The 72,089-nt window shown below is 41.6% G+C and overlaps 2 protein-coding genes across 2 annotated transcripts; one reads left to right on the top strand and one right to left on the bottom strand.

Moving 5' to 3' along the window:
* The first annotated feature begins 46,650 nt into the window (after positions 1-46,650).
* SLC24A5 (solute carrier family 24 member 5) lies at positions 46,651-55,512 on the top strand. The gene is made up of 9 exons (XM_026709789.2): positions 46,651-47,087; positions 49,158-49,337; positions 50,040-50,123; positions 50,205-50,308; positions 50,883-50,983; positions 52,067-52,344; positions 52,848-53,054; positions 54,592-54,693; positions 55,171-55,512. Exons 1-9 carry the CDS (start codon positions 46,862-46,864, stop codon positions 55,491-55,493), a joined length of 1,605 nt encoding a protein of 534 aa, XP_026565574.2. The 5' UTR covers positions 46,651-46,861; the 3' UTR covers positions 55,494-55,512.
* Positions 55,513-55,804: 292 nt separating this feature from the next.
* MYEF2 (myelin expression factor 2) lies at positions 55,805-71,442 on the bottom strand. Its single transcript, XM_026709598.2, has 18 exons — positions 71,266-71,442; positions 68,937-69,166; positions 67,679-67,731; positions 66,464-66,471; positions 66,280-66,373; positions 65,294-65,485; positions 64,671-64,824; positions 62,951-63,000; positions 62,776-62,839; positions 62,510-62,611; positions 62,080-62,130; positions 61,931-62,002; positions 61,766-61,852; positions 60,721-60,819; positions 60,150-60,221; positions 58,392-58,606; positions 58,251-58,302; positions 55,805-56,365 (listed from the first exon to the last, which is right to left on the bottom strand). Exons 1-18 carry the CDS (start codon positions 71,421-71,423, stop codon positions 56,202-56,204), a joined length of 1,917 nt encoding a protein of 638 aa, XP_026565383.1. The 5' UTR covers positions 71,424-71,442; the 3' UTR covers positions 55,805-56,201.
* Between the last annotated feature and the right edge of the window lie 647 nt (positions 71,443-72,089).

Here is a 72,089-nt window from a genome sequence, read left to right as displayed (position 1 = left end):
TTGCATTATCCCACCTGCCAGTTCAGACAAGTTTCAGGGGCTGCCAGCTTCTACTCCTTGTTGAGAAAGAGAAGGCTTTTACGAAGACTGGCCTTCTTGTCACCAGCAATCTTGCAATGTGCCGTGATGATTCAACCCAATGGCGGATTGTTTGTGCTACTAAGCCCTGAGAAATGAATAGAATAAAATGGAATGGAATGGAGTGGAGTGGAGTGGAGTAGAGTAGAGCAGAGTAGAGTAGACCAGAGTAGAGTAGAGTAGAGTAGAGTAGAGTAGACCAGAGTAGAGTAGAGTAGAGTAGAGTAGAGTAGAGTAGAGTAGAGTAGAGTACAATAGAATACAATGGAGTACAATAGAATACGGTAGAGTAGAGTACAATAGAATAGAATAGAATAGAATAGAATAGAATAGAATAGAATAGAATGGAATGGAATGGAATGGAATGGAATGGAATGGAATGGAATGGAATGGAGTGGAGTGGAGTGGAGTGGAGTGGAGTGGAATAAGAATAGAATAGAATAGAATAGAATAGAATAGAATAGAATAGAATAGAATAGAATAGAATAGAATAGAATAGAATAAGGAATAAGAATAGAATAGAATAGAATAGAATGGAATGGAATGGAATGGAATGGAATGGAATGGAATGGAATGGAATGGAGTGGAGTGGAGTGGAGTGGGTGGAGTGGAATAAGAATAGAATAGAATAGAATAGAATAGAATAGAATAGAATAGAATAGAATAGAATAGAATAGAATAAGGAATAAGAATAGAATAGAATAGAATAGAATAGAATAGAATAGAATAGAATAGAATAGAATAGAATAGAATAACTGGAAGGAACCTTGGAGGTCTTCTAGTCCAGCCCCCTCCTCAGACAGGAAACCCTATGATGGTGAAGTGAGTTGAAAGGCTCCTCAACATTGTAGTTGTTGACTTATGGCCATAGTTGAGCCCAAAATTTATGTTGCTAAGTGAGAAATTTATTGAGTGACCTTTGTCCCATTTTATGATTTTTCTTGCTACGTTTGTTAAGTGAATCACTTCCCTGTTGACTTGGCTTGTCAGAAAGTCACAAAAGCGGATCACGTAACACATGGGCCACGCAACCGTCATAAGTATCCAAATGTAAATCACGTGACCAGGGGGATTCTGCAATGGGTCATAAGTGTGAAAATGGATCATAAGTCACTTTTTTTCAGTGCCGTTGGAACTTCGAACGGCCACTAAGTGAACTGTTGTAAATTGAGAGTTACCTTTGCTCAAATAGATGCTGGGGAAGTAAGGCTTATGAGAGAGGAAGTGGCTATAATCCCCCTCATTGGTTGCAGCTGGGGAGAATAGTATATAAGAGAGACGGTTACAACACAGTGTTGCCAGAAGCAAAGCAAGTGTTATTTTGGGCTGAAGTTATCTTGGTTGGCATCCTTCCAACAGACTGTCCCTTGTTATCTCCTTGAAGTTGGTGATTATGTACCCTGGCCCCTTGTGGAATTTCCTTCATTGCAGTTTGTTTGGTTTTTTTATTTCACCTTTATCTACTCATTAAGTTCGGACTATATTGCTTTCTTTTGAAGACTATTTTTGAATAAGTTTTATCTCCAACTGAGAATTATTGAACAGTGGGGCCAAGTTGGAGGCATTAAAGGACATTTATTTATGTTTTGGATTTTGTTACGTTGGTGTTATACTCCAGGTCATCACAGGTCCCTTCCCCATCTATTCTCTGCATCCCGAGTTCCAGTTGATTGGCTGGGTCTTCTTTGGTTGCCCTGCACAGGAGAATGGAGCTGGAAAGCAGGTTAGTAGGATGGGGAGGGAATGGAGATTTTACAGTATCCTTCCCCTGCCATGCCCACCAAGCCATGAATGCCATCACTGATGATTGTGTGTCCTTTGACATGACAAAAAGAGGAAGATAAGTTAATGCCCCTATCAAAAACAATAATTCTTTTTTTTTTCTCAAAAAGATCTGCCATTAATTGGAACTCTCCTCTGCACAGATTTCAATGAGCATTCTAATCCTTTCATAGTTGTTAAGTGAGTCACGCAATTGTTAGTAACCCAGTTGTTAAGTGAATCCGGCTTCCCCATTGACTTGGTTTGTCAGAAGGTTCAGCAAAAGGTAGCCACGTGAGTCCAGGACACTACAACCGTCACAAGCCCATGCCAGTTGCCAAGCTCTGAACTGTGGTCACGAGGACCACGGGGTTGCTCCAAGTGTGAAAAACCATCATAAGTCCCTTTCTTTTCAGTGCCGTTGTAACTTCAAGTGGCACTAAATGAACTGGATTACCTGTAACACTTAATATAGCCAGGTTTTTACATCAGCTGGGAGTCCATTGGGGATTCCCAACTGGGATTGGAGAACAAAAGAGAAGAGAAGTGAAGTGGCACGGGGAAGTAAATATGCTAATATATGTGCCAGCTTTCTCCACTCTTGTTTCATTAATGTTAACAATGTCTGGTTTCTTTTTTTAAAAATCAATTCGTTCAATGCTCTCGCTGCCCTTGACAAGAGACGTTAAAGAAAATCAAAAATACGTGCTCACCGTTCTCCCTGCAGTGAAGGGAGGCCTCTCTTTTCTAGCTGATTTTACTCAATCAGAGCCTCTTGGGCCTTAGTACTCCCTTTCTCTGCTTAAATTTGCCTCGGCGGAGGGGTTGGCAAACAGGTTTCAGGCAGGGGTGGGCTTCAAAAATTTTAACAACTGCCTGGTTGGTGGGTGGGCGTTGCCACGGTGAGCATGGCCTAGTTGGCCTCTGGCACCACGGGGGCAGGTTGCCTTCCCTGGTTTCTGGAGGCTTTCCTTGAGCCTCCAGGAGGGCGAAAACTGCCTCCGCGGGCTCTGAAGGCTCTCTGGAAGCCAGAAACTAGCCTATTTCCGGCCTTCCTGAACTTTTGGGAGGTCCATTTTTTTTGCCCTACCTGAGCTTCCATGCATGCCCTGCACTTACCTGCATCCAAAACGGGCTATGTGAAGGCTCCTGGGAGGGTGGAAGCTGAACAAGGAGAGATTCAACCTGGAAATAAGGAGAAATTCCCGAGACAGGAAGTCTAGTCCTGTCAAGAGTGTAATAAGGGTTAAAGGAGAAGCAGTTTCTGTAAGCAACACCAGAATGTTTCCTGACTTCTTATGACTATGACAGCCTGTGATTATATTACCATCAGACAGAAGGTTGATGGAGCTGGGATAGCATCTGTTTGGGATCAAATTCCTTGTTAGTCAAAATTATACCCTTTGTTTTCTTCCTGGTGTCGATGGTTGATTACTCATCTCTTCAGGAGGGAGGAGGTTACTAATGATCTTGGAGGATCCTGAAATGATACCTCCTCCAGATGCTACCAGACACAACAGGTCCATTGTCTTCCACCTCTTTGACATCCCCAAAGACTCTTAGTTTTTAACGCACATCCCATCCACTGTTTCTAGCATTTTTGCATCATAACTTGATTGCTGCATCTCCCTATTGTTGTCTGCAAATCCTAGCAGGACTTGATTTACTGTGTTTTGACAGGGGAAAAATAAAGTTGGTAATCCATTTCAGAATGGGTGACCTTTGTGTTCATAATACAAGGACCATTCATATATCTGTTGCACTGCTTTGATTGCTTCAATAGCCATTCCTCATCATAATTATGCCTTCATGCTTCTTTTACATCTCACCTTGAGCAGAAATCCGACAGAACCGAAAAGATCTTCCTGCTCTAAGTCCCTGGAGATTCTTTTCAGCTCCTGGTTTCTGAGAGCAATTAACCTGGTTTGTCACTCAGCACCAAGCTTCCCCATTTCCACCAAGCTTCACCTTTGATTAGATTTACTCCATTGTCTGCTTCTCAAAAGTCAAGGTTAGAACAATAGATGGAGCACGGTGCAGATTTTGTATGCGAAGATGCGGATTGTCAAAAAGTTGGCATCATTTCAAATCTGGGTGGGGACCCTTGAATATATTAGCCAAGTGGTAAATTTGCTCAGTAGCATAAAACTGTCAAATGCCCTCATTTGCATGGCTAAAGTTTAATCCAGAGAATGTCACTTTTTTTTGCTTCTTCTTCTTTCAAGTTGCTTGCTAGCATTTCATTTGACCCCTTCACTGCCCGACATATTTTATCTATTATCTAATTTATCTCTACAGCTAATGTTCAGTTCTATTACTAACATTAGAAAAACAGTATTCAATATATAAAATAGGAGTGCCAGGGAAATAATGCTATAGGGATGCTATAATGACTGTATGCTATGAAGGCTATGATGTTCCCATTAGAAAGGAATAAATCTTCCCAAAGTCTGCAAAGATATTATTGGCAATTCTACAAATTAAAACAGGGAAAATATTCAAAATAAGGAATTTCCTTGGCTGATCACAAAGATGGAATGGACTTGTTCTGTGTACATACAGATGGAAGGGAGCCCTGGAGCAAAAAAGAAACCTGGAAAACGCATCTGGGAAAGGTTTTGACCTGAATTCAGATTCTAGTTCCAGTTCCTTGGAAAACAGGTGTGACTTTGGGTACACGATTCTTTCAAGGCCTTGATCCTTCCACTCCCCACCAGTCAGTTAGAATGGAAAAAGCTTCCTGGATGAGAAGTGAAATGTTTTCAAAGAAAAAAAAACAAGAAAGTTTAGTTGCCTTTTGGAAAAAGCACCTTTGGGACCTGGATGATTGAGAATCTCTGTAGACATGAAGCTTCTTAGATGACAAACGTAATGTTCTCAAAGAAAACAACAAGAAAGTCCCATTGTCTCTTCGAAAAGCATCTTTGGGACACCTGACCTCTGTAATTTTAAACTGTCAGGCAATCTGGTCCAAAATATAATAATATTTCCATGCATTTCCTCATTTGCAAGCTTCCATAGAGGTGGAGACCATGTACATCAGGGGTGTCCAACCTTTCACCTTCCCTGGGCCACATTAGAAGATGAAAATTTGGTTTGGGCCACACATAAAATAAAATAACAGTAACGATACCTGATCAACCAAAAAAACCATAGAAAACATATTTAACATATTAAATTTATTTGGAAATGAAGTTAGTGAGATGTTTTTATTATTATTAATTATTTATTTAAAATTATTTATTTTTTATCACGGTTTACGGTTTTTAAAATCACGGTTTATTTTCCAGCCAAATTTTGCGGGGTGGGGGGAGAAAGCTCGCCCGCCTTGCGCCTACCTCTCCTCCTGCAAATGGCCCGGCTGGATGAGGCAGGACTGGAAGGCAGAAGCAGCAGCAGCGGCAGTGGCAGAAGCGGCAGCGGCGGTGGCAGAAGCGGAGGCGGCGGGGGCAGAAGCGGCGGCAGCAGCGGGGCAGAAGTGGCGTCGGGGGCAGTGGCGGTGGGGTCAGAAGCGGCGGCAGGGGTGGCGGTGGTTGCGGCGGCAACAGCAGGAGGTGGCGGTCTGACAGCGCCCACCTTTTCTGTTGCTGCTTGGCCTGGCACTCGCCTCACCCCGCCTCGCGCCTGCCTCTCCTCCTCCTCCTCGCTGGCTCTGGCACGAAGGTTGGGGTGGGCACTGGGCCGCATTACGAGGCGACCTGGGCCACATGCGGCCCGTGGGCCGCGGGTTGGACAAGCCTGATGTACATAAATCAAGAAGAAATCATAATATTTCACCAAGATCTAACTGCATGATTTTGTGGATTGATGAATGTCCTCTACAAAAAAAAAAACCCTGGAAGATGGGTGGGTGGGTGGGTGGTAGTGGATATCTGCCAATGTTTCATACTTTTAGTAGAAGTAAACAAAACTCTGCTGTCTTGGATGTCTTTCAGGAGAGATGCAAACCCAATCTGTTTTGGAGAAGTTTTTGGTGAAGTTAAATCTGGGTGATACATTGTTCCAATCTGTATGTCTTGTGTGCATATGTTGACTTGCAAATCGCATTGGTTAAAATGTTACTGTTGCATATGAATTGACTTATTTTCTTAATTTGCTGGACCACCTCTTAGAAAGAGAAATAAACTGAAAATGAGACCATCTGTTTTTGAAACAAATGAGTTAACAAGAGTGTCTTGCTCAACCAATCAACAGCTTGCCTTGGATTTGGTCAACAACATCCACAGTCTTGATGCCTTTACCATTATCACCACATGCTCAACGCCTCTTGGCTCGGAGCTTCCAAACACATCCTCCTTTTTTCAAAATAACATATAATTTCACTCCAAAAAAGTATACCCAGCCTGCGCTCCGGCTTCCATTGCTGGATGTAGAGAAGATGCCCAATTCTACATTGCAATTTTGTACACTGACAGATTACTGCTCTGATCACGGTTTTTCCCACCGAAGCAACAGTTATCGCCTTCCAACATATGTTGCAATTTTGAAACTTGCTTATATTAAAGAGAGTTGTTTTAAAAACCAACTCTCTTCTTCCACAAATAGGCTTATATTTTCTAGTCTTATTTAATCAAGTAGCCTTTTCCCCACTCAATAGAATTTGAAAGCCCCAGACCAACCTGAATTTAATATGTCAAACATAAATTCATGGAGGAGTCCTTGGTGCTCTCTGAGCTTGGTGATTTTCTTGCAGACATTTCATTACCAAGCTAGGTAATATCATCAGTGCACCAGTTTCTAGCCTGGTGCCTTAGCCACTAGACCAAATTGGTGCTTGTATTAAATTGTATTTACATTTTTAATATAAGACTTAAATTTGTTGATCACAGCAAACTAAAATCCCACAAATGAAGAATTATTTAAGTTCCCAAGAATATTAGCACAAAGAGGCTGGTTAGTGTATTGTAAATACAGTCCCCAGAGTGAAAAGTGCTTATTTCTTAAGGATTCAACATGGTTTTAAAACATAAGTCAAGGTCTCTAAGTTACAGAAACCCAGATCAAGTTGCCTTTTGAACCCTGCACTTAAGGCAGCCCTGAAGGTCAAAAGTTTGTTGCTCGGAAGAATTAAAATAAAAATTAAAAAGTAGTCCAGTTCTCCAATATAATCTCTCTCTTTGCTTGCCCCCCTGGCTTGGTACTTGAAAATTCAAGCCACAACAATGAAATTCTAATCATGAAACTTCAAGACAAAATTCTTTTCTTCTGCCCAACTAAGTTGGCACTTCGGGATTAATAACACTTTTGATGCCTTGCATGCGAGACGATGGAAAACATTACAGTAATTAGTTCTTCTGCTGGGAATCTGGTTTATGCCACTGAGTAAAACCAGATTCCTCTTCCAGCAGCACAAGGTACTTTCAAACAGAGCTAATCCCTAGATCTCCCCTGTGTTCAGCAAACTGAAATCCAGATGGACCACAGTTAGTGATGGAGAAGAGAAAGGGATGGTACCTTTTAGCAAAACATTGTTATAGACCTTGTTCAACATTCTCCACTGATTTCCCCTTAACAGACAGGTATTTTTAAATGAAGATCATTCAAGACCCAGGGTAATTAATATTTATCAAAGGGTCTTGAAACGGAGCCCTCTCTCCAAAAACTTCCTGCCCGTCTTATTTCTTCAAAATGTGTGGGGATGCATTTAGCATCATAACGGAGTTCTGAAAAGCCAGTAGCTGCAATGCCATTGGTACCCATATTGTGCCCTTAGCAATAGTACTTAGACTTATATACTGCTTCACAGGAAGGAAGGAAGGAAGGAAGGAAGGAAGGAAGGAAGGAAGGAAGGAAGGAAGGAAGGAAGGAAGGAAGGAAGGAAGGAAGGAAGGAAGGAAGGGCAATAGCAATAGTGTTTAGACATATACTGTTTCACAGTGTTTTTACAGCCTCTCTAAGTGGTTTACAGAGTCAGCCTCTTACCCCCAACAATCTGGGTCCTCATTTTACCCACCTCGGAAAGGATGGAAGGTTGAGTCAACTTTGAGCTGGTCAGGATCAAACTGCTGGTAATTGGCAGAATTAGCCTGCAATACTGCATTCTAACCACAAGGAAGGAAGGAGGGAAGGGAGGAAGGGAGGGAGGGAGGGAGGGAGGGAGGGAGGGAGGAAGGAAGGAAGGAAGGAAGGAAGGAAGGAAGGAAGGAAGGAAGGAAGGAAGGAAGGAAGGAAGGAAGGGCAATACCAATAGTGCTTAGACATATACTGTTTCACAGTGTTTTTACAGCCCTCTAAGTGATTTACAAGTCAGCCTCTTGCCCCCAACAATCTGGGTCCTCATTTTACCCACCTTGGAAGGATGGAAGGCTGAGTCAACCTTGAGCCTGGTGAGATTTGAACTTCCAAATTGCAGGTAGCCGGCAGCCAGCAGAAACAGCCGGCAGTACTGCACTCTAACCACTGTGTCACCATGGCTTGGTCCTCTTAAATCAGTGGCCGCCAACTTTTTGGGCACCAGGGACCGATTCCATGGAGAGAGGCTTTTCCATGGACTGGAGGGGGCGTGGGAGTATGGTTTTGCATGCTGCCTGCATCCCGCAGATGGGGCTTCATGGCCTGGTTGTTGGCATGTCGTATCCCGGGAGTGAGGACCCCGGTCTTAGATGACATATTTGATGACACATTTGGTCTTTTTCAGGGTGGAGTTTTGGCGCTAAGTAGGATGAACCCTTGAAGCATCATGCCATGAGTTCCAGTGTCAACTCATAAAATATTTCTATGGTCTTTTTAGAGCTGGAAAGGGAGGGAGGAGCAGTGCAGCAGCTTGCAAACTGAAAGTGCATTCCATAAATGTTTTCAAAGATAGTAGCTAGGTGACTGAAGTTTCGGCCACACAAAATTCTAACTAGAAAGCATGATTGATGATTCTTGCCTATGGAGGTGTCCCATTGGACAATATGATTTATGATATACCCAGGGGGATGGGGGAAAACCAGGGCCAAGGTTGACAAAGAATGATGTGTCTCAGAGTCGGCTACACCCAGGCAGTGCCGGACATGTTAACTCCCAATAAATCCTTTTGAAGTTTTGGAAGTTTGGCTCGAAACTCATGATTTAAATGGGGGTAACTACACGAGCTCTGACAATCAGCACAATCATAAACTGGAAATTTGCTTCACCTGTCTAATACAGGTGACTTATGGTCACAACTGAGGCCCACATTTTTTTGTTGCAAAGGGAGTCAGTTGTTAAGTGAGTTTCACCACATCTTGTGACCTTTCTTACCAACATGGCTACATGAATTGCTGCTGTTAAGTTAGAAACGTGGCTGTTCACTGAATCTGGCTTCCCCCATTGACTCTGCTTGTCAGAAGGTCACAAAAGGGGGATTCCGTGACTTTGGGACACGGCGATGGTCATAAATATGAACCGCTTGGCAAGCATCGTGGGGATGCTGCAAATGGTCGGAAGTGTGGAAAAAAGGTCATAAGTCACGGTTACAGATGATACTAAGCTGGCAGGAATAGCTAACACCCAAGAAGATAGGCTCAAGATCCAGATGGATCTTGACAGACTAGAACACTGGGCCATATCTAACAAAATGAAATTCAGTGTAGAGAAAAGTAAAATCCTACACTTAGGCAAGAAAAACCAAAAGTACACATATAGACTGGGGGAAACCAGGCTCTATAGCAGGAACTGTGAGAGGGATCTTGGAGTCTTAGGGGACAACCAGCTAAATATGAGCCAGCATTGTGCAGCAGCAGCCAAAAAAGCTAATGCAATCCTAACTTGCATTAACAGAGGGATACAGTCAAGATCAAGTGAGGTACTAATACCACTCTATAAAGCCTTATTAAGCCCAGACCTAGAGTACTGCATCCAGTTTTGGTGACCACACTATAAAAAAAGATGCTGAGACTCTCGAAAAAGTGCAGAGAAGAGCAACCAGGATGATTAGGGAACTGGAGACTAAAACATATGAAGAACGGTTGCAGGAACTGGGCCTGGCTAGTCTAGTGAAGAGAAGGACCAGGGGAGACATGATAGCGGTCTTCCAATATTTGAGGGGCTGCCACAGAGAGGGAGGGAGTCAAGCTAATCACCAAGACACCCACAAAGGCCAGACCAAGAATAATGGATGGAAAATGAACAAAGAGAGATTTAACCTGGAAACAAGGAGAAACTTTCTGACAGGGAGAACAATCAACCCATGGAACAGAAGTTGCCTTTGGAAGTTGTGGGAGTGTCATCACTGGAGACTTTCAAGAAGAGACTGGACTGCCATCTGTCAGAAATGGTGTAGGGTCTCCCGCTTGGGCGGGGGGTTGGACTAGATGACCTATAAGCAGGGGTGGGATTCAAATTTTTTAACAACTAGTTCTGTGGGCATGGCTTAGGTGGTGGGCATGGCTTGGTGGTCATGTTATTGGGTGGATGTGGCTTGGTGGTCATGTGACTGGCTGGGCATGGCCAACTCAATATCACTCACACCAAGGCACGCGTCTCCTCGCCTGGCCTCTCATGACTGTGGGGATGCTGCAACAGTCGTAAGTGTGAAAAATCATCATAAATCACTTTTTTTCAGTGCCATTGTCACTTTGAATGGTCACTCCACACAATCAAAGTACCAGCAAAGAAGGGGAAAAAATCTCCAGAGACGTTCCTGAGACAGGAAGTCTAGTCCTGCCAAGAACGTAATAAGGGTTAACGGAGAGGCAGTTTCTGTAAGCAACACCAGAATGTTTCCTTCCTGCCTTCCTTACAGGATTAGGCCAGTAATTTCTTTTAACAACCGGTTCTCTGAACTGCTTAGGATATTAACAACTGGTTCTAGCGAATAGGTGCAAACTGGTAGAATCCCACTCCTGCCTGTAAGGTCCCTTCCAATTCTGATTATCTGTTATCTTGTTTCAGTGCTGTGGTAACTTTGAATGGTCACTAAATGAAGTGGAGGGCTACCTGTAGTAAAAGTGAGAGTGATTTGCTTTCCCCTTCACTCTGTTCTTCCCCTCTGATTCCATCTTATCCTTCTTGTCAACTCTTGAAATGGGCCTGGTTCGAATCTTATACTCTTTGTACGATTTTGCATAAAGAAGTGGTTTTATTCTCAAAAAAGAGAGAGAGGTTGCACTGGGCAATCCATCCAGGTCAATTTGGCTTGGACCGAGACTCACCAGCCAACTCTTGATTCTGGCATTTCATTTGCTACTCTGTGTTCTGACATCCATCAGCCAAGCGCACACTGGACGCTGCTTTATCTCAAATATGCAAATGTTACCTTTACAAGGTGGCTAATTTTGGCTCTTCTTCCAAGAGTGCTTTGAATGTGAAGTATGCGGCGGTGACATCCTCACTCCCATTAGTAAAGTATTTTGTGGGGTCCCACGCTTGCATTTCAATTTTTGGTTTGGAGTCACGGGGGGGTGGGGATTAAAATATTTGGAGTATTATCATGCTAAACTCAATTTCTGCTCAATTTCTCCAGGACAAAAACAAAAATATTTTCCTGTGATTTATGCTTTATCCCTTATTTTTGGAAGATCAGAAACCTTCCTATAGATTTCTCTCGCTGGATTTTTTGGGGAATAGTTCTTTTTGGATTTGGAGACAAAGGTAGGACTTCTGGTGAAGGTATTTTATGGCTGGTGGTTTTATTTGATAGCTTCTCAACCTGAAACTTCTTAATAGTGAGAATAATTAACCAGTTGCCTCTAGAAGTTGTGGGTGCTCCATCACTGGAGGTTTTCAAGAAGAGACTGGACAGCCATTTGTCTCAAATTTTATGGGGACTCCTACTTGAAGAAGGAGTTGGATTAGAAGATCTTCAAGGTCCCTTCTAGCTCTATTCTGATTGATTGATTGATTGATTGATTGATTGAAGAACTCCATTGCTCAAGTTTCTTTATGAGACCATTACTTGCTTTTAGAAGAAGCTACAGAAAGTATCACATTCAGGTGGTTTAGCCCCGAGGAAGTTAGGCAGGTTGGTGTAGTGGTTAACTCATCAGGTTAATTGTGTGCATTACGTATCCGATATTAACACAGTTGAGAAAGTCCAGAAATATTTCACAAGAAGAGTTCTCCACTCCTCTACTCGTTGCAGAATACCTTATGCCACCAGACTCGAAATTCTCGACCTAGAAAACCTAGAACTACGCCGTCTTCAATCTGATCTAAGTATAGTACATAAAATTATCTATTGCAATGTCCTACCTGTCAATGAATACTTCAGCTTCAACCACAACAATACAAGAGCACACAACAGATACAAACTCAAGGTAAACCGCACCAAACTTGATTTCAGGAAATATGACTTCAGCAACAGAGTGGTCAATGTCTGGAATACTCTACCTGACTCTCTGGTTTCTTCCCCAAACCCCCAAAACTTTAACCTTAGACTGTCTACTATTGACCTCACCCCTTTCCTAAGAGGTCTGTAGGGGGCGTGCATAAGTGCACCAATTGTGCCTACCATCCCTGTCCTAATGTTCCTTTTTATTTTTCTTATATGTATCCATTTCATGTATTTATAACTATGTTTATACTTATACCTGTTATCTAATAATCGCTTGACAAAATTAAATAAATAAATATAAATAAATAAATAAATAAATAATTCTCGCCTTATGGACAAAACCAGCTGACTGACCTCAGGCCAGTCACTCCAGCTCAGCCCAAGGAAGCAAACAATGGCAAAGGATTCCGAAATCTTGACCATGAAAACTGCAGGGAACTTATCCGGGAAGTGATCAAGAATCAACATGAACTCAAAAGAACCAAAAGAAACAAAGAAATGAAGCTTCTGCACAAAAACTAGAGAACCCTGGTTGGTGTATGTGTATGTGTGCTTGTGTGTGTGTTTGCGTGTAGTGCTTCACAGCGTTGTTCTTTGGCCAAACAGCATCTCAGCCCTGCTTCCAAATAGAATCCCGAAATCTGTTTCCAAACCATAAGGTTAAAATCTTCTTGGACAATTGACAACCGGTTTTCCAAAGCATGTTGTTTCACTGTATGGGTATGTAATTTAATATATCTGGAGCCAGCAATGTTTGGTATACTATAATTGGGAGAGCCAGGCAGGAGGGCAAAAAGCACATTACTCAAAGAGCTTGCAGAAAAGCCTTGACTAGCATGAGTGTCCAAGTTTATAGCATTACTTATAGCATGATATTATTACTTCATTTATTGTATATTTGTCATACAGGTGGTCCTTGAGTTACAGCTGCAATTGAGCTTCAGAATTTATGTTGGTAAGGGAAACATTTGCTCAGTAAGTTTTGCCCCGTTTTACAACTTCTCTTGCCACAGTTGCTAAGCGAATCATTGCATGGGTTAAGTTAGTAACATGGTGGTTAAGTGAACCTGGATTTCTTGACAGAAGTTTGCAAAAGATGATCACATGATCCTGGGACACGGATAAACCATGCATATTGGTTGCCAAACATTCACATTTTGATCATGTGACCACGGGGATGTGGCAATGATCGTGTGAAAAACAGTCATGTCACCTTTTTCCAGTGGCCATTGTAACTTCGAATGGTCACTAAATAAATTGTTGTAAGTCGAGGACTATCTGTAGCTATAAAATGAATGCACTGATAAAGCCATCTAAAGCAGGGATCACCAACCTTATGGACCTCAGGGACCACCAAACTCATAATTTTAAATCCCAGGGACCACTAATATGAATTCAAATTTCTTAACCAGTTCTGTGGGCGTGGCCTAATTTGTGGGTGTGGCTTGGTGGTCATGTGACTTGCTGGGCATGGCTTGTATGTAAATATTATAAATATTTATGTAAATATTGAATTTTTTATTTTTCAAAAAGCAACTTTTACCCAAAATCAGGCAAAGCAGGCAGGCAGATTGAGTTGCTCACAGAATCATAGATTCATTCAGAGATCTATCTTTCTGCCATCAGCTACCTGCACTGAATAATAGAACCTTTCAGTCCTAAGGAAGGTTCGGCTCTGTTTTTAAGTAGATCTAAAGATTAGCTAGAAAGCAAGAAATCCAATGATTTCCTACTTTCTAGCTAATCTAAATCTCCCAGCACAGCAGAACAACTGATGGTCGGAAAAAGGAAAAATAACAATTTAGCAAGCAAGTTTGACAGGTAAGGAGTGAGTGGGTGGGGAGCGTTCCCGTGGGCCATGTGGGAGGGGTAACTTGTGTTCCTGCGCAGCCTGGATTAATTGCTTTGGGGAGTGCTCTGTGGGTGACATTTCTCTGTGGACCACCAACATTTTCTCGCAGACCACCAGTGGGCGATGGCCAACTGGTTGGAGACCACTGATCTAAAGTACAGAGGTCCACAAGTTTGAATCCCAGCAGTGGGTTTCAGCCCATAACCCACCTGTCTGGGAAGATGGAGATACTCCGATAGTCACAAATTTCTATTTTCTTGGAAGAGGCTCTCTTCTGTTGCCTTGGTACCATTATCGGTCAAAACATGGCCTTTGTGAGTATTGAGAGGCAAGGACCACACTCCACAAACCAGGAAGAAGAAAGACAACCAAGACTAAAGCTAAACTGAATTCAAACATAACTGCACACCAGAACAACTAGACACAAGGACAGTTTTTCCCCCGCATGCCATCACACTGCTAAACAATTTCCACTACACTGTCAAACTATTTATTAAGACTGTATTATTATTATTATTATTATTATTATTATTATTATCATCATCATCATCATCATCATCATCATCATCATCATCCTGTTCCGACCAAGGCTTTCTAAGACAATAACAATCACATGCTGTTCCCAAAAACTTTGGTTTTATTTCAACAGCTGTGAATTGTATGCATTCACAACCCGTAATGAATAGTCCAACAGAAGTCTGCCACAGTCTTTTGGGATAAGGCTGATAAGCACCCACCTTTATCTCCCTTGAAATGCTGCCAATGACTAAATTGCCAAGGCCAAACAGAGCACAAAGTCAACATGGAGCTTCAGAGTTTAAACCGACCAGAACGAACAAAGTTGCTTCCTGCAAAGGTTCCTGTCCCTTTGCTACTCCCTTATGTCTTATGGGAGGGGCCAGTCACCTCCAAGCCTTACTCCTGAGTCACCCCTTTTGTCTTAACTATTCTTGCCTTCTGGCAGCTCTGTGCAAGTGTGCACTGGGAACAAGCTCCCCCTGGTCCTCTGCCTCTCTGATATCAGATTCTGGAGGCTCTGGAGTCCACACATAACTCTCAGATGGCCCTGGCCCCATCTCTGTGTTGGACACAGATCCCTCATCCGAGCCCTCCCCAGATTCCAGGACTGGCCCATGTTCCTCCCCACTGTCCAACTCTGCTGCCAGCTCTGCAGACCACTGGTGGACCACAACACATCCTTCCTATTACCTATCTCCTCCTACATATGATTATAACCTTGTTGCTTGTATCTTTATGATTTATATTGTGATATTTAGTTTTCTAGTATGATTTTGATTGCTTATTTAGTATCCCATGACTATCACTAAGTGTTGTATCTTATGATTCATGATGAATGTATTTTTACGATGACTATGATCATGATTTATCACTTATATCTTTTATGTCCACTGAGAGCTTATGTACCAAAGGCAAACTCCTTGTGTGCCCAATCACACTTGGCTAATAAAGAATTCTATTCCATTCTAATAGTGCGCCCAATCAAATATCATTAAATATATAATTAAATGGATTCTAACTCAACCTAATGAGATTGCTCTCGGGTCATGCACTGAAATGTTTCTCCTTTCTGTCCCATTAAGCACTGGATTTGTTGACAATTTTCAGATCAGTTGCGTTTGTCTCTTCCTTCTAGCCTCAGCCTGCTCCAGCAATCGCTCAGACGACTGTTCATTTGGTGTTTATTTTAGATCCAGGCTGACATTCGGCTGTTTTATTAGAGGCATTGGGTTTTTTGTCTTTTCATAAGTTGTGTGAGTCAGTTATTATTTTGGGTATATCACTCTGATGCAAACCTAAACATTTTCAAAAGCGGCAACAGGTTGCGTCTTTCAGGAAGCTGATGGTTGGAAAAACAGAGTCTTTTTCTTATTCTTTCCTTGACAACATTAGAAAGTTAGAGCAGAAGCCTTGTAGTTATAAAACAAAATTATGAAACTGGGATCCTGAAATTAACAGATCGGCCAAAAATTTTGTGGTGCTGCTGCACCCAATGGTCTCCAAACTCATTTGTAACAAGATAGTAAATTATTAAAGCAATGAGGATGTTTAACATCGGTTTTCTTTCATACATGAAAGAGGTGAAGATTTTATATATATATATATATATTTGTTTTCTGAGGTTTTTGCGGGTATTTGTATGTGGATCTTTGGTTATTCGGGTTTTCTCCCACATAAAATTGGAAGTATCTTGGCAACGTTTTGACGAAATCTCATTCGTCATCTTCAGGCTTGCGTCTTCGGCTTTGTGCTTCTCAGAGTAACGTCGAACGTCGAAACATTGCCAAGAGACTTCCAATTTTACGCAGGAGAAAACCTGAATAACCAAAGATCCATACATATACATATACATACATACATACACACACACACACACACACATGTATGTATGTATGTATGTATGGCATTCAGCTTTGTTCGGGTATTTTCCCACATCAATGTAGTTGTAGCAACATTTCAGCAGAATCTCATCTGCCATCATCAGGCTTCTGTTGGCAGATGATGGCAGATGAAATTCTGCCAAAACTTTAAAAGCACAATTACAATGACATGGGAAAATACCCGAACAAAACTGAATGCCATACATATAAGTACCCGTGAAAACTTAAGAAATATATAGAGAGAGATCTTTGTTTTCTCCCGCGTAAGATTGGAAATATCTAGGCAACATTTCAATGAAGTCTCATTCATCATCTTCAGGCTTGTGTCTTCAGCTCTGTGCTTCTCACTCAGTGGACACACAGCCATTTCTGTTTTAAATTTGGTGCTAGCCTACTGTAACAACTGTAAAAGTCTGACTCACAGACGAACACAATACAGAAGCCTGATGATGGCAGATGAGATTCTACCGAAACGTTGCTACAACTTAAAAAGCACAACTATAAAGATGTGGGAAAATATCTGAACAAAGCTGAATAACATACATACATACATACATACATACATACATACATATATACATACATACATACGAATTCTTCTGTTGTTAATGATAGTGGGAATGTTTGAATCTCTCTGCAGATTCAGTCGTGTGTACTTCTGCAGCTCCTATCCTCATTCATTACAAGGGTACACCATTACTAAAAAGGTGTACTTTTGTATTTTGATTTACAGTCCTTGATTTCCTTCAAATTCAAAACAAAACTAGGGTTTGCATAGCTAACCCAGAGTGCCTGATTATTGCAATGCTATTAATGAAATGTCCGTAGCGCCATGGTTATATGGCTCCAGAGTTTTCCCGCAAAGAGGTTCTGTAGCCAGGTTTTGAGCCAATATTACACTTGATTTTTGAACTGATATCACTCTTTGTCCACACAAATTCTCTTGTATGTTACTTTAATTTTAAAGAGTAGAACACAGAGCAACTCTTGTGGATAAAGTGAAAAAAATGGGATGGCACGATAGCAGTGTTCCAATATCTCAGGGGCTGCCCCAAAGAAGAGGGGAGTCAAACTATTCTCCAAAGCACCTTAAAGGCAGGACAAGAAGCAATGGGTGGAAACTAATCAAGGAGAGAAGCAACCAAGAACTAGGGAGACATTTCCTGACAATGGGAACAATTAATCAGTAGAAGTTGTGGGTGTTCCATTAGTGGAAGCTTTTAAGGAGAGTTTGGACAATCACTTGTCTGGAAAGCTATAAGGTTTCCTGCATGAGCAAGGGGTTGGACTAGAAGACCTCTAAGGTCCCTTCCAACTCTGTTATTCTGTTATTCTAACATAATTTGTGCTGGTTATGGAAGTAGGTAACTTCCATAATAAGCATAAATTCTACCAACTCCCATCTATTGGGAATTTGGAAATTAAATCAAGGACTACAACACATAAATCTTCAACCACACCCTGAATACGAAACAAAATCATGATAACTCATTATGAATTTGGAGCAAAATGAACTGGAGAGGCTCCAGAATTCTTAGTTTTTAGGATCTTTGCAAGTCTATTTTCAAGTAAAACGTATTTCAGAACAAAGAACTGCCAAGTTGTCCATCAGCCAACAGTTCATAATTGCCAATGGACTAAGCAGAGCAGCTACTGCTGTCTTTCTCACTGTAGGAAGGCATACTTCGTTTAAATGATACTAATTATTTCTACATTTGCAACTCTAGGCTATAAATCAACTATGAAAATTTTATGCATAAAAGCATCCTCTTTCTTTGGCATGAAGAGAAATCACCCTCCTGCAAAGAAATAGAAAAAGGGAAGAGATACCATATCGTGCCCTGGATTATCTTCCCAAGGGCTAAATCAAGTGGATCTCTAATAGGACTGTTTTATTGGTTGCCTTCTCCCCTGGCTAGGTAAGGAAATAAAGGAAAGGACTCTAATACAAGACCTACAAACCGAGATTCAGCTGCAAAGGCAGTGACAGCTGGTCAATATAATAGCAACAGCACTTAGACTTATATACTGCCTCACAGTACTTTACTGCCCCCTCAAAGCCATTTTACAGAGTCAGTCTATTGCCCCCAACAATCTGGGTCCTCATTTTACCCACCTCAGAAGGATGGAAGGCTGAGTCCACCTTGAGCCTGGTGAAACTCGAATTGCCAAATTGCAGGCAGCTGACAGTCAGCAGAGGTAGCCTGCAGTACTGCACTCTAACCACTGTACCACTGTAGTGCAGGCCCATGATAAAACACAGTGCCTCCGTAATGTATCTGAAAATGCATTAAATGTAATTTATAATGAAGGTTCTAATGCAGGAGCTCTGGGACTTTTAAAAAAAACATTATTGCTAATGCCAAAGAGAAAATCTTGCACAGTGTTTTGAGGGCAGAGTTAAGAAGCTCAAAATTTGAGGGGAAAACAAACAGTGTGGCCTTAATTTTCTCAACACTGTATATTTGGTTTGGTTCTGCAATCCAATAGGACAGACACAGACTTCAGAGGATAATTAGAATTGCAGAAAAAAAAAATTGCTACCAACCTGACTACCATCGAGAACCTGTATATTGCACAAGTCAAAAAGAGGGCTGTGAAAATATCTACAGATCCATCACATCCCGGACATAAACTGTTTCAACTCCTATCCTCAAAACGACGCTATAGAGCATTGCACACCAAAGCAATTAAACACAAGAACAGTTTTTTCCTGAAAGCCATCACTCTGCTAAACAAATAATTCCCTCAACTATTTACTAAGTCTGCACTACTATTACTATTAACCTTCTCATCACTCCTTATCACCCATCCCCTCCCACTTGTGACTGTATGACTGTAACTTTGCCGCTTGTATCCTTATGATTTATATTGACTGTTTCCTAGTATGATTTGATTGCTTATTGTACCCTATGACTATTATTAAGTGCTGTGCCTGATGATTCTTGTGTCTTGACGAATGTATCTTTTCTTTTATGGACACTTTTATGAGAGCATTTGCACCAAGACAAATTCCTTGTGTGTCTAATCACACTTGGCCAATAAAGTATTCTATCTATCTATCTATCTATCTATCTATCTATCTATCTATCTATCTATCTATCTATCTATCATCTATCTATCATCAGAAGTCAACTAAAAAAAATTCAGTATTTTAAATCATCTAATTTCAAAGTAATCCAGCTATGAAAAGACCAGGCTCTGCCATGCCTGGATGGACTGAGGAGGTTCAAATTCCTTTTCAACCCTTGACGTTTACCTTGGGCCTGTCAACATTTTTCAGGCTACTATCTCACTCCGTTATTTTGAAGATAGAAACAGATTTCTCCTCCGCCTTTGAATTGCAGAAGAAAAAGTGGGATACAAATGCCAAGAGGCGAAATCAAAGAAAATGCAAACAATAAGAGAAAAATGCAAAGGCCACACTAGGAGGGAAAACGAAATACAATAAATGCTGCGCCTGTGACAGAAGGTGACAACTGAGAAAGATGTCAGCTAGTTTATCATTAATTTTTTAAATCGGGAAAAGAATGAATTACATCCAGATTGCCAAACTCAAAGGAAAGGACAGGAAGATGCTGCCACCTAGAGGAGAGATTGTTGCCAAAATGCTACTTTTAGAGTTTGCTTTATAGGTAGTTTTCATTTAGTAACCCAGCTTGGGAGCCACAACTGGGCCATTGAGTGAAGCGATCGCTAAGTGAAAGGTCAATTGTATTTAAGATCTTATTTTAGCTTCCCTTTGCTTTACACACCTACAAAGTTTGTCAATGTAAGGAGTGATTGCAAATTGTTTCATCCCCATAGTAACTCTGAATGTTCATTAAACAAGACAATTGCTAAACAAGGACTACCTGTACATCAAAGTTCAGAGGAAAGTGCCTGGGGAAGAAAATTACTGATGCTTTTGCTCCAGGGGGCCGCAAAACTTTTTCAACTTGAATGCAAAAATGGACGCCAAGACAAGATTCCAAGTGGAATTTCATGCTTAAAAACAGTGGTAGTTGTTGTTTTTAAAAATCAGTGGTTGGAAGAAATATCCGTCTGGTTCAGTTCATGGAATTGAGATTGGTGGGTGGTATTTATACCTTTTCTTGGGCTTTGCACTTGAAGTTTCTGTTCCTGTGCAAGAACATGTGTCCTATTGGCTGTTTTCAGACTCCTGTGGGATCATGTACAAATACTAGGAGTTTGTCTGAGCTAAGTTTGGTTGAAGTTCGAACTGCTGGGGGTGATGCAACTGAGATGATGCAATGAAGGGGCTTTGGGCAATTCCTATTGTGGCTGAGGAGGGCTAATCCTGTTCTGATCCAAACCTTGTTCCAAGGAACCAACCACGAAACGGAGGTAACAGCAAAACCTTTTAATGATTCTTTACGAATTCCGTTCCTGGGTTAAAAGGTTGTTTCAAACTAATTGTCTCTGATAAGAACAAGCCTTGCCAAGGCTGTATAAGGCTGCCAAGAACAGTAGATAAAGTTGCTAAGAAATATTTCAAACACAAAGAGTCTCCAAACACCAACTAAGATAGTCCGGATGTCAACAAGGCTTGAGTGCAAAAACGTCTTTGCTTCCTGCAAAGAACTCTGGTTTCTCAGCTGGCTTTTATCTCTTGAGGGAGGGGCTACTACTTTGCAGCCTTACTCCCGAGTTGCCTGTGCTGCTGAAGCTGCTTTTTCCTTCGAGCAGCCCTGCGTGCATGGGCACTGGGCACAGGCTCCTTGGGGACCTTTTCATCCCTGCTGCCAGCCTCCACAATCTCCGAAGGCAGCACTCCACTCCTTGGTGGTCCTGGTCCCATCCCTGCATCACAGTCAAGCCATCTGAGTCCTCGCTTTCTGAAACCTCAGCCGTCCACACCTGCTGCCGGTGAGCCACAACAAATCCTACCTTGGGTGAGGGTATTTTCTTATGAATAGAGCTAGCTATCTCTTTATCTCTTATGTGCTGACATCTGTTGGGGGCTATTAAGAAAAGTGGACCTGCTTTCCAAGAGCACGTTTCTCCATTTCTCATCCAGGGAAATATAATATTCTGCCTTTTTAATATTTTTCAAAATATTTCATTCTTCTAGGAGAGGGGCAGGTACTAACTTTCTACACAACCACAAGCAAGATCATCAGGGGTGAGATGAATCCATAGTTTGAAAAACGTTTAGCGTTAAAGAGAGAGATAATCTCAAAAGAGAAAGGAACGAAGTCCTTGGTTAAGAGAAAGCCTTCTGCGGGTCAACAATGTTTGCTGAATTTTCTCATGGGCTACAGGATGGGGAATTGAGCAAAGAATGAAGAAGTTTGAAGAAAAATATGCCCTGCAGCTGGTGGAGCTCAACTTTATGGCTGTTTGGTATCAGAAAAGAAAGAAAGAAAGAAAGAAAGAAAGAAAGAAAGAAAGAAAGAAAGAAAGAAAGAAAGAAAGAAAGAAAGAAAGAAAGAAAGAAAGAAAGAAAGAAAGAAAGAAAGAAAGAAAGAACTATTCCAACCAGAAAGCCAAATCAATTACAGACTACCTGTCCAAAAGTGAACCCCAGAGAAACAAAACCCAATACAAATCTTTATTACCAACTTAGCGTGAAAGAATCGTGTGCCTAAAGCAAAGCAAAAAAGCAAAAAAAAGGAGATAACTAAAGAAACAGATACAAATGACTTCCAACTTTCTTTCCAACAGACATTAACAAATCCATTATCTCCTTTCCCTCTTAACTCTTCCAGAGATCCTTTCTGCCCCTTATTTAATCTTCATCTTTTAAAAATCATTAAATCCATAAATCATCATTTTCACCTACTGATGGATGCTTTCTGGGTACAACTCTTTAATAAAACCAACTGTAGGTTGAAAGGAGTTGCATGAACATTTATTTTCTCCCAATCATTAACCAAAACAGGCTCCAGGTTTCTTCACACTTTATACAGACATTGTCGGACTACACAGACCAAAGGTCTAAATTTCCTGTTTCCTGTTACAGTGAAACAGTGGAGCAGTAAAGCACATGGTGACTATATGTGTTTGCTCTGTGTGGTGCTTTACATAAACAGGATTTCTACTACTTCTAATATTTGAGGTATTGTCACACAGAAGAGGGTGCCAACCTATTCTACAGTGCAACTGAGAGAAGACAAAAAAATAACAGATGGAAACTTATCAAAGAGAGATTCAACATAGATCCAAGGAGAAATTGCCTGAAAGGGAAAACAATTAATTAGTGGAACGACTTGGCTCCAGAAGTTCCATCACTAGAGGTTTTTAAGAAGAGATTGGACAACCATTTGTCTGAAGTAGTATAAGATCTCCTGCTTGAGCAGTGGGGTTGGACTACAAGATCTCCAAATTCCATTCCAATTCTGTGATTCTGTAAATAAAACCTTCCTTCCTATGGTTCTTATCTCAGTCTTCTGAACTTCGTTTGCATCTCCCATGTCTGGCTTTCCAGATATGGGAGATGAATCTAGATGGATCTTGACAGACTAGAACACTGGGCCGTATCTAACAAAATGAAATTCAATGTAGAGAAAAGTAAAATCCTACACTTAGGCAAGAAAAACCAAAAGTACACATATGGACTGGATGAAACCAGGCTTAATAGCAAGAACTGGGAGAGGGATCTTGGAGTCTTAGTGGACAACCAGCTAAATAGGAGCCAGCAGTGTGCAGCAGCAGTCAAAAAAGCTAATGCAATCCTAAGTTGCATTAACAGAGGGATACAATCAAGATCAAGTGAGGTACTAATACCACTCTATAAAGCCTTAGTAGGACCACACCTAGAGTACTGCATCCAGTTTTGGTCACCACATTATAAAAAAGATTTTGAGACTCTAGAAAAAGTACAGAGAAGAGCAACCAGGATGATTAAAGGACCGGAGACTAAAATATATGAAGAATGGTTACAGGAACTGGGCCTGGCTAGTCTAGGGAAGAGAAGGACCAGGGGAGACAGGATAGCAGTCTTCCAATATTTGAGGGGCCGCCACAGAGAGGAGGAAGGGGTCAAGCTATTTTCTAAAGCACCCAAAGATGCTTTAGACAAGGGATAATGGATGGAAACTGAACAAGGAGAGATTCAAACTGGAAATAAGGAGAAACTTTCTGACAGTGAGAGCAATCAACCCATGGAGCAGAAGTTGCCCTCGGAAGTTGTGGGAGCGCCATCACTTGAGACTTTCAATAAGAGGCTGGACTGCCATTTCCTGCTTGGGTGGGGGGGTTGGATTAGATGACCTACAAGGTCCCTTCCAACTCTGATTAACTGTTATCTGTTAACTACCAGTCAGCTTTGGAAGCCGTCAAGGAAAGTCATTCAGAAACAAAGCTTTACATCAGGAAAACTGATAAATTGGGGAATTATTTACAATTCACACACTCACAGACTTCAAGGCATTTGCTCCAAAGGCTGACCCCACACTTCCCAATCTGCCATTTGCAAGGAAGCTCTGCAGAAGAAAGAAATGGGGGAAGGAGAATAAAACACAAGATGAATCTCGAAAACTCTGCCTTTCCCAAGATGGATACCTTGGCAGCCTTTTGCCAGCCACTGTAAAAAGCAAATGAAAATTTAAGTGCAGATCAGAAAGAAATGTGAACACAGCATGGTTACATTTAAAACTACCTGGCAACAGGCAAGCCAGTCATTCATTATCTACTGTACAAACCCGCTAATGTGGGCATTAAGCTCTTCTCGGCACTCTTGGAGATTTTAAAAAAGAGAGAGGAGGGGAGGAAGGAATGATGTCTGGTTCTTATAAAATTGCCATCCGTCAAAAAGTAACGCAAGGCTTGTTACTTTAGAGCAGGATCACCACGCTGCCTTTAATCAATCATCCTGCCTTTCTTTGTCATACACAACAGCCAAAGACGTAAATCACGTGACCATTGGGATGCTGCAATGGTCATAAGTGTGAAAAACGGTCATAAGTCCCCTTCTTCAGTGCCGTTGTAACTTCAAACGGTCGCACAGTGAATTGTTGTAAGTCTAGGACTACCTGCATATAAAAATTGTTTCTATACTGATTGGGGTTTGTGTATATGTGTGTGTGAGAGAGAGGGAGGGAGAAGGAGGGAGGGAGAGAGAGAGAAAGAAGCAGAATTAAGAGTTAGGCATTTTCTGAATTTTTGACATGCTGAGCCCGGGGCTGGGATTCTACAGGTTTGCACCTATTCGCTAGAACCGGTTGTTAACATTTTAAGCAGTTCGGAGAACCGGTTGTTAGAAGGAATTACTGGCCTAATCCTGTAAGGAAGGCAGGAAGGAAACATTCTGGTGTTGTTTACAGAAGCTGCCTCTCTGTTAACTCTTATTACATTCTTGGCAGGACTAGACTTCCTTATCTCAGGACCGTCTCTGGAGTTTTTTTTTTCCCCTGCTTTGCTGGTACTTTGCTTGTGTGACATTCAAAGTTACAATGGCACTGAAAAAAGTGACTTATGACCGTTTTTCACACTAACGACTGTTGCAGCATCCCCACAGTCATGAGAGGCCAGGCGAGGAGGTGCGTGCCTCGATGTGAGTGATATTGAGTTGGCCACGCCCACCCAGTCACATGACCACCGAGCCATGCGCACTAACTAAGCCATGCCCACAGAACTGATTATTAAAAAATTTGAACCCCACCCCTGGCTGAGCCCAAAAGATTTGCCTCTTCTAGTCCATCAAGGCTGGCAAAAACAAGAACTTCTCAGATTTCTGGAATTATACCTAGTGGGATACCAAAACGGAAGCTTGAAAACCTGCCAAAGCAATTCACCCCAACAACTTACATCAAGTATAATTAAAGTGGAGTTGGGCTGAGAATTTTATTTCTTATACTGCCTCCTCTCTCCTGAACCAAGTGATTTTTCTTTTTGATGGTCTTGCTGCCTTCTCACTTCCAGTGATAAAATGTCTGCAAGAAAACAGCCAACTAAGAGAGCACCAAGAACCCCACAGCCATCCTCCTCCTCCTTCTCCCCCCCACCTCCCTTCTAGCACTGCTGATGTTCGCTAGTTCAGTAACAAAACATCTGCAAGCTCAGCTCTCATTTCGCCCTCCTAGCACGCATTGCAGGGGGTGAAGCCACCAAAAACCTTGCCAGAACACCAAAAACCTGCACGAACTGGAGTGATTGTGGGGGGTACTCTTCCCCTGAATCAGTTCTCTCTCCCAGTTTAAATACCTGAGTCACTTTGAGATGTACCGTATAATAGTAAGATGAAAATTCTGTATAGTCAACAACACCCCGTCAAAAGGTGCCATCTTTTTTTCCCCCTCCTATTGCTGTTTCTACACAATGTAGAACCACAGGCCCCAATTTTCATCTGCCGGGGACTTCAACAATCCCAAGTCTCTGCTATTATCCCGCTTGCTTTATCACCTTTCCCTTTGGTTGCCTCGACTGTCTCTCATCCTCCTCCTTGTTATTAAGGGAATTATATCTTTACACCCGGTGTGAAGGCATCCTACAGCCCATCTTTTCATCACAAAATCCTTTGTGCTAGCGATTCCTCCTCCCTTTTCGAGTCTTTTTCAATATCTCACAAAATAAGAGCTGCCTTCTTTCTCTCTGTGTTCTGGGCTTTCTGTTTTCTCCATTTCGGCACCACAAAAAAAGTTTGCTTTCTCTCCCTCCCAATTTTTATACCTCCTATTTTTCTTTATCAGGGCAGTTTCTCCCCTTTATTTGAGACTAGCTGGAATTACTCGTGCTTCGTGATGAAACTATGTGATTTGGCGATACAGGAGAAATCCAGTTCACTCTGGTTCAATCTGTTGGCTCAGTGGTGATTGAAACACATAAGGGAATATCGTTACCACCACCTTGAGTCCGTAAGCAATTCCATAGGTGGAAGGCGGAGACATTTTGGTGAGGTACCGACATTTATTACTGTAAGGAGCCCCAGGCCGCTCCTGAGTGAAGGAGTGGAACGTCTGCCAGTTTGAACTGAGGTAACGGAATGTGAGGCAACTGGCAGTTGGAAGAGATTTCTTTTCAAGTGGGGAGGGGGAGTAGAACTCCTTAGCATCAGAGCGTGTTAATTGCTGTATAAGAAATACTAATGAAATACTAATGATCCGATGGTCATTTTGAGAAATCCTTTCTTAGGGAGCACCTAGACGCTAAGAGGAACATACGTGCCAAATTTTAAGTTTGTAGGCTTTATGGTTCTGGAGATTTCGTGATGAGCGAGTGGTATTTGCCTTTTATATCTAGAGATGTCTCTTTCATCCACCTCAAGCAGGAAGGCTCTCTCTTGATCATCCAAGGATGTTCAGAAGCATTCCAAAAGACATGGGTTTGTTCTCTACTCCGTGGGCATGCTTGTGAACATCCCATGTCATTATCCCCCACGTGTTGACAATTCCTACTGTAAACCACAGCCATGCAATTCTAAACAGGCAAACACACACACACACACACACACACTATTTTTAGCGCTTTGTGAATCATACTTGCTCCCTAATCATCTTTTTTTTTTCCTTTTTCATAAATGGGAGGAGAAAAAAGACAAGCAATTCTGCTTTGAGGCATTTCTACTTGAACAAATATCAGAGACAGAAATGTTAAGAGGTGGAGGAAAGATGAATTTCGATAAGGCAACAATAGCGGCTGCATTTCAAAGTGAATGCTTATGAGACTTCGGGCAGGAAATTGTGGTGTCCAGATTTTCACAAAAGGACTTTATTTTATTTTATTTTTAAAGGCCCCTCCTGTTCGTATTATAAAAGCTGACAAGCCAAATGCCACCGTTGTGCAGAATGAAAGCAGCTATCAGTTAAAAGGAAGGACACCGCTCTTTGAATCTTTATGTCCAATCTGAAATGAACACTTGAACGCAAGTTAATTTTCTGTAGCCATAACAGAGTTGGAGGAGAGAGTGACATATTTCTTACCCATAATAAAAATGATGAAGGAACCACTCTAAAAGGATTGAAACAAACATATCATATATATATATATATATATATATATATATATATATATATATATATATATATATATATATATATATATATATATATATATATACACACACACACACACACACACACACACAACAGACACACACACACACACATACAGAGAGAGAGAGAGAGAGAGAGAGAGAGAGAGAGATGCATCAGTTTGATGTACGACTCTGGCTCTTGTTTGTTTCAATCCTTTTAGAGTGGTTCCTTCATCGCAGCTGAAAGCACCAGCCTGAAGATGGCAAGTGGGACTTCATCTAAACGTTGCCAAGATACTCTCGATCTTACATGGGAAAAGACCCGAACACGCCAAGACCTGCATACCTGTACCTGTGAAAATCTACGAATATATATATATGCAGTATATATACTGATACATCTTCATCTTTATCTCCCTCCCTCCCTCCTTCCCTCCCTCCCTCTCTCTCTCTCTCTCTGTCTATATATATGTGTGTGTGTGTGTGTGTGTGTGTGTGTGTGAGGTATGCTTGTTTCAATCCTTTTAGAGTGGTTCTTTCATCATATCTATCTATCTATCTATCTATCTATCTATCTATCTATCTATCTATCTATCTATCTATATATATATATGTATCTCCTTTTCTTTAACTCAAACCTCCAAAAGCAAACAAGGGTTGCATTGAATTGCAGGTAGTCTTCTTATGACCAAAAATAAGCCCAAAATTTCCATTGCTAAGTGACACAGTCGTTAAGTCAGTTTTGTCCCATTTTGTGACCTTTCTTGCCACTGTTGTTAAGTGAATCGCTACAGTTGATACGTTAGCAATTAACAGTTTTTGAGTGACTCCGGCTTTCCCCATTGACTTGGCTCATCAGAAGGTCGCAAAAGGAGACCCCCTGACTCCCTGACTCTGTTGTTACATCCTCTAGCCCTCATTCCTTTAACCTCAAACTATCCACTATTGACCTCACCCCATTCCTTAGAAGTCTGTAAGGGGTGTGCATAAGTGCACCATTGTGCAATGGTCGTAAGTGTAAAAAGGGCTCGTACGTCTCTTTTCAGTGCTGTTGTAACTTTGAACGGTCACTAAATGAATGGTTGTAAGCCAAGGATTATCCATGGTTTGGAATCAAGCAAGGCTCCTTAGTCAGATCTGGTTTCATATGTTCCTATGAGGATAGAAGGAGTATTGAGCCACAGTGGCGCAGTGGTTAGAGTGCAGTACTGCAGGTGTGATGACCCGGAGTGTAACACAAACATAACAAAATCCAAAACATAAATAAATGTCCTTTAATGCCTCTAACTTGGCCCCACTGTTCAATAATTCTCAGTTGGAGATAAAACTGAATCAAAAATAGTCTTCAAAAGAAAGCAATATAGTCCAAACTTACTGAGCAGATAAAGGTGAAATAAAAAAACCAAACAAACTGCAATGAAGGAAATTCCACAATGAGCCAGGATAAGTAATTATCAATTTCAAGGAGATAACAAGGCAGAGTCTGTTGGAAGGACGCCAACCAAGATAACTTCAGCCCAAAATAAAACACGCTTTGCTTCTGGCAACACTGTGTTGTAACCATCTCTCTTACATACTATTCTCCCCAGCTGCAACTAATGAGGGGATCATGGCCGCTTCCTCTCTTGTAAGCCAAGGTGTTTCCTTCTCCGTTCCTCCCTGCGTGTCCTAGGATGCATAGGGGATGGGCCTGGTTCTTCCTCTGACTGCCCAGCCAGCTTCTGCCCTTCCACAGCCTTCTCCACAACCTCTGGAGCCACACCTCTACTCCCTGTCAGCTGTTCCTCCTCTCCCTTAGAGTCTGACTCTACCAAGGGCATGATGGCAGGCTACTTCTGCTGACTGCCGGCTGCCTGCAATTTGGCAGTTCAAATCTCACCGGGGTCAAGGCTGACTCAGCCTTCCAGCCTTCTGAAGTGGGTCAAATGAGGACCCAGATTGTTGGGGGCAATAAGCTGACTCTGTAAACCACTTGGAGAGGTCTGTAAAAGCATTGTGAAGCAGTATATAAATCTAAGTGCTATTGCTACTACTCCCTCCCTCCTTTCTTCACAGTGGTTAGAATGCAGTATTTCAGGCTAACTCTTCCCACAGCCAAGAGTTTGATCCTGATGGGCTCAAGGTTGACTCAGCTTTCCATCCTTCCGAGGTGGGTAAAATGAGGACCCAGATTGTTGGGGGAAAGACACTGACTCTGTAAACCACTTAGAGAGGACTGTAAAGCATTGTGAAGCAGTATAATATGTCTAAGTGCTATTGCTATTGACACCCTTGAACTCTGGAGTTGGAGAAGACTCCTGAAAATATCAAAGATAGCCAAGGAAACCAAATGGATCACTGAACAAATCAAACCAGAGATCTCCCTTGAGGCATAAATCACAAGGCTGAAATTATTCTCAATCATATTATGCCAAGATATCATATGTCTTTGAGAAGGGTTTAATATTAGAGAAGTGGACAGAAAGAGGCCAATAAGAGGGAATATTTGTAGCTCAGGGTTGAGGACAACATAGGGGAGAGGACCAGAAGAAGTGAAATGGACTCTTTGGGGTCAATATTGATTCCTTTGGAGAATCATGGTCTAGAGTATTTATTTATTTGTTTGTTTGTTTGATTGATTGTCAATCGCTTACAAGATAATAGATATAAGTATAAACATGAGTAAAAATACAGGAAATAGGTATGAATAAATGGGGACAACAGGACAGGGATAGTAGGCACAATGGTGCACTTATGCACACCCCTTACAGACTTCTAAGGAATGGGGTGAGGTCAATAGTGAATAGTTTGAGGTTAAAGGAATGAGGGCTAGAGGATGTAACAACAGAGTCAGGGAGTGCATTCCAGGCAGGGACCACTCTGTTGCTGAAGTCGTACTTTCTGCAATCAAGTTTGGAGCGGTTAACATTGAGTTTGTATCTGTTGTGTGCTCTTGTATTGTTGCGGTTGAAGCTGAAGTAGTTATTGACAGGTAGGACATTATAGCAGATAATTTGGTGTACTACGCTTAACTCCAACCGTAGGCAGTGTAGTTCAAGGTTATCCAAGTATTGTGACTGAGGCGTGAAAATATGGACCTTAAAGGATCAGACGCGGTTCCAAAACCATCTATCCCTGTTCTAAATATAGTCCAAATTTTTGTTGTTCTTGTTAGCTTCATGGAGGAGAAGGAGCAAGTGTGTTTGAAGTGTGATCTCTTAAGGAAGTCACTGGGAAGTCTCAGCCACACACCAGATATTTACTGGTGAAACAATATCAGCTTGTTTCTGCAGCTTTTACTAATGTGTGTATTTTGTTTTTCTGTCTATTGACTTTCCTGCCTTTGCAGTAGAGAAGAACTTCACTAATTTACGCTAATGGCTGACAAGGGCACCACAAAAATCAGTCGACTTTGCAAATTAAGAAACTAGCAAACATTCCTAACCCCAGAGGTGAGGATGTGTTGCGTTTGTTGCTTTTCATTTATCTTCATGCAAGATATATTCATCTGCATGGGGTTTTTTTTCTTTATTTCTCCTGTTGTATAGCTTTATTGGAAAAATAATTCTAATGTATCTTTTTTAAAATAAAATCATAATTATTGATTTACCCATTTGGGGTGCTATTTTTAAGAACCTACATTTTGCAGTAAATAGAGAGCGAGGAACACTTTCTTCTTTTCAAAATAATCTTTTGATTTCTGATTTGTTTGTTTTTTAAAGGTTATTAGAAGGCAGCTTTCTTTCTGAAAATATTCTCCGTTGAAATTGCTCTCAAAATGAAGTCCAGTTAAAAAATAATTCTGAGAAAGAAGCCATTGTTATTTTTGCTTTGTCTTTCTTTTGCTTTTGTGTGTTTCTGTGTCACAGCTGTTTTTTCTTTGCCATAAATCTTGATTGAAAACAAACACTCAAATCCTTTCCTCCCCAAATTCCCTCTTTATGGATTATGTTGTTTATAGTAATTATTATACTAATGCCTTTTGCTGTCTCTCCTTGGTTAAAATTTAACCAAATTCCTTTGGAGAAAAAGCACATTTTTTTTGTTGTTGTTGATTACTTTGTAAATCACTAAGTACATTAACAACACTACATAAAAATCATGGCAATTACTTATAAGATTCTTTTTCTAATGTTTTTACCCTACCAGCATTAGAGATAATTATCTACTTCTTTTCTCTCTCCTCTGTTGCAGTTGACAATTTACCAGTATTTCACACACATACACACACACACACACACACACACAGAGGGAGGGGAGAGGGAGAGGGAAGGAGAGGAGAGGAGGAGAGAGGAGATTAGGGAGAGGAGAGGAAGAAAGGAAAGGAGAGGAAGGAGGAGAGAGGGAGGAGATTAGGGAGGGGAAAGGAAGGAGGAGAGGAGAAGAGAGGAGAGGAAAGGAGAGGAGAGGAGAGGAGAGAGAGAGAGAAAAAATTGCTACTGGGCTTCTTGTGTTTACAAAGCTTTTATTTCTCAATGGCCCTCCAGCAGATCCCTAGGATTATGTGTTACAGGACTCAAATTAAAAATTAAACAAGTACCTAGATATACAAACAACACCATGCAATAAAATTAGGAGAAAAATCCCTTGGTTAACACGGAGCCATGTTAATTTGTGGGTGGATCAGCTTACCAGAAATTCTTCGCAGCTCAAGACCAACATGGGACACGCGCTGATCAGCAAATGACAGACGTCATCCTTTCCATAACTTGAGTCCATTCAATCTCCAACTCTGCCTAAAGACCTCTTACCTCTTACCTACACCCAATGCAGGTGTATATTTTGCATGACTCTTAAACCAACCAGCCCATCCCAAAAGATTTCAACAAGGCCAGATATGGATTTAGAGGTGAAAAGATACAAACAAGTTAAGCTTGAGAACATTGGGACATTTTCAGGACTCTGGAGAGCTCATGGGTAAGAGACTCTTCCCTCTGCCTGAAGCTGTTGAGACCTTACAGTACTTGGCAAAGCCAAAAGAAACTTTAACTACACTCCTCTTGTTGACCCTGGGCTTCAATGAATGGGATCACACAATATATAAAACAAAAGTATGTCATTTGTGGTTTGCAGTACTGTGAGAACTCATCCTGTGCTACGTAAAAATACAGGTCATTTGTTTGATTGTTGCACATACAGCAATGTGATCATAATAATTGTAATCTGTTAAGTGTAACTTTAGGGTGGATTGTGGTGTGTGAACCTAGCCAAAGAGTTCATTGCCTCTTTCCAAAATTATGACCCATCCTTTAAAACTGAGCAGCTAAGATAAAAGGAGGGCTACATATTACAGGAAGATCATTGACCATAAATGAGAATGCTGAGAGATTTCACTGAATTGGGGTGATCTTAAATTCATTACGTATTCCTCTCTCGGCTCCTCCTAAGGGAAGTAAGTGCTTTCCAAAGCTCTTTTTGCATTGATCGATAAGATAGCTGAAGTATTGACTTGGGTTTGCTCCTGATTTCTCTTTGAGAAAAACCATATTGTGGGTGAACTAGGTTTTTTGGGGTTCATTGCCTCTGACTTTTCAAAGTCAAGAAGCAGTTATAAGGTTAGAATTGCCTGATTAAGACAACATGGTCCTAAACAGAGGTGGTATTCAGCTGGTTCTGACCAGTCCTGGAGAACCGGTAGCAGAAATTTTGAGTAGTTCCACGAACTGGCAAATCCCAACGCTGACTGGTCCCACCAACCCCATCTATTCTCTATGTCCCAAGTCCCAGCTGATTGGCTGAGTCTTCTTTTGTTGCCCTGCACAGGAGAATGGAGCTGGAAAGCAGGTTAGTGGGATGGGGAGGGCATGGGATTTTGCAGTATCCTTCCCCTGCCATGCCCACCAAGCCACGCTCACAGAACCTGTAGTAAAAAAAAAACCACCACTGGTCTTAAGCATGTGTCAACTAAAAAGATACTCCTTTGGTCTTTTTAGCTGCCAGAAAAAGGGACTGGGGGAAAAACAAGGCATTCTTAAAATGCCTAGATAATCAACTCAGCAGCCCAAAGTTGTTGGAGCATAAGAAGGTTATTGGAGAGCATGATGGATGACTCTTGGAGATGGATGTGTCCCATCGGAGAAGTCACATCCAGGAGTGTGGGGAAGACCAGCGTCAAGGGGGAAATGTATGATATGATTTAGTATCCAGCTACGCGCCAACATGGCAACCTCTAATAAATCATTTTTCTTTTCTCTGAGATGCAGCTAGACTTTTGATTTAAATGAGGGTGGATTTGTTGGAGCCCTTAAAGCATGATTATGAACTGCAGTGGTTGAGCCCACTAAGACAAAATGAAATAAACCTCCTGATGGCTTCGTACAATAATGCAGGAAACTAATCTGTAATGTTTAATCCAGCCCTGCAGATAAAATCACAAAATGTTTCTGGTAGCATGTAAGTTATATTCACAAATCTAAGAAGCTGGACTCCAGACATTTCTTATTATGAATAGCAGCACACCTTGTTGTTACTCTCTCAGCCATATCCTTGCTGAACATGAGATCCCATTTAGTCATCGTGATCATCCGTGCAAAAAATTGGTCTCTATGGAATTCTCCTGTTCCTCTTTTTCTAAAGCAGCTCATGTTCCTGAAACTTGTAGCAACCATTCTCATGTTGAACTTTGCAGCACATTCTTGCTCCCTTATGACTCTAAGACTAGTGGAGTGATAAAAGCATCTGATTAAGCCTAAGAAAACTTGGATTTCAGTAGTGGGATTCAATTTTTTTCACTACCGGTTCTGTAGGTGTGGCTTGGTGGGCGTGGCAGGGGAAGGATACTGTAAAATCTCCAGTCAGAGGTGGAATTTGTCAGTTCTCTGAACTACTCAAAATTTCTGCCACTGGTTCTCCAGAACTGGTCAGAATGTACTGAATACTCACCTCTGGTTTAGATCTTCACTCAACTGGGAAGGTCAGTGGGAGACTTCAGACCAGTGAGAATTTAGGTCTACTTAAAAAAGATGTGCTTCAAAATTCAGGTGCTTGGCAACCGACTCCTATTTATGACTTCTGTTCCTGGGGTCACATGATCCTCTTTTTGTGACCTTCTGACAAGCAACGTCAATGGGGAAGCCATATTCACTTCACAACTGCAATGATTCACGTAACAACGGTGGCAAGAAAGGGGGTCAAATTCACTTAATGAATGTTTCACCTAGCAACATAAATTTTGGGCTCAATTGTGGTCATAAGCAAGGACTACATGTAGTTTAGGAAACGCTGCTGGATCTCCCAGAAGCCTGTAGCTGGCTCCAGAAAGTAGCAGGGCCAGAGAGGTATTTAATCCAGTGGTGGGATTCAAATAATTTAACGATCAGTTCTCCACCCTCATTATTTCTTCCAACAACTAGTTTGCCAAACTGCTCAGAAAGTTAACAACCGGTTCTCCTGAAGTGGTGCGAAGTGGCTGAATCTCATTACTGATTTAATCTGATATAGCAGTTCCTTGGAGTTAAAAATGATGGTTCAATTTCCATTGCTTCTCTTTTTTCTGTTTTTCTTTACTAGGATGCTAAAGGAACTGTCTTTTCTATTAGGCTTTGCAGGAATCTGTGACTAAGTTAACACAAAACCCTCCACCGCAAATTATTTTCAATGTACTCTACCCATTTGCTTTACCTATCTTGTTCTTCTTTGGTCTATCTTCCTATCCATGTTCCACCACCTCAGTGGAATTGTGTCACCCCACCAAGCAAACTACTCTGGGTCAATTCACCACCCCTGGCAGTTCAGTTGATTTCCCAAGCGAATGTAATTGCATCCTTATTTATGGGATGTTCTTTCAGAGTTGTATCAAAGGCTTCACTGAGCACAAGTGGCAAGGCGAATGTAATTAGAACAACAGCCACCAATTTGCAAGCCACGTTTAAAGAAAGGAGGGAGGGCTTCCTTGGGGAAACGGGGTACACTGTGAATAAAAATGCGGATCATGGACAGGTTTGCATGGGTGTTTTCTTCAGAGTCAGCCACCAGACATGGTAAAACTCTGACCATGAACTAAAGAACCACCAGAATAAAACCGATGTTGCGCTGAGTTTTTCACCAAATATATTGACTCTTAAGAATGACATCTTGCCCATGTTTCTTCAGAAGTCAGGGGGTGCACATTTAAATAAGCAAACATCAGAGTACAGACTAACTGCATTGGGTTGAAGGACTTACTGAAAAGACTTGGGAATATGACATAGTCCATTTAGGACCTGCAATCTCCAGTGTGCTTATATATTACTTGATTGTATTGCTTATGGCCACTAAGAATGGTCATCTACACTAGATGGAATTTTTTCATGATGATCTGACCCTAATATGGTCTTTGAAATCACAGAAAATATTTGTAGTTCGGGTCTTAGATCTGGGTAATGGTTTGCTCTCCAAGATTGTTTCAATTTAGTTTCTGAACCAGTGGTGGGATTCAAAAAAATTTTTACTGCCAGTTCTGTGGGTGTGGCTTGGTGGGCATGGCAGGGGAAGGTTACTGCAAAATCCAATTCCCTCCACATCCCACTAACCTGCTTTCCAGCTCCATTCTCCTGTGCAGGGCAACAAAAGAAGACTCAGCCAATCAGCTGGGACTTGGGAGGTAGAGAAGAGATGGGGTTGGTGGGACCAGTCAGAGGTGGGATTTGCCAGTTCACGGAACTACTCAAAATTTCTGCTACCAGTTCTCCAGGACTAGTCAGAACCAGCTGAATACCACCTCTGCTTAGGACCATGTTGTCTTAATCAACCTGCTTTCCAGCTCCATTCTCCTGTGCAGAAGACCCAGCCAATCAGCTGGGACTCAATGGGAGGCAGAGAAGAGATGGGTTGGCGGGGCCAGTCTGAGGTGGGATTTGCCGGTTCTCCAAACTACTCAAAATTTCCACTACTGGTTCTCCAGAACTGGTCAGAACCTGCTGAATATCCACCTCTCACTGTTTGCGTGCGAAGCATAGCTACATCACAGTACTTTTCGAAGTATATATTATGCCCAAAAGTTTTTTTTAAAAAAAAACCCTTCCAACCAATTCTTGAAAATCCTCATTATTCTGAAATGCTTCTACAATTCTCCTTGCTGTAAACCCCACCTCCTTCCTTCCTCAATCTGCCACCCTCCAGATGTCTGCGTTGAGACAATACACCTCAGAATTTCTTGCCAGCAGTCAACTGTCTTAGGCTAACGTCATCACCGGATCAAAAGCTTCTTTAAATAAAGAGTACTTTAAAAGAGTACTTAAGGCTGGAGTAGCGAGAAAGAAATCTTCTTGCAGCCTTTCCATAGGACTATTTCCCACCCACCCCCACTTTCAAAGGAGCTCAAAGAAGTCCCCTTTTATCTCTGGCAAGCCAATTTTTGCAGCTTTTGTTGAGAGCTTCATCAAAGACTCCCTTTCATTCTAGTTAAACAACTATGGGGAGGCTGAGACCCTAAATTCTTTGTCCTTCTGAATCAGAAAGTTACGGGGTGAGGGGAAAAAAGGGGGGTAGGCCCAGATAAAATGGGACAGGTGTCCTGAAGATTAAAAAAAAAGAGAGAGAGAGAAATATGTGGGTGGAAAGAAATGGTTCACTTTCTTCTGTTGATATCTGGAGCCCTCTGGCTGTTTATTAAAATAATATAATTATATGTTTATCTGCAGAGTTTAAGGTTGAAATGAGGGGTCCTTGGTGCTCTCTGAGCTTGCTTGTTTTCTTGCAGATGTTTCATTACCCTGTTGGAAGTTAAAACCCACCCCTCCCCTAGGAAAATGAAATACTTCGGGATATATTTCAAAAAGGCAGAATATTTCCCCAAAAAGAAAAGTAGAAACTCAGAAGCAGAAACTCACCCCCCCCCCCCACCTTTGTTAAGGGGCGGGCCATTAAGGCCTGGACCAGAGTATTCTACATAACAAAGGCCTCTACCTATCTCACCCACCTGGCCTGGGAAGATTGAATTAGCCAGCACTCAGGTGAAGCCATGTGGTCCAGACAGTCTACAAAGTTAGCTAAGACCCCCACCCCTGGGAGTCTGACAGCCAATGGGATGCATTTCTTACACAGGAACGGGAAACACTAAGAAATATAACTAAGGGTCTCTCAGCATCTTGGCCTTTTTTTTTCCTTCACCCAACATCTTGAAGCATGTGATCGTCCTTTTCACTTTTGGAGCTCGAAGCCATGTGGTCCTGTCCACCATTAAACCATCTTTCCAAACAGCCTCCATGTTTCCGGTGTCTTTTTCCTCATTTGGAACTGAACCCAGAAGGATATTTCTTCCAACAACCCAATCTAGGTAACATCATCAGTGTTAGAAGGGGGGAGGAGGAGGAGGAGGAGGTGGAGGAGGAGGAGGAGGAGGAGGAGGACTATGTGGACCTTTGTGCTCACTGAGCTTGGTTGTTTTCTTATAGACATTTCATTACCTACTAGGTAACATCATCAGTGCTGGAAGGGAATGGGTTTTGCATTGAGGACTAGGACTGTAGGGCTCTTGGTGTTTTCTGAGCTCAGTTTTTTTCTTGCAAATGTTTCATTACCCAAACTTGGTAACAACATCAGTGCTAGTTCCTAGCACTAGCACAGTTTCACTAGCACTGCTGATGTTGTCTTGTTTGGGTCATGAAACCTTGGCAAGAAAAACACCAAGCTCTGAAAGCGCCAAGGACCCCTCGTTTTAACCCAGAGCTACAAATATTCTTCTTTAAAGGTGGAAATTGAAATCTTGTAATCATCAAGCTACAAGCTACCGGAGCATTCAACCAGCTTATCAGAGTTATGAAAGAAGCCATGTTTGGCAGTGTTCAGCACATTTCTGGAGAAGAGCAATCATGATGCGGGAAAGGAGCAATTTGGTTAGCCTAATTTCTCAGCCTCCCAAAATATGAATTATGGGCCTGGTTTAATCAAAAATAGCTATCGGGCCTGTGCAATCATTCCTGGAAGCTTGCAAGCTGAGCGGTTTTCAAAAAGGAAATGGAACAAGCTGATTTACATTGTTGGATCACACAGATCCATCATTGGCTTGGCTGGGCTTGGTTTGCCTTACTGTAGCTTGTAAACCATGGTTTAGGATTTAGTGTCATGGATGAAGACCGTGGCATTCAGGTTTTTTTTAAAAAAAGAAGGAAAATGCAAGAGAATATTTGTAGCTCATGGCTGAACTGTGGAGTTCTTGGTGCTCCTTGAGCTCGGTTGTTTTCTTGCAGACATTTCATTACCAAACTAGATAACATCATCAGTGCTAATACTGATGATGTTACCTAGTTTGATAATGAAACGTCTCCAGGGGCGGGATTCAAAATTTTTAACAACCAGTTTTGTGGGTGTGGCTTAGGTGGTGGGCATGGCTTGGTGGTCATGTGACTGGGTGGACATGGCTTGGTGGTCATGTTATTGGCTGGGCGTGGCCAACTCAACATCACTCACATCGAGGCACACATCTCCTCGCCTGGCCTCTCGTGACTGTGGGGATGCTGCAACAGTCGTAAGTGTGAAAAATGGTCATAAGTCACTTTTTTCAGTGCCATTGTAACTTTAAATGGTCACTCCACACAAGCAAAGTACCAGCAAAGGAGGAAAAAAAAAACTCCAGAGAAGTTCCTGAGACAGGAAGTCTAGTCCTTCCAAGAATGTAATAAGGGTTAACGGAGAGGCAGTTTCTGTAAGCAACACCAGAATGTTTCCTTTCTGCCTTCCTTACAGGATTAGGCCAGTAATTTCTTCTAACAACCGGTTCTGCTAACTGCTTAGAATGTTAACAACAGGTTCTAGCGAATAGGTGTGAACAGGTAGAATCCCACCCCTGAACGTCTCTAAGAAAGTCACCAAGCTCAGAGACCACTAAGACACCATCACATGTGTGGCACTACAAGGGAATATTAGGTGGATATTGAAAATATGGGAAGCAATCTGAATCTGAATTGAAGGCAAGAAAAAAATAGGTGTGGTCAAGTCATAATAATGGGGAGTTTCATAAAGTATTACTACATTTATCTCAGTTCTATTTTCTCAAATGGATGCTTTCCATACAGGTCTGAATTCAGATCCCAGAATGTGGACATAGAGACAGAACCTCTCAATGCAGAGACAATTAGGTCAGAGTGGAATTCCAACACCTAAAACTTGGGTTCTAGTCTACCTTCAGCCCATGGATGGTTCCTGGGGAACTTCTGTTAGTCTCTCCATCAGCCAAACCCACCTCACAGATAGGTGTCAGGGTTCTGACCGATGCCCTAATGAAATCATGAGCCTCAGGCCAAGCTTCAAAAGAAATCCAGTTATTTATTAGAAGCTCCATGTCAGCATGGACCAAGTGAAGCCAACTCTGACCTCACTTAATTCACGCCTTGGCTCTGACCCTGTTTCCCCCTCCCCCCAAGGTGTGTCATCAGTCACATTCCCCAACAAAGCAATTTTGTGGGTTGTAAAAGTCACTCCCTCCAGCTACTGTAGATCTCCATGGAGGTGACCTTGACGTTGCTGGCTGGAATGTGCTTTGCTTTGACTGAAATGCAAGTTCGATGCAGCTACAAGTCTCAATTCCCCCATTCCCGTTTATGGTGACTCGAGAGCATGTGAGGAACGTGATGTTGACAGTAGGGGTTTTGGGTAGGGGGAAAACAGAAGGTGGGGGCCTTGTCTGGTAGGATAGAAAGTCAACTAATAAATAAATAGCAGCTATGAGAGAGAGAGAAGAAACAAAGAACTCATTCATCTTCTCTACATAGAGATCAATTGCCTTTGACCTTTTCTTAATCAATCCATTAATTAATTACTGGGGCTTCTGTGCCCTTCAGAGTGCCCTAATGAACAGAGGGCAGCTATCTTCCCAAATTGTTTCTATCCAAGCTGAGCATGAGAGAAAAGCTTGTGGTTTTTTTTTTTTTCCCTTTCTCTTCATCTGTTTTCCCTACGCATCATGTTTTTTAGATTATAAAGCTAAGGTCAAGGAGTGTCTTATACAGATATTTATAAGCTGCCCTGGGAGACCTTTTGAGGGAGAGGGGAGAGAAATGTTGAAAAATGAATAAATGCATCTATGTAGACAGAAGGAAAGACTCAGCATCCCACGAAGACCTAACCCAATAAGCCAGTCATTCATTGTGGCCGGTAAACCTAAATAGGTTGGGTGACTGCAACAAAGGTTTATGCTAACAATCTTAATAAAGGAAAAAGTGGTTTTCCTACACATCCCCAAAAGAGGGGTTTTTTAAAAAAAAAATCAACATGAGAGCCATAAGGTGTGATTGAAACCTTCTCCCTCCTTTTTGCATGTGCATTGCAGGACATCTTTAGAGCAGCATGGGGGCCTCGTGGTGAAAACACTCATCCCCCACTCAAAAGGTTGAGAGTTCAATCCTAGGTAGCGGCAGGTGTTTCTCTCCCAGGACGCAAAGAAAAAAAAAATCTGCTGTGAACTCCGCATAGGTGTCCGGAAGGGCATCTGGCCAGTAAATGCTCAGCAGCATCCAGTCTCCCCGATGCTGCCCTGAATAGGGTCATACAAAGAGTTATTGCAGGACACATGTAAGTCTTTGCTTATGCAGTTGTAGTTACCACATTGACTTTTCTTTTAATCTCTGTCCACAGTTAACTGTTGTATTCTGGACATTATCCCATTACACTGGATAATCAGCAAGGCTTACAGTTGCCAAGCCCAGAAGTTAAAGATGATTGTAAATTCTGTACATCATCTAGGCTAAGAACATTTGATCTTGGTTCCAATGAACGCTGGGGCCAAAACTTGCCTAAGAATTTCTTATCCTCTAGAAGATTCAATCACTCATCAGGGAGCTTATTAATCTACTCTCTGTGTTGTAGAACTTATTTTGATTGATAGATTATATGCCATCAAATCGGTGTCATCTCTTAACCATCACATCCTTCATGTCTTCCAAAGGCGTCCTCATCACCACTGTAATTGAACCCATCCATCTTGTGGTTGGTCCTCCCCTCTGTCTCTTTTCTTCCACCTTCCCACCATTGCAAACTTCTCCAGAGAGCTAGCTTTTGGCATAAGGTGACAAGACATATTAATTTTACCCTGGTCACCCATTCTCCAGGGAGAAGTCTTGACTGAGCGGTATGGCAACTCCTTGATTTGTTTTCGTGACTAACCGTGGTATTCTTAGGAATCTTTTCCAAAGGTGAAGTTCAAAAGGATCAGAGTTCTTCTTATTTTTATGGAAGACGTAACATAATCCTTTCATGGCATACAAAAAAGTTCAAAGGGATCAGAGTTCTTCTTATTTTTATGGAAGACATAACATAATCCTTATTTCATGGCATACAAAACATCCTGCAATGATAGAGTGGGTATGACATAATATTTTTTTAAAGAAAAAAAATTATACAGTAGAATGCAAAGAAAATCAGAAGGGTAGTTTCCATACGTAGCTTCTTTTTGGTTTTTCTTATCTGAAAGCTACAGCTGTGATAGAAGAGAGTAAAAGGAAGAAGAATGGGAGCTATCCCACAAAAAATTATGTGTGATTTGTGTTATACATCAAATGCCGGGCCCACTCCTGAAGATTAAAACATAACTAGGTATATGCCTACCTTCGAAAAGAATCGTACAAGATGTTTCAAGTTTATCTGAAAGATAGACCTATCTCTGGAGAATAAGGCAAGAACGCACAAACTCACACCTGAGCACAAACCTCCCAACCATCACTTCAAAACTGACAGCTTTTCATATACAAGGGATCGCCTCATATAAATTAAAATGTCAATCTGTTAACACATGAAACGGGGGCAGGGCTTCAAATGTGTGGTTTCAAACCCCTCTTTGATTATTTCAACTCTCCCTGTGGATATCAAGACAATTCCTCAAAGGAATCCCACTTCTGAAACCAGTTTTCAAAAGCCTGAAAATCCACCCGCTCGATCCCAGAGCGCAAGCACCGTTCTTACTTTATTCTGCTTTTTCCCAGATTTCTGTCTCTTAACATGTTGATTTAAAACATTGGCATCTGCTTTGTATGTATGAAAAAAAAATCCCACAGCAACAGTGGGAAATCCATGTTAGGAAATCAAAATTACCCGTTGAAACCAGGAGAGAATTATAGTTTGAAAGGGCAACATAAAGATTTGCTTAATTTTTTTTTTTTAAGATGGTGATGGTGTCATCACGCCATTGTCAACTCTTTGAGACTGCATAATTTTATTTCTAAGGCTGTAAATTAGGAGTGTGGGGCTGAGGGAGGGCATTTCACAGGATAGCTGTCCTCGTAGGGAAAGAAACGTCATTCCTTTCCACTACAGGTAGTCGAGGGACTTAAGGCCCCAATGGAGCCAACATTTCGGTTGCTAAGCGAGAGTAGTTGCTTGACATGTGGCCTGCGGCCTTTCTCAGCGTGCATCCTTCTCTCTTTCTGCAAAGAACAGAGCCACAATGCTTGCAGAAACCTGGCTTTTATCAACAGATTTCCCCTTCTGAGCCCGAAGCCTTTGCTCTGTCTGAGAGGAGAAACTTCACGAATCTGACAAGGCCACCCGGGGGTGGACTTCAAAAATTTCAGCAACTGGTTCTCTGCCCAGTTGCTGGCTGGGCATGGCCATGGTGGGCGTGGCCTAGTTGGCCTCCTGCACCATGGTTGGGAGGGGGCATTTTTGCTCTCCCCGGGCTCCGGAGGCTTTCCTTGAGCCTCTGGGAGGGCAAAGACGGCCTCCCTGGGCTCCGGAGGCTCTCTGGAAGCCAGAAACAGGCCTTTCTGAACTTCCAGGAGGCCCATTTTTCATCCCTTCCAAGCCTCCATGCATTTACCTGCATCAGAGGTGGTCTTCAGCAGGTTCTGACCAGTTCTGGAGAACCAGTAGCGGAAATTTTGAGCAGTTTGGAATACCACCTCTGACTGATTCCGTCCCCAACTCTTCTCTGCCTCCCATTGAGTCCCAGCTGATCGGCTGGGTCTTTTTTGGTTGCCCTGCACAGGAGAACGGAGCTGGAAAGCAGGTTAGTGGGGTGGGGAGGGAAGGGGGATTTTACAGTATCCTTCCCCTGCCATGCCCACCAAGCCACGCCCACCAAGCCACGCCCACAGAACCGGTAGTAAAAGTTTTTTTGAATCCCACCACTGACCTGCATCCAAAATGGGTCACTTCTGGGAGGGAAGGGGTGGGGTGGGCAGGGCCAGCCAGGAGTGGGATTTGGGGGTTGCTCCAAACTGCACAGAGTCTTAGCTAGGGGCTCCCCTAAACCCCTGAGAACCCTGATGCCACCCCACTCCCTGGCATTGAGAAGCCATCTCAGGTTAGCCGGACCCAATATTTCAAGTACAAATGGCTTAAATCAGAGGCTAATTCCCAAGCGCTCTATATCCATAATGAGTTTAAAATACCAGTTCCATGTCAACCATCTGTCTTCTGTCATTTAGTTGCTAAAGGAAAGGCTGCTTTTTGACAAGTTATCATACTCTTGGATATTTACAGAATGGCAGGGTAACATTAGATGCCTTGGTGTTACTACCCTATAATCGATGTTCTGTTTTGTTAACGGTAAAATCTATAGAGATTTCTGAATGGAAAGGGAAGCTATAAAAAAAAGAACCAAGTATATGTAAATGAGTAAAACTATCAGGAGTGGTAAATATTGAGAAGACCCACAAACATGTTAAGATTTTTTTTTAAAAAAAATGGAATAGATACAACCTGACTTAAGGGGCAATGCTTTTTGGGGGGGGCTTGATTTTTGATAGTTCTGAGAAAATCCAAATGAAGAAGGCTCCAATAAAAGGGAATATTTATAGCTCAGGGTTGACATGAGGGGTCCTTGGTGCTCTCTGAGCCTGCTGGTTTTCTTGCAGATGTTTCGTTACCCTAATTAGGTAACATCATCAGGGCTAATCTAGCTCGAAGAAGGTGTGACAGTGTTCAGTTTGCTTCCATAGTATTTGCCAATCTCATGTGATTGGTTTCACCTTAACATCTCTTCGCTCTCAAAACCCTCCACATCTTGGATCATTTCTCCCACTGAACTCCAGAACCCAAGAACCAAGTAGAACATTCTATCCAGTAGCGGGATTCAAAAATTTTTTTACTACTGGTTCTTGGTGGGCGTGGCAGGGGAAGGATACTGCAAAATCCCCATTCCCTCCCCACCCCACTAACCTGCTTTCCAGCTCCGTTCTCCTGTGCAGGGCAACCAAAGAAGACCCAGCCAATCAGCTGGGACTCAATGGGAGGTGGAGAAGAGATGGGGGTCGGGCCAGTCAGAGGTGGGATTTGCTGGTTCTCCAAACTATTCAAAATTTCCGCTACCGGTTCTCCAGAACTGGTCAGAACCTGCTGAATGCCTACCTCTGATTTTACCACCATTAGAAGAACAAGAAGTCTCCTTAACCTGCACTATCCTCAAACTGATGTCCTCCAGGTGATTTGGACTTCAGTTTCCCCAGGTTTCCTACCTAATAAGAATCCTGGAGTCTCTCACTGCTTACTCATGGTTCATGGAATCAACGGAAAGCAACTTGGGGCCAACTGCAGACCAGTTGTGGTTTTGTTCTGCTCTTGGAATTTAAGTGGAGGACTACTGCAATGGACCTTTTTTTTCCCCCTTTGGACTCCTCTTGAAGGCTGTTTGAGGTTGAAGACAGGACAGAGCAGTGAGATTTTCTCCCTTACTAGGAGGATCTTCAAAGTGCATCTAACTTGAGTCCCAAAGGTGCTTTTTTTTTCAAGAAGCAATTAGACGACCGCTTGTAGATCTCCTCACACCACAGAGTCAGCCATCAGGAGCAATAGACTGGCAGAACCAGAATCAGAACAATTAAGAACGAAGATATCCGCAGCCCTCGCCAGTGCCCAAACACCCCCCACCCCACCCTTCTAATCTGAACTAGACACCAGAAAGTCCTGTTGCCTCTTGAAAAAAGCACTTTGGGGACAACTATGACCTGGATGACTGAGAATCTCCATAGACATCTAATTTGGGTCTTACTTCATAGACATGGACCACGCCTACACTGGCCACATTGGACTCCTAAGCACATCCAAGAAAGTTTGAGGCAATAATATTTGGGAACACTGAAAGCCATATTTTTAAAGATGGGGACTATGAAGGTAGGGTTAGTTCGTGTTGCTCAATCGCTAAGTCATGTCCAACTCTTCATAACGCCATGGATCACAGCATGACAGACCCCCTCCCTTCTCCTTCGCTCTCTGGAAGATTTTGTGCAAATTCATGTTCATTGTATTGATGACCCTATCTAACTATCCCTTCTCCTTTTGCCTTCAACCTTTCCCACCATCAAGGGTCCGTCCCCCGTCCCCTCCAGTGAGTCCTCTCTTCTCATCAGGTGGCCAAAGTATGTAAGCTCCAGCTTCAGTATCTGTCTTTCCAAAGGACAGTCAGGGTTCATTTCCTTTTAAGATGGTTAATGTTAGGTAGATCTGTTTAAAAGTTCTGTCTTCTATTTCAACAGCCGTACCTTCTTATATGGAAAGAATCAGGCTGGAGGATTGGTGTGGGGAGCATACTCCCTGCCCCCCCACACACATCTGACCCACAGGACATAAGTGTCAATTTTGTCCACTGGAGTCAGAATTCAAGAAGCAACTGGTGATCCTTTCCACCCGCCTTCTTATTCCATGCAACTGATAGGCCCAAATATCTCCATGCAAATGATAAGCTGGTTTTAAATGCACCATTATTTAACGGTGTCAAAATACAAGTGTGCAAAATTGACAGGAAAACATTTACCAAAGCTGGCAAGCTATCTAATTCAATAGAAGCCATAACTTGGCATTTTGCCTTTCAATAGCCCGCCCTTATTCCTAGACAGATAAAAAAAAAGCCTGTATCTTGAAACAGGCGAGTGTATTAGCATTTAATCCTTAATTACACAGATAGTTGCTGTGTCGAGAAAGGGCATCTGAACAAGCTGGCAAGAAAGCATCTAAGAAGTTTTGCTATTTGCATGCTTCCAGTTGTTGTTGTTTTCTTACTTGGATAAGATTTTTTTTTTAATGTTTAAATTAAGTTTTTTATTCTTTGCCTGGAATCATCTAGGTGTGCGTTGTGGAACTCACACATAGGTGGCTATATAAATTTGTTTAATAGATCAAATTAATAAATGAGAATCTTTTTTCCTACCCGCCCCCTCTCCCCTATCAAAGCAGAGTTGAGGAAGGTAGAAGCCATCCATGCTCCCTGGACATTCCTACCTTCCCTGTCTAACCAACCCAACCATCATTGCATTTACATTTACATCGTGAGCAGATTCTCTTCATTTTTTCAACTCGGGCTGGGAATCTTCTACAGCCCCTTCAGCCCAAAAGTTCCTTCCAAGTCTGCCTTCAACTAAGACAGGCTCGCCAACCGCTGCAAGATCACCAAAGTTTAAGCAACCAACCCAACAAGGATGCAAGTCACGGGCAAAGGCGCACGAATCCCAACCATCAAATTAAGGCCGCCTCTGTCTGAAAGGAGCCGGCATAGGCGTTAGTGGAGTCCCTTCTAGCCTCGCCGTGTTTCTCTTCCCCGACGAAGAGCTCTGAAGGACCCGAAAGCTTGCACATTTTGTTTAGTTTTTTTTTCCCCTACGCCAAATTCTCCCGCCGCCTCCAACCCTGATCGGCTGATCTCGCGCTGCTTCCCAAAGTCTTTTCTTTCCAGGACTTTAAAGCTTTCCCTCCCTCTCAGGCCCCCGAGCCCAACAAGGCCTTCCCAGCGGACTCACATGATGCTCCCGAGCCCGGTCTCCTGCCTGCCTGCCCGCCTACCCGCCCTGCCCAATGCGCCCCGGTTCCAGCCTTGCAAGATGCATCCAGCTCAGCATCAGCCCAAAAGCCGCCGGACTCCCTGCGTGGTCGCCCTGGGTCTGGGGCTGCTTTGGGGGACGGGAGCCTTTGTAGGGGGGCTTCCTTTGCCGGGGGCGAGCGCTCAGCACCTCCGCGAGGATCCAGGTAAGGCCGAGCGAGTTCCTCTTCCCCCTTTGCAGCTGCCTCCTCCGTGTCCTGCGCGCACTGCCCCCCGGCAAAGGGCGTCCTTTGGCAGTTGGGAGTAGGTCGGTTCCCCTCTTGTGGACTCGTCTACTTGTGAGTAAGTTGTACTCGGTGGAGCCAGGTTGCTCTCCCGATAGGTCCTTGCCAGGCACAGGAGTGGAATTAGGAGGGTGGCGGTTATAACCATGCATGCATTCGGGTTTCAATTCATGGGATCCCCTCAACCAGGAGCATTGATAAGGATAAAAGAGGGTCTCAGGATTTGGTGACAAAATCAGAAAGGAGGAAGTGAGAAGCCGCCTGGGAAAGCCAAGGGAAATCGTCAAAACCATAAAAAAAGCGAAAGTTAAGAATATTTTGGAAACCTGATGCGGCATGGTTCAGTTAATCCTCCAGGGATTTGAAGGCAAACGAAGATCCAGGCAGAAGAAGAACATCATGGCTTCAAAATTTAAGGGACTGATCTGGACAAAACTCAACAGCACTTTTTCGTGCGGCTGTTGATCAAAATAGGATTGCCAACATCCGATGATGGATATGGCACAAGAAGAAGAAGGTCTCAGGATTGTGACTTTCAGAATTTGCATTCCAGAGTGTGCTGTTGGAGCAGGGGTCGCCAACTTTTTGGACCTCAGGGACCACCAAACCCATAATTTTAAATCCCACGGACCGTTAATATGAATTTTGACTCACGGTGGCTTGCTGGCGTTTTCCCAGCAGAGACCCTGGGGAAATCCCCCAAAAAGTCTGCAAGAAAATTCCCCACCCGGTTTTCCTACCGATCGATCATTCTTTATTTGGGATCGCAGGATACCGTCTCCAGCTCTGTTCTCATGGGGGAAAGAGAGAGAGACTTTTGGCTTCATGCAAGGAAAGCAGCAGTAGCAGCAAAAGTCTTTCTTTCTCTTCCCAAAACTCCACCAGAAAGGAGTCTTTGCCGGCGCAGCCTCTTGGAGCAGGAGGCCTTGCAGGGTCCCAGAGACTCATTTCTGGCAGAGTTTGGAGGAGAGAAAGAAAGACTTTTGCTGCCCAAAGCAGAAGAAAACAGAAGCAGCCCAGTGTCCAGGTGAGGCTGCTGGGGCAAGTGGGGTAAGTTTTGCCCTTCCTCCCTTCACTACCTCATGTTGTTCACCATGTAAGCAATGCAAGCCTTGTGTTCCCACGGGCCATGTGGGTGGTGCAACCTTGTGTTCCCACGCAGCTTGGATTAATTGCTTTGGGGGGTGCTTTGAGGATGACATTTCTCTGTGGATCACCAAAATTTTCTCGTGGACCACTAGTGGTCCCTGGCAACCACTGCTTTGGAGTGTGTGTGTAGTCATTGCCAGCTTGGAAATCCTGTTGAAATAGAAAGGTTTGGTTTCTGCAGAAGAGAATCTACCTGGAAAAGTTGAGCCTTGTTTGGGGGTGTCGCGAAGGGCTTTTTTGTGTCTCCATACTTTCTGCTAATAGGTGAGGAATGATTAGAAAAAGGACCACACCTGTACAGATGATGGGGTTAGTGGTGGTAGAGGTCCCAGCATCCTTTTTTGCCATGAGCAGAAAACATTTTGGGCATTGTCCCAAGGATGCTTTTTCAAAAGGCAACTGGACTTTCTAGGTGTTTTTTTCCCTTGAAAAGGTTTAGCTTCTCATCCAAGAAGCTTCTTCCATTCTGCCTGAATTCTTCAGAACTAAAGAAGCTTCTTGGATGAGAAGCGAAACATTTTCAAGGAAAAACCCAAGAAGGTCCAGTTGCCTTTTGGAAAAGTGCCTTTGGGACAACCATGATCTGGAGGATTAAGAATCTCCGTAGACATTTTGGAGAATTAGATGACAGTATTTCAGTAAGGATAAATACATTTGGGAAGAGCCGTATGCTTTTATTATTATTATTATTTAAGCGAAGTCTTTTTTTAAGCTACTTCCCCTACAAAAGAAAGAGACCATCCTTGTCATTTCTGCCTTGCCCTCCAGTTCTTCAAAGTAAAAATACTAAGGCAGCCGAGATCGGCTTTTTACGAAATTAGGATTTCCTGATTTGCTTTACAGAAAACAAAAGCCAGTGTGTTCTCTCCCCATCGTCGGAATTCCCCGATGGGTTTTTCACACCGCAAGAACGAGTAGAAGGTGGCATCGTGATCTATTTCATCATCATTTTTTACATGTTCCTGGCAGTGGCCATAGTCTGTGATGACTACTTCCTCCCAGCGTTGGAGATGATCAGTCATAGTAAGTCTCCCGTGGGCTATCTTATCCCCTTCCCAAAAAACCGAATTGCCGTTCCGAGACAATTCTGGGCACAAGGCAACTGCAGTTTAGAAAAAAGTTATGTGGGGTTTTTTTGTGTGGCTAATTGTAGGAAAAAGGATCCGAAAGCCGGGAGCAAAGAATTCAAGGATTATCTCTTGGGCTTGATCAGTACTGAACAAAGAGCCTCCTCGGTAGAGTGAGAGCGCTGGGAGCGTATTCATCTCCTCGGCAGATAAAAAGGATTTGGGAAAGCAGCTATGAAATGCGTTCTGGACAAAGACAAATTTCCAAGAATATTGGCAACCGCCACATAATGGGCCGAGCCATGACTGACTCCTTTTGTCAGGATTCCGGCAGTTACCCCAATTAAATCATGAGTCTCGAGCCAAACTTCCAAAACCTATCTATCTTATCTCTATCTGTCATCTATCTGGCGATCATCTAGCTATCATCTAGCTAGCTGTCATCTATCTATCAAATTATATAAAGTATAATTATCATTTATGGCTATTTTTAGTCGTATTATATCAATACCTTGTAAGTTGCTTGGAGCCATTGAACACTGAGGGGATATAAGAAGAAGTAAAATAAATAAATAGAGAAATGAAAATGTTGTCCCATGATTTTTACAATCCCTGATGATTGCATGCCTCTTTTCTCTTGTCTCCATTGATCCTATAGCTCTTGGCCTCTCTCAGGATGTAGCAGGAGCAACCTTCATGGCAGCTGGCAGTTCTGCTCCCGAATTAGTCACAGCCTTTCTTGGTAAGCCACCCTTTAACCAGCACACAGTTGAGTCCTTGCAACAGCAAAAGTCAGTCCTATCAACCAATGCTTCATTTTTAGGTGTTTTTGTCACAAAGGGCGATATTGGGGTCAGCACCATTCTTGGCTCCGCCATCTACAATCTTCTCGGCATCTGTGCAGCCTGTGGACTCTTAGCTGGCATGGTATGTTCTCTTTTTTTATGATTCCACCTTCCTCTTTAACTGTAAAGGGAAATTAATTTGGGGCCAGTTGACAGTACTTTCCAGGTAGGATGTTATCAATTGGGGATAACTGAAAAAGTTTAGTGTACTAAGTTACTGAGATCTTGGTACTTTTAGAAAGTTGATAGTGAGGAACATACATCCTACAAGTTGTATCCAATAATTTCCATATTGCAGATGGAAATATCTTAGGTTTAGTAGAATGAAGTTGCTTTACTGGGCTTATTGACATTTTAAAGGCATTCTCGGATGAAATTTGGAACATGTCAACCAAACCATGACTGATGGTAGTCATGAAGATCAGTGGCTATTCATGGTGGTGGGACTGCCTCTGAAGGCCATGTGCTGAGAGATGGTGGGCTACCATGTGTACTTGATCCCTGGGAGAATGCACAATTGGACTAGATGGGTCAAGGTCCAATCCAACAGGGCACTACTTATATTCTCAAAAGACCCATTTGTTACGGAGACTTGAAAAAGCTCATCCAAATGTCTTCAAAATGCTCATACACTCCAAATGTATTGTATTCTCTAGGTTTCACACCTGTCTTGCTGGCCATTGTTCAGAGATTGCTTGGCTTACATTATTAGCGCTGGGGCAGTTCTTGCCATGATTGTGGACAACCAAGTTTATTGGTAAGCATTCCCCAAAAATACCGCTCCCTCTTATTTTATTCAAGTGAAACAGCACAGAAAGAACTGGCTGCTCATATATGCACTGCAGATCTTTTAGACGACACATTTTTATCTTTATGTTTTGCTTTTCAACACTTAACTTTAAGGTGCATGGTTGGCTGGTTTAATGAGTAGATTGATTGGTTGCTTACACTTAAAGGCACACTTTAAATATTTGGAGAAGAGACGGTTCTTGGTTGCTACAGTGACTTGAGAAGCATATACATTTAATAATTGATTACTGCAAGGAAATGCTTTTCAAACATTATTTAGCCGCCTATGTTCATTAGAGACAAATTGCTGGAATTCTTTGCTCTTTGAATGAGCAATCTGGCATGTGGAGTGAATATGAGCTCTACATCATATGGACTGCCAGATCCCAAGCAGGCTGCCTTCTATCAGCAAGTCACAATGCTATGCAGAGGTTGCCAGCTTCTTTATTCAGATATTTTAGCAAGAGAAGATATGGAGCCTTTGATTTTTCAGGCCACGCCTCTGCAGTTGAGGACTTGAATCATCATGAATGGTTTTTATGTGAGACGAATTCATTGCCACAAAGAATTATTCTCCAACCACAGATGCAACCTGTTATCTCTTGCATTTCGGTCACGCTGGTGGATCTTGGAGATGTAGCGAAAATGCAGAGCAAATGTTCTAGTGAAATCTGCCCGTTTTTGATAAAGAATCTGATAGAGCCTGATACGCTTTTGACTTCTTCTGGTCACCCGTATTTCAAGCACAAAGTCTGCAGTTTGGAGCTAGGCAGACCTAGAAAATATCGTTCGATATAAAAGCATGTGTATTGCCATGAAAAAGCCCCAAATTTTAAGCCATACAATCTGCGGGAACAGCTGGAAAATAATTCATGTACCGAACTCAAGAACAATTCCTAGTGCAATGGGAAATGCAAGATACATTTGACTTGCTTCACGCAAGTCTTATCACAGTTAGTGATTGGACAAGCTGCAACTGGTTAGGTTTGCCTGCCAAAGTGGGTGGTTTCACACAACCTGACATTGATGCAAAATTTTTACTTTGTCTTAGGTATGAATGTGCTTCACTCCTGTTGATATATGGACTCTATATTTTAGTACTCTGCTTTGACATTAAAATCAACCAATATTTCATGAGCAAATTTAGTCCTTGCTGCACCTGTTTCTTGGTGGTCACGGAAGAGGCCGAAGACCAGCCACTGTCAGGATGGAGGGACGAGACTCAACCTCTCGTTCGGCGACAATCAAGATCAGACAACGACATTTTTCATGAGTCTGATTACACTCAACTTTCAGCAAGCTTACATGGACCTGATACCATTTCTGAAGGTATTTTTTTTTTATCCAGCCTCTTTAAAAACTGTTGCAAGAACTGCTAAGATGTATTGTTTTTTGGAATCCTAACCCCAAAATTATGAGGCATGTAGTATTTTTTTTATTCTTCATATTTTTCAAATGCTGGAAGTAAAGTTGATACAAAGGTAACTAAACATCTAATAAGTATGTCAAGACTATGTCATTAATTTGCAAAAAGGTTGTGATTAAGTATACAACTCCCCAGTCCAACACATTGGCCCCTGGGATATCTATGGGGCAAGCCAAGGACAAGTACCTAATTTTTGCTTTTTGTTACTTAATTTCTAAGATACAAAGCTTCCAATTTTCAGATTTTTACATCTAGAGAAAAAATTTAATGGAACAATAAAGCCCTATATATTTATAATAAAGACAGCTTTGTAAAGAACTAAAATAGCTACATTATCAGGAAAACCGAGTATGTACTTTTAAACATCAGGATCTCATTTCTTTAAACGATTCTTTTCATCGGACAGATCCCCCGAGCGTGTTCACCGTGCCTGAAGCAGATCTGAAGAGAATTCTGTGGGTGCTTGCCCTTCCCATCATCACTGTACTGTACCTGACGATTCCAGACTGCAGAAAACCCTTTTGGAAAAAGTGGTTCATGCTTTCCTTCTCTATGTCGGCAGTGTGGATTTCTGCCTTTACATACATTCTTGTGTGGATGGTGACCATAGTGGGTAGGTTTACAATGGGCTAGTTCTTATTAGCCTGCCTGCTCCAACCAACACGTTAATGGCATCTCAAAATACAAAGCTTGATTTCAGGTGATATGTCTGCAGAGATCACATGTTAAGACTGCATATTAGAGTGGAACAATGAATGCCCAATATTCACATGATACTGAGGGCTGTGTACGTATCTAGAGCAGCCAAGGGTATGTCTCTTTAAAAAAAAATCACTTGAGGGTTGTTTTCAAGCCAGTCTAGGTGTCCCAAAATGTATGACCATTTTAAATGTGTAGCTCCTGGCTTAGGTAACCTACAACCTTCAGACTCTGAAAGGTTTTACCTGAGCATCTAATGCAAAACACTGCAGGGATAGACATCTGCTTAAGGTAAACCCATTCTTAATACAAGGATGATGTAAAAGGAAACAAAATCTAGAACCCTCAGACTGATTAAGAGTATGCCCTATAAAAGAGCTAATATGGACAGGAAATTGTTTTACGCTAGTAAAGGAGAAACTGACTTGCCAAGTATCAGACCATGGCATATTTTGACTGTGTGTTCCTGATTAAGCCACAATGGCTGGGTTACTGAATTAAAAAAAAAAAAACCATTAAGGCTTAGAACAGTGCATGAATTGTGTTCTTCCAGCCCAGTGTTTGTCAAACTGACACTGTGACACTCTTTTCCACAATCCCCCATTTAATGTTTTCCCCTGTATGTTCAAGAGAAGGAACTAGAATCCTTCCCCATATCAGATGCTGTCACACTGGATTGCAGTCCCAACACTTGCCTGCAATTACATTATCTAGAAGAAGCCTATCCAAGAACGTCAAAACCACGTTTAGATTGTTTCTCACTACACAAGTGAAATAAATTCAAAACAAGTGTTGGACAATGAATCTAAATTTTGGCCTTTTTAAAATTAAGCCGTTATTGGCTCTTATTTAAAGCTTAGGAAACACAAGTGAAAACTTGTGCCTCACATGAAAATATATTTTATAGCAGAAAAGACTGCATTTCACCACTATTCTACAAACCAAATGTCTCCCTTGCTTTTCATCTGAATTTAGTTCTTAGAGCAAGGATTATTAGCAGGCTCCAGACCCCTCCTCCTATGAAAATGCATTTTTCCCCAAGAGTAGATTATTGAGAGGTTAGTGCCTCATATGACTTCAATCAGCTCATGTGATAAAGATGCCAAAGTAACTGAGGGGATTAGGCTGGTTGTAGCTATTCTAAAGGGCTGCGTTGTCCAGAATAGCAGGCTTCTTTGGCATTTGAAGGAAAGGTTATATAGCTTTTCACAGTATTCATTAACCAAGTTTTTCAAAGCTAAATAGCTTCCTCTGTTCAACTCGTGCAGTTGAGGGGTTATCTGCTTTCAGAATAAAAACTGTAGCTTAGTTCATTGCGCTACCAGGTTGCTGTATTCTGGTCAGGTCATTTTGATTTTAAAATGCAATTCTCTTAAAATATTAGGTATGATTGCTTCCCAATTCATTCTCAAGGAAATGAGATGTTTGCTTTTGGATTTTTCTGATTACAGGGGAAACTCTGCATATTCCTGAAACTATAATGGGCCTTACGCTACTAGCAGCTGGAACCAGCATTCCAGACACAATTGCCAGTGTTCTCGTGGCTAAAAGAGGTAAAATCCTTTGCATCTGTTAAGCTATCATGGCCAAGTTAGTAACCATGTGACAAAATGGGACCCCTTTTCCAGTTTTTGACATCTTTGACACCTAAATTTGCTGAATTAATAAGCTGACTACATTCAGAAGTGGTTTTTCCAATTCTTTTACCTAATAATTACTGGGATGAGACCATTGCCTTTTGTCCTACTTGGAAAGTGAGTGATTCCCATTAAAATACTAATTTCACTCCATTTTGGATGAGCCTAGGGGTGTCACTCTTAACATTGATCTGAAGGTATTTTCAAACTTGTTAAGGCCACAGATGACAGTCCTGTGGACAAGATAGAGCAAAGGTCTTTTAAACATAAAATTGGGTTGCTATCATCTCTTTCTGTGAGCTGGACAGTCGTCTAGATTTGATTCATAACAAACAAATAAAATACCACAGCAAACTTCTTAAGATTGACATATTAATATGTTCTATCTTGCAGGGAAAGGAGATATGGCCATGTCGAACATTGTAGGATCCAATGTGTTTGATTTGTTGTGCTTGGGATTACCTTGGTTTATAAAAACTGCCTTTGTTGACCCATCAGGCCCTGTGCTTGTGAACAGCAGCGGATTGACCTATACGGCCATTTCTCTCATTTGTTCTATTGTTTTTATTTTTCTGGCCGTTCATCTGAATGGCTGGAAATTAGACAAAAAACTGGGAGCCATTTCCCTTCTGATGTACGTAGCCTTTGCCACGTTATCAATTCTGTATGAACTTGGAATCATAGGGAACAATCCAATAAAGAATTGTGGCAACTAATTCGTTTGGCTTTTGGTTTTGTATCAATTCGCCATCATGTGGAATAAGGAATGGAAAGAGTCAATCTCTTCATTTCGCCAAGAAATAAAAAACCCCAACATCTCCATGGGCTGTAAAACGCATTTAGAGAAAAATCTACATCATGACGTTTTTTTAAAAAAAATCACGGTTAATGATGAATGCGATAAAGAATTCGCAACAACTACTAAAGCTTGTAAAACAAATGGATGGGAAGAGAAATGAAAAACCCCCAGGCTTTACAATCGCAAGACAGGCAAAGCTGACAAAAAAACAAATTCCACTATACAGACTTTTATTAAACAGAGAAAATGGCTTGTTTTATTAAAAACAGTAGAACCATTCATTTAAACTGAATGACTAGAAACACTTAGCATGATTTTTAAAGAGGCATAAAACAGCCACAGCTTCTGAATATAAGAGAAGGTGGGGCGGTTTAGGCCACTGAACAAGTCAGGAAAGTTTTCTCTTAAAAATCAAAATGTAATAAGAATTAACAAGTTCACACAGTATATTAAACACTATACTGTTAAAGGCTGAGGGGGCGGGGATGAGGGGCTGTTTTAAAAGTATTGTTTCTTCAACTCAAAGCAGACAGTGCTACTAAAAATGACTTACTGGGAAAGGAAAGAAAGGAAGGAGCTACAGGAAACTGTCTAAAGGAATGTTCCCCAACATGTACTTTATAAATTACGCAATACGATCCAAACGTACGTCAATTTCTCTGCCACTGATTTTTATGCCGTTCATTATTCTACAGGCCTTTTCTGCCGATTCTGGTGAGTCAAATCGGACTGTTCCACAGCCTTTTGATTTTCCATTCTCCATTTTTATTTCTGCAAACATTACATGACCTGAAAAGTTAAAGCTCAGTTTAGCCAACTGTGTACAGCTAGAAGTAGAAATCCTATAATTACCATCAAAGGGGATTTTTTTAAAATCAAGTTTACCCACTCAAATCTTGCTCCATGCCACCTCCTTTAGCCCCCTCCCCTCCCCTTCTGATTCACTCCATGTTTCCTGCTCATCTTCCCTGCTTTCATCACTTCAAAGCAAATATTCTTGTTTCTACCGTTAGTTTGTTATATCATTGATAACAGATCTTGGTTGTACGGCTGGACTTTTTAAGTAAAATAGAACTGAAATAATCTAATGGCTCTTTCATGTTTCGGTCACTGGAGTATATCCAAATAATGACACCTATGGCTTTGCTGAAATAAATGTTAGAGTAATGTTAAATACTTTTGGATATTGTGAGCCAGAACTTAGGTACTGCTTATAAATAAAATAAAAACAATGTTGAAGAGGTCCTCTTGGGGCACTTTTTGCTGATCTAGTTAAGCCTCCATTCACATTAAGAAAGAAAAACAAGCCAGGTTTAAAAAAACAAAAAGCATAATGTCTAAAACTATATATAAATATCATCTTATGAAGAACAATGTAAAAAATCTTGCTTTTTATATTTTTAACCACAGAATTCAAAGAACATAGTGCTTTCCCCCTTTTTAAGATAAGAACATATTTTTCTAGTAAACATATTTAGATAAACATATTTAAAGCTATTCATTTATATATACCAAAACAAGTTTTAGCTACAGATTACAACATATTGAAGAAAGCAGACTTAGCTTTAATAAGTAAAGAAATAAATTGCATGTTAAAATCATTTTTCTCTTTATGCAAGTTTTCAAATGATACAAAAACCTTTGACCTTTTCAGGAAAAAATTAAGACATACCCTACTCCCTTTAAAATTCAAAAACAGTCTTTTGTTCTGAACCTGACTTAATCATGAAACTAAATAAATTTTAACTTATCCATTGAACAGAATATAAAGATTATGCCTCCCGAAGAATTTGCCACCAGGTGCCTATATTTTATAAGAATGTCAAAAGCTAAATTGTTGCAATATTCAGATATATCTAAAAAGGTTTATTTATCAAATATCAGTTTTTTTCATGGCATCCAAGCACTAAACTAAAGTTTTAACCCTAATTAATTTATAAATAAGCCATAACAACATAATTTGCATATTACACTATAGGAAAAAAAACCCATGCTATAGATTAGCATTATCCATGAAACTTATTTACAGTATTTGAAGTACTATAGATTATTGCAATGTAAATGTCTATGGGGATTCTCAGTTATCCAGGACATGGTTGTCCCAAAGAGACTTTTCAAGAGGCAACTGGACTTTCTGGTTTTCGTTGAAGATGTTTAACTTCTCATCCAAGAATTTCTTCAGCTCTGACTGGATGGTGGGGAATGGAATCCCGGAAGCCCAGTTGCCTCTCGAAAAAGAATATTGCAATGTAACTAAACCCAGTCAAAGTCTGACTCATAGTTTGAAAACCTGTTTGGGCAATCACATCTGGATCAGCGAACTATAATTTAGGGTACTATACTACCCTCTGAAATCACAGGAATAAGTCCAGAGCCCGATCTCTGCAAATACATCTGTCACATAACTCATGGCCTAAGAGGAAGCTTGTGTTGCCTAGTCTGTTCCTCAAGGGAAACACCAGAAAGGAACTCGAAGCTGCTCGGAAGGGACAGCTCTTTTCAAGCACGCGCTTCGAGGGAACGTGACATCCCAAGATGCCTGCGCATACTGCAGGTCAAGGCAGGCGTCAAGAGGCTCCACGGAAGAGAGGAACGGGTCAGAAAGCCACCAACACAGACACTTCCTGTGTCTTGTTAAGTCTGAGAGGCAGCCTTATTTGTGCCTAATACTTACCACACTGGCTGAATTTTTCCTTAAGCTTCTGCCAGGTCAAGTCAAAAGGAAGCTGAAATGAAGATAAGCATAGAGTAGTAACCTTCAGGAGAAAAAGCGGGAGAATTATGCTGCTCATCAGTTTTTAATTCAGAGGCTTACATTTCTGACAAATATTTGGTTGCCTTTGGTGCCTACACGGTCTCTCACACCACTTCCCATGGGGCCAGGCACAAATCCTCGGTCCATATCGAGGTTTCTCTCCAGCGCAGTTCCCATGGTGGGTCCCATCCGATCAAAGCTGGTGCTCATCCGATCCATGCCCATGCCCATGCCCATGCCGCCGGTCATGCTATTCATGCCGCTTATTCCACTACCTGCAAAGGCAGAGAAGAACAGAGAGAGGAGAAGTGAGTCTTTTAGAATCTCCCGGGGGGTATCAAGTGGAATTGGGGTGTTTTTTGCTTTTTTGCAAAGGCAGAGGCATTTCAGCAGGGGGAGCTAGGTAGTTCTTGTCAATTGCACTGACTAATGAATAGTACTTCTCTGAGGGTTTTTTTTCTATTATTATTCAATTACGTCTGATTCTCAAGAGACTTCCTGAACAAGTCCATGCAGCTTTCTGGACAAGGTTTTTCAGAAGTGGTTGCCATTACCTCCTTCCTAAAGGGCAGAGAGAAACTGACTGGCTCAAAATCACCCAGCTGGCTTTGTATCCATGACAGGACTAGAATTCATGGACTCCTGGCTTCTAACCTGCTGCCTTAACCATTACACCAAACCGGTTCTCTAGAGATGTCAGGCTGCACATAGAGATGCCAACTTTATCAATTCCATTCCGCCCTTCCATTCAATCTTTCTAGTTAACTCTCAGTCATTTATGGCTGCACCAGTGGGCGGCCCAGGGAAATGGAAGTTGCCAAACACTGCAAAGGTTGAATCTCAACCCCATCTATTTTGAGGCTGATTCCACTGGTCCATGATTAAGGCTAATTTCAGTTGTCAATGCCCTGTAGCGAGTGAAAGCCACGGCTTTATAATAAACTCATTAAATCGTGCAGCAGTCCATTGATTCCAAAAAGAGGCTCCATAGGATATTATTAGTTCAGTTACAGCAGCCTTCCAGATATTATAGTTATTCTGTAATTCGGGTTTTCACACACCATGGTAAAAATGCATGCTATGATTTAGACTTCTCAGCCTGCGTGCCTGCTATTTGCTCAATCCAGGAAAGGACTGTATCTCAGTGAAACTGCACACCCTTCAGATGCAATCTCTAAGGTCCAGATGTAAAGGTCACAGGTTCAATCTCTAACATCTGCTTGGTTATAAAGCCAGCTTTGTTTGCTCTTATTATGAAAAAGCATTGGTTTTCCGAAAATAAGTATAATGATTCTCAAGAGAATGGAACTGTCAATACATAAAGCCCTCAAGGAATGAGAACTTCCAGCAGGGGTGAAAGCATACAATCACACTTGCAACGCAAAGCATTAATGCAGACCCATTTCATTTATCAAACAGCCATGCATGACAACTCAGTGAATCTTCCTTTTACACGTTTAAACCTCCCGTGTGATTTATATGCACCTGAAGTATCATACAGCTTGAATTGTCCCTACAATTTCCCTCAAATCCATTACTTCTGTAGTTGTACTAGAAATACATGTCGCTTAAGCAGAAAAACTGGGTCACACAAAGCTTGGTTTCTGAAATGCTCTAACATAGAGCTAAAAGCTAAACATAGAGCCAGACGCAAGATATATACAGATCTTAATAAACTTCAATTACAACTAAGCCCCATGATCTAGGAAATCCTATTTTTGTGGGTGGGGGAGCAACAGCTGATTTTTTTTCCCCCTAGATCCACCTTGAATGTTAAGAAGCCTTTCTACAACTGGATTTATTCTTTATTCAACCTACTCATTCCAGATCCTACTGGGCCCATATTAGAAGCTCCCATGCCTCCTGCAAAACCACCAACCATTGCACCACCTAAACGAGGATAGAAAAAAATGAAGTTACATAAATCCATTTCACTTTAAGCTGGGGAATTCTTCCAAACTTCTGTGGGGTTTTATAATCATCCACATACTTCTTCTGGGCATACTATTCAAATTGATCTACATTTTTTAAAAGTTAGGAAAATACCACAAGAGAAGATTCATTACAATTATTCTGACATATACATTAAATAGTCTGTAAGGCTGTTAAGCAGCAGAAGCACCTCCTAAGATTAAAAAAAAAAAAATTCAGGCTTCTGACTTAGGTTTGTTTCAAAAATATAGTACAAATGAGATCCTGCGTGGTGTCCCCCTCTGGAGTGAAGGAACAATCTTTTCTTTTTTAAGAAAACCATAGTGAGAAGAGAGATAAAAGAAAGATTTTGAGTATGAAGTGGCATCATGCTCATTTGTGAAAATGACTTGCTTGCTCCATGCTGGTTATTACATTCTTGGGGTGGGGGGTGGGGGTTGGTTGCCCAGAGTCATACCCATTCTCCCAAAGGTGTCTCCAAAACCACGGCTCAGGGCCATATCGCTTCGACCAAAGTCCCTGTCAAGAGTTCCTCCCATGCCACCACGGAACATTTCTGCAAGGAAAAGACAGCAGCATTCAGCGCTTCTTTCTGAGTCCCGAGCGATGCACAAATCACCATTCAGACACTCCGATAGTACAAAATCACTCCTCACAGGTGGTAACTTGAGGGAATGGAAAACTACCGTATTTTTTCAGACTATAAAACACACTTTCCCCCCTCCTCCCCCACCAAAAAAAGTGGATGGAAATGTCTGTGCGTCTTATAGAGCGAATACAGGCCTGTTTTGGGCCTCCCAAACCCTCCGTGCATCTCGTTTTGGCCTCTCTGATGCCGGGGAGGACAAAAACTGCAGAGTGCTTCTGGACACCAGGGAGGGCAAAACAGGACACGTGGAGGAAAAAAAAAACTATTTCTTTTCTTCTTTTCCTTCTCTTAAACCTAGGTGCATCTTGTGTCTTATTGTCCAAAAAATACGGTAATTATCTAACTATTACATGGCTAAGGAACTCTGCTGCTGTGTACATATATTTATTTTGGATGTTTTGTTTTAAAAATTGGTTTTTATTGTTTTACTTGTTCTTATACTTGTGAAATTGTAAGCCACCCAGTCACTGAGATGGCCAGCTATAGAACCTGGATGGATGGATGGATCAATCAATGTGAATGAGAAGCCTCTCAAACACCAGACAGCAATGTAAGAGAAATTTACTTTTCACAGAACTTTTTGATCAAGTAGAAGGAAGTCTACTTCTATATTGTTTATTATAACTTTATGCCAGGGCTATCAAACTCCCAGCCCACAGGCCGGATATGTCACATGCTGGCCACGCCCACGCCCAGTTCAGCGAAGGGGGAAGTCCCAATACGTCACGCGATGCCAACGTGACGTGAGTTTGACACCCCAGTCTTAAGCCACGATAGCCCATTTTTTTAAAAAAAGTTTTCTTTGAAGAATAGCCTAGCCTGATTACCACATGTAAAATAAAGCCAAACTTACCCCCCATCCCAGCAGCCATGCCCGTTCCTAGGCCACCGCTCATGCCGCTACCGATGTTCCCTCTGAAGTCATCTACGCTTCCCATACCTAGAAAGATTTTATTTTTTAACACTATTGCCCGACAGCTTTAACATTTTGTATTGTAATGAATAAACGTTTGCCTACCTCCTAGTCGGTTGACTCCGCCAAATCCTCCCATATTTGCCATTCCTTTCATGCCACCAAAACCACCAACACCTGAGCCGTAAGTGAAGAGTTTTTTATGAATGCCATAACATTTACACAGAAATAAAGGAGCAAGTGAACATACCTACCTCCACTCATTCTGCTCATTCCTCCAAAGCCTGGTCCATCCACTCCCATTCCTTAAAATACATCAAAGGAATCAATGCAGTATTACAGCTCTTCTTTTTATTTAGCATAGGTCTGTAGGCATTTATAATATAGCAAGTAGACTGATATATTTCCTTCCTTTCTTCTCTCCCTCCTTATTAATCAGCAATAAAGTAACTGTTAAACCAGACTGATACTGAATTTTAAAAGCTGGATGTCCAAACGAAGAATAGAATTGGGAAGGTTATAACCATTTTAGGGGGAAAGAGCCCCATGAAAAGTGCCAGTTTCTACTTTTCCCCCCTTTATCTTCATCTAAGTTAAGATACCTAAAACGCTAGTCTACATTTAGCACCTTCTATAGAAGTCCAGATAATTTTCCCCCTTGTCTGAAAAAGAGAGCCTGCTAACCTCCTGGAGTCACGTTCCCCATTCCACTCCCCATGCTCAGTTGGGTGGCGCTGATTGGCTGTCCACCAGGACCAAGTCCCATTCCGATCCCTCCAAGTCCACCTTCAAAAGCAAAAAATAAAAATAAAAATCTCTCCATAAAATGTTAAAGGCTATAGTTTCTCCAGAACGGTATTGTAGCCATATAAGACAGAGCTACTTTCTGAACAGTGAATTGGTATCCAAAGCCAGATTAATAAGCAGCAAAGAAAAGGACCATAACTCACGGGGTAACTGAGGAGTCTTGCTATCTGCTGCACGGAAATCGTCATGAGGAATTGATTTGTCATCCTAAAAACAAGCCAAGGCTTTTGAGTGATGTTTCCACAGCTGGGAGCACAGACACATACACAAACACACACACACACACACACGTGGAAATAATAGAAAGGCACCACTCACCATTTTCACATGCATGGGTCTGTCAAAGAGGAACTGTCCATTGAACATCGCTGAGCGCATAGTCAAGGATCCTTGTTTTTAAAAATTAGATATTCAACCGAAAACCATCTTTCTCTCACATTTACACTGTGGTACGTATACATGAGCTCTCACCAATCACTAGTATATTAATTAATATTAAATGGCACTATAGGAGTGGGCAGAACAAGGGAAAAACTGGATTTGATTTCATTAACATTTGTAAATAAATACAGCTAATAAGATTCTGCCATCACACGTTTAATTACTTGTTGCTTTTTTCATATTTAAAATTATGCTTCAGTAGTTCTCGGGGGAGGGGGGCAAAGTTAAGGCTTCAGATTGTCCACCGCTGATCTAATTTAACGATTCAACCTGCATTGCTGCATTTGCAAATTTCAGGAAGGTAGAAAGCCCTGAACTGCATGTCAACACTGAGAATTCTGTTCGATGGCACAAGAGCAGATTAATTCCCTTTTAAAAGGGTGCCCGTTTGCTGACGAGTTGGTAAATGCACACGGGTAGGCAACGTGTGATTAAATAAAACCGCCTTTTTCAAACACTAATTCAAATCAGGCAGCAAACCACTTGTGCAGTATCTTCAACTGCAGGAAAGCAATGAATTTCAACACCGGTGTTTGGATAACATCTCTTGCTTACAAAAGCTATTTTGGGGGAGGTAGGTGTGTGTGTGTGTGTGTGTGTGTTTGTGTGTGTGTGTGTGTGTGTGTGTGTGTGAAGGAAAACTGGGAATTCTGAACTTTATTATCAGCTTCCCTACTTTTCATAATGCAAATAGTGTTGCACCCGGCTGACTATCAGCACTTTCGCCTAACAGAAAATAGTTATCTGAAAACTAATTATCAGAACAAAGCAATTTGTATGCCAACTAAGTCACTGATTAGTCTTCATCAACCATAATTTAAGAGCTCTATTATCAGAACAGTTTTCTTACACACAGCAGTGACATACAACATCACAAATGCTATTTATTTTCCATATCATCCACCTACTTTTGCCAATTATTGTTAGTTTTTCAAAAAGGTTAGTTTTACTACCAAGGCATAGCTAAAAGATAATAATTAAATCACTAATAAAACAGCTTTTACAGTTGGATTAGCACAGTAGTTGGATTTAATACTCCGGCTTCTTTGCTTTCCTCAGATGATCAAGTTTTCCCCAAGCCAAACCAACTCTCAATCTACCTGCTTGCCGTTCCTCAGAAAATGTTCAGGCATTAATTCAGGGTGCATAGAAATTCTGATTAAATCAGAAATCTTAATCATCTGCTCAGATCCAGTACCAAAATCTCTTTTTAAAAGAGTGATCCATTCCAACAGTGCAGGAATATGGAATTTTAAGATGGTATCGAACCCTGACCTCAGGCAACGTAGCCAACAATGAGGGATGCTGGTGGATCACAGGGTCCCATCATACAATCCCAGAAGAGAAATAGAGTTTCTAAGCCACCACAAACTACTATAATCCCTTTCACAGCTGCCAATCTACCCCTACACCAATACACGACCAGTACTGTAACTTCAATTACTTGTTCAAAAGCACGCTCTCTGTCAAAGAGATAAAATTGCACGCAACCAAGCCCTCTCTGAAGTCAAATATGGTAGGAACAATGTTTTTAACTTGCTTACACAGACTAAACTTGACAACATCGCTCTTTGATCAGATTCACTTGTGAGGATACATATTGCCTGAACAGCTTCAATGGGCTGCTCAAAAGTCACCGTTCCCATCCCCCGACTTTTGCCATCTTTGTCTTCTTTGATATCCGCACGTTTTACCGTTCCAGCAATGCTGAACACTTCCTTTAATTTCTTCCAGCCAACCTTAAAGTCAAGCTTAAAAAGACAAAAGCTTCCATGTGATAGACGAACAAAATTTTGCCTCTCTTAGAGGAGGGCCTTTCATTCTGTTCGCACTCTCAACGCAACTGCACCTGTTCCTTCGTTTTTCAACATGCTAATAGAACAAAAGTAACACCCCTCATCTCCTCATGAAGTTATTAAAAAGACAAATAACAAAAAGTATTAAAACACGATTATTCATTTCCCATTTATTACAATGTCCACCCAAGCAGTCTGTGAATTTTGAAAGCAGATTATAAGAACACTGAGCTAAAAGGGTCTTTTTAAAAAAATAATCACTAAATCTTAGAACTTGGGAGAATATATCAAGACATGCAAAGACAACATCAAGCAATATCTATCAATGCTTAACACCCCATTAAAATCAGAATGCCTCATCTCACTTAATGATAATGTACTATAACAATTGCCCAGGAAGCTCGACTGCTTTTCTATCACTTACGTTGGCAACAAAAATGGTGGAGCCAAGCCTGCCAGCTTGTAGGTTGCTGATAATCTCAGGAGGAATGTTTGGGTTATTAAGTATAGAAGGTGGCAAATTCATTAAGCCAGGTGCTATATCTGGTCCGTGCCCGCCTGTAAATGGCCCACTTCCACGCTGCAGTGCCCTGCGGGCGTGCTCACCATCCAGATCCTATAAAATAGATAACAAGGAAAATATGCATCAATTGATCCAGTCAGTAGTAGTAAATATTAAGATAATTTTCAATTCCAAGGAACCTCCACAAAGCAGGTAGCATTCTTAGGAGAGGCAGCGGAAGGAACAAATATTTCATGTTGATACAGACCTCACTTAAGTCGTAAGTAGTCTTGAGAGAAATATCAATCACTTTCACTTCCTATTATGTTACATAGCTCAAAGATCACCCAAAGTAGGTAAGTTAAATATGTTTCTTCCAAACATCAAATTCAATGATCTTAGAATTATCTGTTAATATCATCTGCGGAAGACGTATTTCATGAAGGCAGGATTCACAGACCAGATATACTGGCACCACATTCGTTCCTACCCTGGTTCGCAATTAGGCAGTCAGAAGACGCAGAGATTCAAGTCATGTAGAGTTTAAAAATCATCATTCAACCAACTCTAGATTTGAAGCTTATAAGTAAGTAGATATATTTCAAGTCTTACAGGAAATCAATGGTGCTTGACAAAGCACGCTTACATGCAAATTTCATTATTCAGGGGCCTGAGAATTTTCTTATGAAAGCTTAATAAGGCAGATACCTACTGCATTACCATTTTACAGAGTGAAAAAAGAGAGATTTGCAGCAATTTTAAAAAAGAATTTGCACTTTTTGATGTCTATTGTTTGTTTGCAGAAGTTTATTATTCTGCAAAATATCTGTAACTCTATTCCAGTTCTTTTATTTTAAAAGAAAGCCACGACGTTTCTTAGTATCCTGGAGTAAAAAATACAAACATACCTCTTTTATGTTAAGTGGTCTTCCATTAAGATCATATTTATTCATGGTCTCCAGTGCTTTCTTTACAAATTCTTCATCTTTAAATTCAACCACACTGGGTTAAAAAGAATGAAATGCTTATTTATTTGTTTACTTTTCTAAATATTATAAATATTAAGGAAAAAAAAACATAAAATACACTTACCCACAACCCTATATCCATGAGAAGGTTTGTCAATGCAGTAAAGAACAAAAATAAATGAAAAATAAGTCAGTAAATGTCACTGTTATACTAAGATTTTAGACAAAATGAAGAATAGTCTGAATAACGAACAGAAATTTTGGAGTGGGAAAGCCAGTTTTAACTATAATTTATCCTACCACCATTTACTCAAAACATTTTAGTTAATTTGAAAGGCAAAGAAGGTGGGCATTCAATTTGTTTTATTGTAGGTTTTTTCTACTAGAATTCCCTTAAGCCAAATCATGTACAGAATGTGGAAATGGCACACACAGACAGCTTTATCCACGAAAAACCTGAGTAGATCCATTACTATCCCTGGACTGTTATCTTGAGGAATAATATCCACATTTTCTGTAACATGATGGCAGTTATTAACAATTGTTGGTGTTGTTGCCTTCTTTAAAAAGAAACTTTTTGATTTTTAAAAAGTTACTCTATAACCAGCTTTGGTTTTATTTATTATTTAATAAAAATTCCCAAGGGTCAAATGAAAATTGCAGTTAAATAAAAATCTTAAGGGGGAAATAATCAAACACCAAACAGGTTTTTCTGATTACATTTGAGTCAAACCTGCATTTCTCGTGTTCTCAGAGCAGGCTCAGATTTACTATAGTTTGAACGTTTGACCCTTTTAAGAAGAAAGACACAAAGCAGCTTTAAACATTCTTTGCACAAAATGGTCTCCCTTGTTGCAGGTATCTCCTACCTAACAGCCAACTTCTTCCATTCCTTTTTTTAAAAAAACCTAGACAAGTTTTTTTGTTTAAAAAAAAGTCCAATAATCCAAAATAGTCCTGCACTCTTTAGGCTCATCAAAGTTTATACTCAGCCTCTAGTTAGAATGCTACACTTAATTTATCATTTCAGTTATTTTTTTTCCAGTCCTCAACTTAAACACACTGAACACAACAGAAATCCTAAAGTGAGCTGCTGTTTTAAATTAATTAGGTAAATGCCATTTATTTAAAACACATGTTAAAAGGGCTTGTCCCTTGCATCCAACTACACAAATTTAAATAAAAGTTGACAAACTGTATCTGATATAGAAACCTCTGTCTGTAATATCGATATTAAAAAAATGAAACTTACTTTCCAGTTACTGGTACAAGTATTATACAAAAGTAAAACTGCTGAGGAACTTTAAACCTCTAGCAGATGTTTGCCCACGGCACTTACCCTTGATTTTCCTTCTGCATCCTTAAACAGCTCCACGTATGTAACCTCACCAACTACATAAGACATACAAAGGGAAAATACCAAGAGACAATGCATTTAAACACCAGTGTCTTTCTTTGCTGTGTCCCTGTGCACAACTCTACAGAGAAACACCTATTATTCACCAACAATCAAAACCAGACCAACATACCTCCTTGTCAAGGGCTATATAATAATTTAGCTAATTTTCAGGAATATGCAACAGCCACATTCTCAAAAGCTAGAAAAAACAACTATGTTTAACCTAATTCATACTATAGATCATATTTTGGCCAGTATGATATGGTTGGTGAACAAGTTCAGATATACAGATAGTCCCTTCTTCACCTATCGATTAGAACATCAACAATAAACACTTTTCAGTAACATTTGTCATCCTGCTAACAACAGCTGTTTTAAGGTGACTTTCTCCCTGAATATCTTCAAATAGTAAAGAGGTTGCCTTCAATAGAATAACCAATTTACAAGAGTCAAAAAAATTTCACAGCAAGCCACACACTTTCTAGAATAAGTTTCATTGCATAAAACCAATCATATAGTCACGTCACCTTACAACAGATACGCCTAGAACAATTAAAAGGTTTGTTTTGATTAAAATACCTAAAAACCAAATATTCTTGGCATGATTTTGAAGCAATCGTATTTTCCCAGATTAATACAAAACTAACTTTTGACATTTCGTGAGTTGAGATTTCACCTGTCCCAGACCTGCCCGTGGCAAGAAGTTTGAGAAATTCAAATAGTTCTGTCAAACTACAACAGTAGTCACACACTTGGTAAGAGCTCCAGACAGACAAGTCATGGCAGAAGTGACAAGGCAGACAGAAATAATTCCACAGCCAGATTCCACCAAGAAAAAATACTGAAAAATCTTTTTGATAGGTATCCTTTATCTTTCATACTTAGGAACACACTAAGTGGTGCTTATATTCAGAACTATAGCTAGACATAACACGCTCCTTTTAAAAGGTCATTCATGAGAATTGGCATATTCACTACACTGTCCGTTGTCGTACTAGTAGAGGAGCCTGGATACTTCGTTTGTTTACCAGACTGTCCTGCAATGCAAATGTCTCCAGCGAAAGAAAAGGGAGAAATAGACATATGAAGCAGAAGTTGGAAAGGACACACCAAATTTGCATGACTTTATAATATTTCAGATATTTGATTGTCCCTTTTGTGTGTGTGTGTGTGGAGAAGACGGCAAGAAGTAAGTTACCTTTCTCTCTCATAAGATCTTTAATGGACTGCCATTTCATATCATATGGGATGTTGCTAATGAAAACTCTATTACGATTAACACTCTTCTTTTCCCCAGTGCCTGCACTCTTTTCCTTTGTGTATGGATGGAATCTATTCCTGTGTCCAAGAGACGGGATTGCCTTTGGCTTCGAAACATATTTTGCTTTCGCTGGTACGGTCTCATCTTTTCCCGTTTCATCGTTTTCCCTGCATTTGGAAAGAACAAAGTGATGATGGTTTTGGAATGTAGGACTATACTTGCTTTTAAGCCAGTGTTTCTCAACCATGGTACCTTTTAAGAGGTGTGGACTTCATCTCCCAGAATTCCTCAACCTCCCATAGTTTAACCAATTAAGCCACCTAAACATGAACAAAATTCTCAGAACTATGAGACCCTGCTGCATTCTGGTTATACTGTGCCAAGTGGTCATGTAAGTCCTTTGGATTTTCTCACCCAACACGGTCAAGATTTAAATGATGGATGTATCCAAGGATGCAATTTTCCATTTTTCGTATGAATGTGGTGCCTCTTAAGGCCAGATATCTGAAATTGTACTAGATGTATTTGTATTTGCACTATCTTATGTTTTTCTGAAGAGATGCCACATTAATGAATCCAGATTGTAACTGTGCATTAATGTATGAAACACATGAAGCAAAACCAAAGTATGTGTCTAAATATCACAGGCTAACATGCTTAGATGCATCCTTACTCATTTGAAAAGACCAAATGAGTTGTTTGTAAAGCAAAGAAAGCTAAATTCTCTTCTATGAAGTTATTACCCAGAGAGTAAACTGAGGGACATGTTATTGCCATTAAAACAAATTCTCCCATGAACTATGCAGTCACATCACTGCTTTGATTTTCAACAGATAGGAGAGCTGGCTTGATGAAGGCAAACATCCTTTTACAGCAGCAAATGTATAGATGTTGTACAATTAGCGTAAGATTCCTACAAGTGGTCCTGCGGCCCAGTTTTTTGTAGCAGCTCATCAGATAGAAAGGTTACAAGTACCTAGGGGTGCAATAATGTACTATAATTGTTTCAGTTGTTTGATACAGCTGTCACAGCAATATCTTGTGACTCAAATGGCAACCTGCATCTGATAATACAGAATGCCACTTGTGTGCTTTGTACTGTGCTGATCAGTTCCGCTATGCAAAAACAAGCTGAAATGATAGAAGTGGGAAGAAAAGACAAAAAAACCTTTTACAATTCGTGATTATCCAAGGGAAGCTCAAAAGCACACTGATATCCACATTCTACCTAATTATAACAATCCTGCATCAGTTGGATATGATGTGCAAGTTCCCTCAGACCCTTCTAAGGGCAGGGCTGCTTGCTTGTTACCTGTGGAATCCAATCCCAGAATAAGGCTGAAAAACAACTGCAGGAGATTAAAGCATCTGCCAAGGTAAAAGGTCGAAAAAAAGTCAATAGTTTTGGTTTAATAGTTGCAACCTTCTCATCTAGCCTGTTTTAATTCAGGCTGGGCCAGCCAACAGCAAACATCCCACCGCAGGCTAGTTCAACTGGGGCTTATCCTGAGCAATCAGGGTGTTTCTTTCACGGGACAGGGCTGTAGAGCAATGGCCGCAGGCTATGCATTTCTTTTCCCCTGCTGCTTTTTACAATCTACTTGAGCCTGCAAACAATGGCAGGAGGAGAGGAGGAGGAGGCGCTGCGGCCCTGGAGAATTTCTGCTCCAACCCATCCCTTCCCCCTCCGTTTTAAGATGCTAAGAGAGGAGACTAGCAATGGGTGGGCTGCATGTTTACCGGCTAGGAGGACCAACTCTTCCCCCCCCCCCTTCAGCTCAATAAACTTGACTCCCCTTTCAAAGAGGGGGAGGCTGCCCCTCAATACACCCCCCAGGACTATTCCTCGCTTAGGGCAGCCCCCCTTCTATTCCACGAAGTCCCTTAAGAGGCTTCCTCAGCACGAAGGCCCCTTTTTGAAGACGGCCAAGCAACCCGTCTGCCTGCCTGCCTGCCTTCTCCCACCACGACCCCACCCCATACATACACACACACACACACACACACAGGATGAATTAAAGGGTAAAAAAAACAGGCGACTGCCCTCCGGGAGAGAAGGGTCCGGCAGACCTCCGCTCTTCCAACCCGCTCGCCGCGAGGCCTAAGCAGCCCGCCACATCCCCGTCCTCAAGTAGCGGCTTCGGGCCCGGGCGCCACGCCCCTCCCCGGCCAAGACCCGCGGAGCGCGAGGGCGCTTTTGTGCGCAGGCGCGAACTCCCCCCCTTTCTCCCCCCTTTCCCCTTCGGGCGGGCTGGCGCGCGCGTACATTTTCACCCCGTTTGTGTTCCCGCCGCCCTCGGCTAGGCCCGCTCCGCCCGCTTCTTCCTCCTGTTGCCGGTCGTGGTCGTTGACGGCGGCCTCCTCGGCCTCTCCCATGGGCGGCGGCGCGGCCGAGCCGGCCTCGTACTTGTCATCCTCCGCCATTTCCTCAGCCGAGTGCGAGAGAGGGACGCGGACACAAAAGACCGCCTCCTCCTCCTCTTTTCAACCCCTCCTCAGCCACTCGCTCCGCAGCGGCTGCGCCGTGCTCTCGCGAGAACCGAAACATCGCGGGAACGGGAAAGAGGAACTTTCTGGCTGCCCGGGGAACGAGACGGCCCGCGGCTCTGTTACTATGGCGACGAGGACTCTTCCACCCACCTCCTTCCCCTCCCGCCTCGAAGACTCCAGCGTGCGAGCGCCTGGCAGTCAGCTGTTCGATTCCCCGCTTCCTCGCCAGTTCATTTTTTAAAAAATTTTTATTAAACTAATTTATATAGCTGCCCAGATCACACATACATGACTCAGGGTCTCCATTCCTGATGGTGATTATTTATGTCCACCATCGAGATGGACATTTAATTATCGCATTGACATGCCAGTCAATCTCACACAATGGAGCTATAGGTGGGACATTATTTGCTTGGTTTCCTCCAAGAGTTATTTATTTATTTCTCTATTTCTTATATAGGATCCCTGCTTCCACACCCTTCACATGGCTGTTTTTGCATTGTTTGTTCTATTGTCCCATTGCATTGCATTGCTAGTTACATTTACATTTCTTTTCATTTCTCTGTTTTTATTGTTGTTAGCTGCCTAGAGTAGCGAGAT

The sequence above is a fragment of the Pseudonaja textilis genome, chromosome 13 (genome assembly GCF_049901715.1).
Source record: "Pseudonaja textilis isolate UNSWEBS1 chromosome 13, rPseTex1.2, whole genome shotgun sequence".
Classification (NCBI taxonomy): domain Eukaryota; kingdom Metazoa; phylum Chordata; class Lepidosauria; order Squamata; family Elapidae; genus Pseudonaja; species Pseudonaja textilis.
The sequence above is the reverse complement of the archived record's forward strand: the minus strand, read 5'-3'. Positions and strand labels throughout refer to the sequence as shown.

Coding starts and splice junctions, on each gene's coding strand:
- SLC24A5 (XM_026709789.2), top strand. CDS start 46,862: ATGATGCTCCCGAGCCCGGTCTCCTGCCTGCCTGCCCGCCTACCCGCC. Junction 53,055..54,591: donor GTGGATGGTGACCATAGTGG/GTAGGTTTACAA, acceptor TTCTGATTACAG/GGGAAACTCTGCATATTCCT. Junction 54,694..55,170: donor TGTTCTCGTGGCTAAAAGAG/GTAAAATCCTTT, acceptor TCTATCTTGCAG/GGAAAGGAGATATGGCCATG.
- MYEF2 (XM_026709598.2), bottom strand. CDS start 71,423: ATGGCGGAGGATGACAAGTACGAGGCCGGCTCGGCCGCGCCGCCGCCC. Junction 65,486..66,279: donor GACCACTTAACATAAAAGAG/GTATGTTTGTAT, acceptor TCTATTTTATAG/GATCTGGATGGTGAGCACGC. Junction 62,612..62,775: donor CAAGACTCCTCAGTTACCCC/GTGAGTTATGGT, acceptor TTGCTTTTGAAG/GTGGACTTGGAGGGATCGGA.